Source organism: Cavia porcellus, unplaced genomic scaffold, assembly GCF_034190915.1.
Source record: "Cavia porcellus strain 051 isolate PalLab524CR breed Dunkin Hartley unplaced genomic scaffold, mCavPor4.1 scaffold_12, whole genome shotgun sequence".
Taxonomy (NCBI): domain Eukaryota; kingdom Metazoa; phylum Chordata; class Mammalia; order Rodentia; family Caviidae; genus Cavia; species Cavia porcellus.
The window spans coordinates 40,874,557-40,946,645 of NW_026947495.1; the positions used below are offsets into that span (position 1 = coordinate 40,874,557).

At 36.8% G+C, this 72,089-nt stretch overlaps 1 long non-coding RNA gene and 1 pseudogene across 1 annotated transcript; one reads left to right on the top strand and one right to left on the bottom strand.

Moving 5' to 3' along the window:
• Positions 1-6,243: 6,243 nt before the first annotated feature.
• LOC134478204 (uncharacterized) lies at positions 6,244-39,705 on the bottom strand. Its single transcript, XR_010050689.1, has 3 exons — positions 39,590-39,705; positions 34,173-34,261; positions 6,244-6,369 (listed from the first exon to the last, which is right to left on the bottom strand). It is a non-coding gene; the product is annotated as an uncharacterized LOC134478204 (long non-coding RNA).
• Positions 22,167-23,723, top strand: LOC100729307 (interferon-related developmental regulator 1-like; annotated as a pseudogene).
• Positions 39,706-72,089: the final 32,384 nt, after the last annotated feature.

Here is a 72,089-nt window from a genome sequence, read left to right on the forward strand (position 1 = left end):
TGCTGGTGAGAAAGCAAAATTTTATAGGCATGGTTGAAAATAATTTAACAGCTTCTTATAAATTTATCTATTTGTAACATAAGATCTAGCAGTTACATGTCTTAATATTTACCCAAATGAATAGAAAACTATATCCATGATAGCTTAATTCTTAATCGGAAAAACTTATAACTAAGCAAGAGTCATCTAGTAAGAAATAGATGAACTGTGGTAGACCTGGGCAATACAATATTATTCAACAGTAAAAAAGAAATCTATCAAGTCATGAGAAGACACTGGAGAAACTTAAACACATATTGATAAGTGAAAGAAGTCATTCTGTAAACATTACATAATATAATCCAACTATATGGCATTCTGGGAAAGACAAAATGATTGTCAATAAAACAAATGAGTGACTGTCACAGTTTGAGACATGGGAAGAAAGGATGAACAGATAAAACATGGAACATTATTATATCGATGAAATTATTCTGCATTGGTACTTTAATGGCAGTTACTTATTAGTATACATTTATCAAAACTTATAGAATGTTATTTGTCTATGGTCAAATTATTGGTAAATGGACATTTGAATCCCTGCAATCTTACCTAAGTCCACGAATTTCACCTACAATTTTCTAACTTACACAGCCATTAAAAGTTGATTTAAAAAATCTCAATTTTGGAAAAAATTACTACAAAAGTGTTCATTAAAGTGAAGCAGCTGGGTGTGGAAGTGCAAGCCTGTAATCATAGCACTGGGGAATCTGAGAGCAGGAGGATTTCTGCAAGTTCAAGACTAGCCTGAGCTACAAAGTGAGTTCAAGACCAACCTGAACTGCATAGTGAAACCCTGTCTCAGAAAGACAACACAAAAACAAAAAAGAAGCAATTTCTGCCCTAAAAATCCACTTTGCTGTCTCCATTAATAGTGAATACCTTTAGAATTACCAAGAAAATAGCCTTAGATTCTGCAACACCATTGTCTCCTATGATAGTAATTCACTTCATGCATATTAATGCTAGTATTCACATTCATGCAGATATATCTAGATTGTTGTCTCGGTTATTTTCATGAACAATTACTTCTCTAGGGTCAAACTTTGCACCCAAAACAAAACACACAAACAGGCTTTCCTTGGGTGGGAAAGTCACTTCTCAGAGAAAGTATAACTGTAGGAATTGAGTCAGTAGATTTGCTTGCTTTTTTTTAACCATTAGAAAATCAAATAGAGACTAAAAAAACTGCATTCATCAGCAATTATTGCATCTACCAACTGTTGCTGCCTTAGGGTAGGAATTGGATGAACAGAAGGGCATGGCAGGGTTCAGACTGTGTCATCCAGGCACAGTACCTGGCAACACCTGTCATATAAACGCACCAGCCCTACGAGGGATTGCCTGCTGTGAAGAAGTGGGGCTTATAACATGCTGTAAGCAATGGCCACAGCAGTGAACTTCCTAGAGTGGGTAATCTGAAGCTCAATTCTCTTTTGAATGTATTGATATGATTGTTTTAAAAGTCAGTCATAAAATGTCACAGATATATCTGGTAACATTAGGGCCCATACAGATGGAAATATAAATTAGAAAATCATACAACTCTTATGAAACTATCATCCTTTGATGTCCCCTAAAGATTTGTCTCAGAACTTTAAGAAATTTGCCATCCTTTCCTTTAGCAAATGCCAAGTGCCAAGAATTGTATGGATGTTGGAGATGGAGTGGTGTTATAGCTTGTGTCCAAATGTCTCTCCAACGCCTCGTGCAGTTGTAAGTGAGGCTTTTTTCAGAGGTGGCTAGATCCAGGGCGCGTCATGCTGGAATGGATTCATGGTGCAATGCTAGACTCAAAGGCTCTGGGATTAAGGATATGAGTATTACCCAACCTAAGTAGCCTCAATACAGCATACAAGCTGTTGGTAAGGTCCCTTGTTGCTTTGCTAGCTTCTGCCATGAATTGTTCTCTGCAAAGCCACCTTGCCTTGGAGCCTGCTGATTACACACTGAAATCTCTACAAACTGTGAGTGAAATAAACCTTTCCTCCCTCAACTTGTTGAGTGTGAGTGTTTGTCCCCAGCAACAAAAAAAGTAACTAAGACAAGTGATAAATAAATGGGTGATGTGTGTTTCCTCAAAGTAGACTCCTTAGCTTCACGAACAAACCATTGACACATTGACTCTGAAAATCAAGTGATATCTTGTTTATTCGAGGTTTCTAAATCTTCTTTGATTGGAAATAACTGCATCTCTTCTCTAAAATTTTGTAATTGACACAAGATCACATAAGATTAAAAAACTGACAACTTCTAAGTGGTATGAATGGGTGAAAATCTTCATAGAGCAAAGTTGAAGGTCACATAACGAGGCTTCCTGTTATAATTCCACACTCAGAATTCATTGCTTAAGAGCCTAACCAGCCCTGACAGAGAGAAAGGGAAGAGTGGTAAGTCAAGGCCAAGATCCATGAGGCCAGAAGCCTCAGACTGGATGAATATACCAATACTGGTGGGTTTGGCTTGCTGGTTCAAAATGTGCAGTTTGAAATTCAAATTCATTTTGGAAATGAAGCATTTTTCCTTATTAATGACTACTTGGTTATACATATGTACACTGAGGGCTAATTAGACAGACCTTTAATCTAATAAATCATTAGATCTGAGCTAAACATATGTATAAAACACAATTAGAAATGTGTTAAAATTTTTAGTACTAAAGATTATTTGGCCATTGATCCCAAAACCAATCGGTATATACAATAATAAAAGATATAAATAGATCAATGTGGGGGACACTTTAATCTGCCATAATCACCTCACTTAACATTTTGCTTCTATGGACTGGAAATGATGAACTAAAATGTTAAGTGTATTTTGAAAATTAGAATGTAAAATAGGTAGCTGGTGACATTACGGGTTTAATATGACAGAACAGGCTTTTCTCTTCCTCTCATTCCTTTCTTACCTCGCCCACTCACTCCTTCCTGGGTGGGACTGAACTGAATTAGGAGAAAAGGAAATTGGATGAAACACCTTTAGTGTGATGGTATGAGTGAAGATACTCAAAATGGTGCTGGGGGATGAACTGCCCTACGAGCTGAGCGGCTCACCGTGCAACAGTGCGCTCTCGCTGAGTCCAGACCACTCAGAAAGGCTGTGCCTTCAGCCTCTTCCCTCCAGGCCACGTCAAAGGAGCAGCCACTGTCTGGAGTGTGCCTGGCAGAGAAATGAAGAGAATGACTGAAGCACAAACAGGCTCCCAAAGCTTCCGCCCTTGTGACACTTTTTATTAATTAATTTTACCTGTTATTGGATGGAGCAAGTCACACTGACAGTCATTGGTGTAGAGGAGCATGATTCTTCCTGCCTTTTAGAAACACAATTAAAAACACTCTACCACTGAACCAACCAGGCTACATTCATAGCCTTTTTTCTTTTTCTTCTTTTCTTTCTTTTCTTTTTTCTGTTTTGAAACAGGGTCTTACTATATAATCTAGACTTGTGACTTGAACTATGTAACCCAAATTGTCCTCAAATGTATAATCCTCCTGCCTTAACTTCCATAAATGTTAGATTTGCAGGAATATACCACAACACCCATTGTTTGTTTGTGTTTGTTTTTATTTTGAATCAGAGTTTCACTCTGTTGCCCAGACTGGATTCAAATTTGCAATCCTGCGTCACCCTCTCAAGTAGCTGAGATTGTAGGTGTGCATCATTATGCCAACAAGAAAAGAAAGGTTTGAAGAAAATTAGTCAAGGAATCATCCATAGAGAAGGCTGAGTTTACAGTGCATCTTAATCTAGAATTTAGATAAGCAGAATTAACAAGGAAAGGGGGTAGCCAGGCAGGGTGGCACATGTTCATAATTCCAGCACAGGAGGCTGAGCCAAGAGGATCTCTGTGAGTTTGAGGCCACCCTAAGCTATATAGTGAGTACACAGGCAGCCTGAACTACCTAGCTAGATCCCCTGTCTTAAAAAAAAAAGTGAAGCAGACAGAGAAGCTCTGATTTGGAGGTATTTCTTAATAATAACCTGTAATTTCCAAGTTCTTTGTCTATACCATGTATCTGCTGAACAAATTATTTTATTCAATTTATACCAGCTCAGAAATGCTAGCATTATTATTTACATTTTTAGGTAAAAAAAAATTAAGATAACTTTTAAAGTTTTAAGAACTTATTCAGAGTTGTGAAGCTAGTAACAACTACTAACAGAGTTTAAACCCAAGTTTGTGTGCTATAGAAGTTCTTGTCTTTACATAGTTAAAAAACAAACAGCAGTACCCAGAAGTAAATATGCTGGATACTTTTTTGGGAAGGCAATCTAGTTGAAACAAAACCATTTAGGGAACATGAAGTGTCCTCCTATCAGTTGGTGAATGCTCTCTGAATTAGAACTAAAGCTAATGTTAGCTTTAAAAGTACACAATTTTTTTTTTTGTCCTTTTCCTTTTTATCGGTACTGGGCATCGAACTCACGACTGCCTGCTTGCAAGGCAGACACTTATGCTGCTGAGCTAAATCCCCAGCCCCCTAAAAGTACACAATTACAAGAATATATTTGCAATTTAACTAAAAGCAAAATTAAGTAATGCTTTCCAAAATCAGGTAAATAATATTTTATGTAAATTTTTAAAATATTTATGCCATTATTCTTCTTCATATATGTAGAAAATTAAATACTCTGTCATCTAAATGAAACATGTTTTTTATTTAGGGAGACTATATAATGCTTATATTTTAAATGCATGTTTATATATTATCCATTTAATTATCTCAATCATCACATTAAACATTCAATTAGCACATGTACTTGCAATATTCTTTGCAAACAGCCCATTACTCTAGTGTATTTTCAGGTAGTAACATGACATGAATATTAAAACATTAGGGGAAATGATCTAGTTATGTCTAATGCAGTCCTTTGCTGTGGTTACTGACTCATGAGAGTTTTTAAAACTCTCATCAGTGGTAAAAATGCCTGTTGAATTTTTAGAGTTCAGACTTTAATTTGAACAAGCAAATGCAATTTTGTGTAATGCCCCAATACAACATACATTGTGTGCATCTCTAGACAACTATAATTACAGAATCTCTGCTATAATGTGTGAACCTGCAATTGTCTAGTATTGAGATGCTTTAATGAATATAGCATCTGATGGAACTTAGAAAATGTCTGCATTTTTCTATTTTAAAGTCACACACTTCCCATAACCCTTCTCCAGTTACAACAAACTGTAATGAACATTTGTGTTTTATCTGAATATGAATGCAGTATCTGCAACTATTTTTTAAACTTTTAAAAGATATGGTTGAAAATGATCCATAGTTGACAAACACAAATCTACCAAAATGCAAATCTACTAAGTACCAAGTTCTAGGACAGAAAAAAATGGGACAGATTGAAACTACATTGATTTTTTAATTGAAATCTACAAGAAGTTTTGTTTACCTCTTTAATGTGTGTTTCTTATCTAAGTCAATTTGTTTTCATAAATATGAACGACATTTATCTAGTTTCAGTTGTCTTTATATTCAGGAATCATAGTTTTCTCCATACAAATCTTTGTAAGTTGAACTTCTTGTTCCAACTCATTTAAACCATCTTCAAACTTGTTTAAATTTTATTAGAAGATATTAAAAAGGGGCTGGGGATTTAGCTCAGCGGCATAAGCGCCTGCCTTGCAAGCATGCAGTCGTGAGTTCGATCCCTGGTACCGATAAAAAGGAAAAAGACAAAAAAAAAAAAAAAAAAAAGAAGATATTAAAAAGGTCATGGCAACACTGTACTGAAATTCTTGATCTGAAAACAGAAAAGATGCTACCCAAAACAATCTATATATTCAATGCAATTCTTATCAAAACATCAATAATATTATTCACAGAATTTTTTTTAAAAACTCAAATTTGTATGGAGCTACAAAAGCTCAAGAATAGCCAAAGCAAAAAAAGTATAAGGATTTCACTCTACCTAATTTGGAAATACTACACAGCTCTAACCAAAACCACATAGTACAGACTCAAAAATAGACACATACACTAATGGAACACAATAGGGAATTCAGGAATAAGTCCACCTATTTATAGCCAAATGATTTTCAATAAGGATACAAAGAACATACATTGGAAAAGGATAGTCTCTACAACAAATGGTGTTTTAGGGGATATCAATTTATAATGGGTCAATGACTAAAATGTGAGACAAAGCAACCAAACTACTAAAAGAAAACATAAGAAGAATGCCTCAGGACAATAATTCGAGTTCAAAAATTTTAATGTGACAAAATACAGTTAACAAAAGTAAATTTTGACAAATGGGATTATTTAAAGCTGAGAATCTTCTCCACATCAAAGGAAACAGTCAATTTAATGAAGAGACAACCTAAACAGAAGAAAATATTTACAACTGGTTATTTGACAAGGAGTTAATATTCAGAATATATAAGGAATTCACAAAACAACAAAATAATAATAATCTAATATTAAAATTAGCAAATAATCTGAACAGTCTCAAAAGAAAAAACAGTGGCCAAGTATATACAAATGTTCAGTATCACTAATTATCAGGGAAATGCAAAAACACAATGAAATATCTCATGGTATTTCAGAATGAGCATTATTTTAATAAAACATATAACATGTGAAGAAGGGGAAGCTTTCATACACTGCTAATAGACATGTAAATTATCATAGCCATTATAGAAAACAGTATGGAGTTTCCTCAAAATCTTAGATGTAGAACTACCATATCATCTAACAATTACATTAAAATCAAACCAGCAGAACAGCTGTGGCTTCTCAGAAAATGGTGGAGAGAAATGAACTCTTGGAAATTGAGAAGATGGCAGAAGCAGCAAAATAGGGAGCCTCTCTGAGAGACAGAGCTCAGATGCTGAAATAAAACATCCTGGAGAACACCAGATGAAAGGAGATGGATCCTTTTGACCCAGGAAGGAACTAAAGGAAAGAAAGAAAAGAAAAACATGGATGAAAGGCTGTAGCCAGACATGCTTTCACTGGAGACAGTCCCATTGTGTACAAAAAGCCACTGAAATCCAAAGGTTGCAGTGAGGTTGGGGGTTGGCAAGCCCAAGGGCCTCGGTGGGAGAAAACAGCAATGGCTTGACTTGGAGATCTGCACTGGCTCACAGTGAGTGCAAGGAACTTAGTCCTTCCATGGGAGTGGGCTATTGGCCAGGTGACATTTTGGAGTCAGGCAGGACAAGCCTGGAACCAGAACTGCAGCAGCTTCAGTCAGCCACTCCTAGCATAGAGCAGATTGGTGAGAACTGCTTGGGCTGAGTCCCACTCCTGTATGCGATCCAATAGCCAAGGACGAGATTTCCTTGAAGCTATATCTAACCAGTCCTGTCCACACAGCACACATTATTGTGGTGAAGACTCCCAGTGGTTGACCATCTCAGAAAAGAGGGATAGGTTGTATTTCAGGTTTCATCAGCAGACTGGAGAGGGCAGCAATCTCAGCACACTTCAGAGTGATCATAGCCAATACAGGAAGTGCTGGGGACCCCCATTATCCACTTATCTGGAAGAAACCAGAAACATGACAAGAGGAAGAAACAAAAGGAAGTCTCCAGCCTCCAACCCAAACAGTACTGCCCAGGAGAGGTAAACACAGAAGAGATTGGGAGTTGCACACCTGCAGTGCCTGGAAAAAGCAGCATCTGACATAAAGAATTATTTTTGTGGGCTGGGAAATTAGCTCAGTGACATAAGTGCCTATGTAGCAAGCATGAGGTCCTGAGTTTGATCCCCAGTACCAAAAAAAAGCATTATTTTCATGACATTATAAAAGAACTCAAAACAGAAATACTAGTACATGTAAAGGAAGATAAGAAAAATAACAAAAGAAATGCTAAGTAACTCCCAAGAAGACACAGATGGAAGAATGGAAGAGCATAGAAAAAGGAGAGAAACCTTCAATGAAGAATATTTTAAAAATCTAGAATACATGAAACAGATTCAAAGAGATAACCAGGAAATTAAGAACTGTATTTAAAGCTGATAAAACTGCTTGAAAGAAACTAAAGACAGACTGTCAAATCTTGAAGACAGGTTTGCAATGTGTGATTATGAAAGGAAAGATCTCTTAAAAATAACAAGGAACCAGAAAGTAACAATACAAAGGCTAGAAGGTGACAAGAGGATCTATAACTTACGAATAAAAAAATGTGACCCAAAACAAGCAGCAGTGCACAAGGCTGGCCCCCCAAGCCCACACTTTCTGCACCCCCACCATCCTGCTATCCACCACAGGACCCAGGACCAGGAGTGGCTCACAAGGTCAGGCTCTCCAAGCCCTCCCCTTCTGCAACCCCACCATCCTGCTGTTGCTGCTGCCATCTGGGAGCCCCCCACCACCACCATCTGGACCTAGTATTGCTGTTGAGTTTCAGCTCCCACTCCTCCCTCCAGAACACTGGACTGCAGGGGATTAACCCTGGTGTATCAATGTGAGACTCAGTAACTTCTCATCCAAATGAAGACCTCAGCAGGCTTTCATCAATGTGGTGAGTTTGTCCCTAAAATAGGAATACAGTTTCCCACCTTCAGTGGGTAAACAGGAGTAATAGCCAAGCCCCTTCCAGAAGTAGAATCTTGGTGATCTTGGCAAGAGTGTGGGTGAATCCTTCCTCCACAGAGAACATCAGGCAGGTTGAGGAATAGAAAAGGCTTATGAGACACCCAGTGACACAGCAGGGCCCCAGCCAAGACAAACACTATACACATGGAGATCTGGTGACCTGGAACAAACTGAAAATACCATAACAGCAGGAAATAATGATTGATTTACATCAGTATTCCTAGGTTTGCCAGCCTAGGAAGAATATAGGACTCACCGAAGAGGCCCAGTAGAGGCAATTCAGGTGACTTGCTCACCTCTTCATTGTGGCACCCAGCAGTTGACAAACACCAATCCACAGCAGGACCCTAAGATACACACTACTTTTAGATGAGACTAGTGGGATGGAAAGACCAAATATTAGCCTGAAAAGTGAAAATGACAAAAATGAAAAAGCAAAATCCAATCTCAAACATCTAGTCCACCAGGAGCAAGTAAAGGAGACTTTGAAATGGAGGAATTTAGAAGTCACACACAAGAAACCTCTGAAAAGATAGCAAGTGAAATAAAATGACAAATCCATGAGGCTATAGAGGAAATCAAATTAGAAGTAATCTCCCATGTAAAGATAGAAATAACAACCTTAGTAAAGAAGTTGCTAAGCACAGCTAGGGAAAAAATAAATTTAAAAAAAAGTACAGAAGCATGGGAAACTGATTGAAACATTGAATGAACAATATAGAAAACAGGCAGAATTCATGAAACAAACTCAAAGAAATATCCAAGAAACAAAAATTCTATTGAACACTGGCAAAGCCATTTAAATGAAGCTGAAGATATAATTTTGGACCTTGAGGACAGGATCACAATTAGCAATCATGAAAGTCTAGAACTTTTAAAAATAAAGCAGCATGAAATGACAATCCAGCATCTTCAAGATGATGCCAACAGAAACAATATAAGATTAATACACATCAGTGAAGATGCAGGAGTCAATGAAAATGACATAGGTAAACTATTCACAGAAGTAATAGCAGAAAATTTCCCAAACATGGGGGGAAAAATCTGATATGCAGATAAGTGAAGCAAACAGAATGCCAATCAGTCACAACCAACATAAATCTACCCGTAGACATATAGTAATTAAGATCCCAGATATACAACATAAAAACAGAATACTAAAAGCTGTTGGAGAAAAGACACAACTCACCTATCAAGGAAAACCCATTAGACTCATGGCAGACTTTTCAGCATAAACCCTCAAGTGAAGATGAGCTTGCAGTGAGGTGTTTCAAGCCCTTTAAAAAACTAATTTCAACCCAGATTGATGTACCCAGAAAAACTTTCTTTTAAATTTAATGGAGAAAAAGGATACTTCCATGACAAAGAACAACTGAAGAAGTATATGTCCACCAAACCAATCCTAGAAAGAGTACTGAAAGACATGCTAGACAGAGATTAAAAGACCACAATCTCCAGAACAACAACAGAAAGAAACCACCAGGCAGGACAAGCAATTAAACAAGGGGAAAAAAGAAAACAAACAACTAGAACATAACATGGCAAAGTTGAGCCAGTATATGTTCTATCCATAAATGTAAATGACTTCAATTCACCTATCAAAAGAAATAGGTTGACAGAATGGATCAAGAAACAGGACACAATATGCAGTATACAAGAGACACATCTGACTCAAAAGGAAATTCATAGATTTAAAGTCAAAGGATGGAAAACAGTATTTTATGCAATGGGAACCCAGAAAAAAGGAGGGGTAACTATTCTATTTGCAGATAACGTGAACTTCACTCTTAAAATGATTAAAAGAGATAAAGAAGGTCACTACATACTTGTTAGTGGAAAAATTCAAGAGGAAGAACTAACAATTATATATATGTGTGTGTGTGTGTGTGTGTGTGTGTGTGTGTGTGTGTGTACCAAATACAGGAGCACCCAAACATGCAAGACAAATACTAATGTACATGAAAAACCAAATTCACAAAAACACAATTATAACGAGATCTTAACACCCCATTGTCACAAAGAGATAGATCAACTAGACAAAAATCAGCAAAGAAATAATAGAATTGAATCATACTTAGGAGCAAATGGACCTAGTAGATGTTTACAGAGTATTCCACCCAACTACATTAGAATATACATTCTTCTCAGCTGTGCATGAGACATTCTCCAAAATAGACCATATAATAACCCATAAAACATTCTTAAATAAATGGCAGGGGATTAAAATTATCCCATGCATATTATCTGACCATAGTGCACTAAAATTGGAAGTTAATGGCAAAAGAAATTGCAAAACCTGCATAAATACATGGAAATTAAATAACAACCTTCTGAACAGCCAGTGGGTTACAGATGAAATTAAAGGAGAAATAAAACAATACTTAAAATTCAATGAAAATATAGAAACAACATACCATAATTTGTAGGATGCAGTGAAAGCAGTCTTAGAGAGAAATACATAGGAATAAATTGTCATATCAAGAAAACAGAATGAGCACAAATAAACAACCTAATGCTACATCTCAAGCTTCTAGAAAAAGAAGAGCAAGTTAAACCCAAAGCTCATAGAAGAGAGGAAATTGTAAAGATCAAAGCAGAAATTAATGCAATTGATATTTAAAAAATACAAAGAATTAATGAATCAAAAGCTGCTTTTTTGAGAGAATAAACAAAATTGATAAGTTTCTGGCTAAACTTATCAAGAAAAAAAAGAAAAAACCCAAATTCACACAATAAGGACTAAAAGGAAGGAAATTACCACAGATCCCATGGAAATTCAAAAGATTATGAATACCTGATTTGAAAATCTCTACTCACATACAGTGGAAAACACAGAGGAAATGGGCACATTTCTAGAAACATATGAACTACCAAAACACAATCAAGAAGGTATAGCAATTTTGAACAACCCAATATCAGCTACTGAAATTGAAAATGTGATTAAAAATTTACCAACAAAGAAAAGCCTAGGTCCTGATGGATTCACAGCTGAATTCCACAAGAAATTTAGAGATGATTTGACACCAAGAGTCCTTAAACTCTCCATTGAAATTAAAAGGGAAGCAATCCTTCCTAAATCATTCCTGTAGGCAAGTATTAATCTGAAATTAAAGCCACAAAAGCCACAAAAATACCCAACCAAAAAGGAAAACTATAGGCCAATCTCACTAATGAACATTGGTGCAAAGATTCTCAATAAAATACTGGCAAGTAGAATGCAGCAAATCATCAAGAAGATTATACATCATGACCAAGTGGGATTCACTCCCAAGAAGGTAGGGATGGCTTAACATATGCAAATCAATAAATGTAATACATCACATCAGCAGAGCCAAAAAAAAAAAAAAAACCACATGGTCATCTCAATAGATGCAGAAAAAGCTTTCAATAAAGTCCAACACTTGTTCATGACAAAACCCTTCAGAAACTTGGAATACATGATATTTACCTCAATTTCATAAAGGCCATCTATGACAAACCAGCAGCCAACATTATACTAAATAGACAAAAACTGAAAGCTTTCATTCTAAAATCAGGAACAAGACAAGGATGTCCACTATCACCACTCCTATTCAATATAGTTCTGGAAACACTAGCCAGAGCAATCAGATTAGAGAGAGAAATAAAAGGAATAAAGATAAGAACAGAAGAAGTTAAATTGTCACTATTTGTGGATGACATGATACTCTATATAGAAGACCCAAAAAAATTCCATTAAAAGACTTCTAGAGGTAATAAAAAAATTCAGTAGTGTAGCTGGATACAAGGTCAATGCACAAAAATCAATAGTATTCCCGTACACAAACAAAAAACTCACTGAGAGAGAAATTATGGAACTATCACCTTTCACAATAGCGTCTAAAAAAATGAGATACTCTGGGAAAAAGGAATACGGCTCCTGTTGAATACTGTTGGTGGGAGTGGGTGCAACCACATGGGGATGTATGGAGATTCCTCAGAAAGCTAGGATTGGAAGTTCTATTCAACCCAGTAAATGCCCTGCTGGGTATCTTCCCAGAAAAACTGAAAAGGTCATGTCATGGTGATATATGTGCACCCATGTGTACAGCAGCACAATTTGTATTAAATAAATCTTGGAAACAAGCAAAATGCCCATCCACCACAGAGTGGATGAAAAAGGTATGCTATTTTATGCAATGAAATATTACTCAAATTTTGATCTTGAGGCCTTTATAGGGAAATGGAGGTAGCTGGAGACTATCCTCATAAGTGAAATAAATAAGAATCACATTTATAAATACCAAATTGTATCTCTGGTGTAAAAGTAATAAAAACTGTAGGAGTATAAGTTCCAAACTGTGTAATACCTATTGTAAAAAAAGAATGGGAAGGAAAGTGCTCTAAAGGATATAACTGCATATATGTTTAAATGTGTAAGACAGATAACCACATTACTAAGTTTTTGTTCAATCATTGAACAGAATGGTTTGCACTCTAATTGTTTGAATGTCCACTTTCTATGCTTCAATTTTGGGACTTGAACAACTATTTCTAAGATGACAATATGTAATTTATCAACTAGTGATTTCTTAGCATTACTTTCTTTTGAAATTCTGTTTTACACACTTTTTTCTGTTTTGCTTTTCTTTCTTTAAATAAAAAAAATTAAAAATGCAAGTGAATAAGCAGGGGTAAACACAAATGAAATTCAAAGGCTATTTACACAAGTAATTAAAGAAAACTTCCCAAGCATAGAAAAAGAAAATGACATTCAGATATATGAGGCATACAGAACTCCAGCCAGCTATAACCAAAATAGATCAACAACCAGACATATAATAATCAAGATCCCAGAAATTCAGTACAAGAACAGAATATTAAAAGCTGTCACAGTAAAGAAACAGATCACCTATAAAAGAAAACCCATCAGAATCATGACAGACTTCTCAACGCAAACCATCAAATCAAGAAGAGCTTGGAGCGAAGTAACCAAACCCTGAAAGAAAATAACCTCCAACCCAGATTGATGTACCCTGTAAAACTGTCTCTCAAAACTAATGGAGAAACAAGATGCTTCCATGACAAAAAGGAACTGGGGGAGTTTGTGACCCTACAAAATCTAACCCTACAAAAAACACTGAAGGACATTCTAGAGAGAGAGAGAAAAAAGACCCTGGTTTCAAGAACAGCGACAGAGGGGGCTCACTGAATGAGGCAGACAGTGGAATAAAGGGAAAAAGTAGACAACCAATGGCAGGAAAATAACATGGCAGAGATGAGGCAGAGATTGGCCATAATCTCTAACATGGATCACCTCTATACACTAATAAGAAGAAACACAGGCAAAGTGGATCAGAAGATGGGGTCCATCAGATGCTCTATATAAGAAATGTATTTAACCTGAAAGAGGGTTTATGGACTGAAAGACAAAGATGAGAAAATAATGCTCTATGTGACAAGGAACCAGAAAAAAGTGAGGGTAGCTTGCCCATCAGCTGCAGATTGATTGGAAAAACATAACACTTTTATACAATGCGAACTACCCAAATATAGGGAAGGAAAACCTTGAGGCTCTTATAAGTAAATGGATACAACTTGAGAACAAGCTCAGGGGTAAAAAGGTTCAGAACCATTTAGGTAAAAAGCAGGTTGCCTCCCTAATCTAAAAACTAAAGGAGTTAAGTGGGATACAAGATGTACAATATACCCTGTGAAAGTGAAAGGGGAGGAATTGTCTAAACAGGGAAGGCAAAGGACATTGGTAATCTTGTTTCATAATTTGAAACCAATATTGCTTTTATTGCCTTGTTTAGTTTGGTTATATTCTGTTGCAGTTTGTCTACTTGTACTAGATTTGGGGTCATAGACAGCTGTTCCAAAGATAGCAGGCTATACTACGGTAACCATTTTTAATTTCTTATTAACTTAATCTGAAACCCTGCATTGCCTTCACTATCTTGTTTTGACTGATTTTATTTGAATCTGTTTTGTTCAATTGCTGTCTTGTCTTGACTGATTTTATTTGAATCTGTTATGTGTGGTAGTATGAAGTCTGAGAATATGGGAAGCTACTCTGAAGACAATAAGATTCACTATGATACCCATTCTCCTTTGACTATTACCCTCTTTTGAAGTCCTATAATGTCCCCAATATTTTGTTTTTATTGATTTTGTTCTGTACTGCTATATTCAATTGTATTGTACCTGATGATATGGGCATTTCTATTGAAAATAACAAGAGATATCATGGTAACCATTGTAGATTACCTTGTATTGTGGTTTTTAAATCATGTACTATATCCAACCTTTTGTTTTGAAAGACCCCATTTTGGCTTTTTTTCTCTCATTTGGCTTTATTCTTTTCAAAATAAAAATTTTTTAAATTAAAAAATCAAATCAGTATATCAAAGAGACATCTGCATTTCCATTGTTATTACTGTACAATTCACATTAGCCAAGATACGAATCAACTCAAGTATCTGTCAGCAAACAAATGAATAAAGAAAATGCAACCCACATGCATAACAGGATATTATCCTATCACAAAGAGAATATAGTTCTGTCATTTGCACCAACATGGATGAACCTAGAAGATACTATGATAAATGAAATAAATCAGGCACAGACAGACAAATATCCCATGTTCCCACTTACATACAGAAACTAAAATGTTGATCTTACAAAATAAGAGAATAAAATAATGGAAACCAGGGGTTGTGGCTAGGGTTGAAGGAATGGAGAGAAGATAGTTAACGAATGGAATAATTCTACAGCACAGTAGGGTGACTATGGCTGACAACAATTGGTTACACATTTAAAAATAACTAGAGACACCATTTTAAATGTTTCCAACATCAGTAATTAATACATATTTGGCATGATGACATTCCAATTACCCTGGTCTGGCCATTACACACTGTATACATATACTGAAATATTCACTCTACTCCAAAAAACACATGCAATTATATGCCAATATTGTTTTTGAGACAAGCTCTTACTGTGTAGTTTGGGCTGGTCTTAAACTCACAATGTAATCTATGTAGGCTTTAAACTCAAGGTAGCCTTCTTGCATCAGTTTCCTGAATGCTGGGATTACAGGAGAGTACCATCAGGTCTGGCAAAGTTTTTTAAATTTAAAGAAAACAGAAAAGATCCCTATCGGGATATGAATTACAATGTCCAATTATTCTGATAAAATATGTTTCCCCTCCTTACATCATTTGTAATTTTTCACATTTTCCCAAAGAATCCTACTGAATAAGTTAAAGTTTAAAAATCAAAGCAAACATTCCTTCTTTTAAGGTGTTTTCACCCTGAACTGTTGCAACAGATTGTTAATACTCATGAGAACATAAATGATGATGTCTTGGGTACTACACAAATCCCAAATGCTTCAGGAATTAAATAGGCATGTCTATGGATTTGAAATTTTTTCATGCCATATAGATCAGTGACAAAATCTGATCAAAGCTTCCTTTGGCATGAGCAAAATATTTTACAAATATATTAATTGTTTCTTCTTCAAAAGCTATGGAGATTTAGACGTTCAAATCATTGCTCCTGACAATTCCTTTATTGAGTCAAATGTTTTCTCCCATTCTACAAAATGTACTCATGTCATACTTCAAAGTAGGTGGGACTTTACATGAAACACAAATTTTCAGTAAAAGCTAGATTCCCTGTGATTGTTAAACTTTTATATATTTCCCTAATCACAACCTCGATTGAGCACTTCCATTGTTTGCATTTTGTACACTACTCGCCACTGACCCACAGTGTAACTTTTTAACTCAACCATTAGAAGACAGAAAAGTGGAAGATGCTGTCAATAAAGAGATCAGTCCTAGGTAACTACAAAGGGTAACTGTAAAAGCTAACTACCTGATGATGGTCTGCAGTAGAGCCAAAGGACAGATCTACTGTGTGGAAATGGGTTCAAGGTCACTAAGCATATAATACAAGGCAGATCACAATAGGGGTGAGCAGATACACAGCCATCTTTCCATCTTCTCCCCCGAGGACTTCTCACCAAAATCAGGGCCACCGAAGACTGCCACAAGTCAAATTTCCAAGAACCTCTCTCACGGGAGTGGGAATGTCTTTTTGAAAGCAACCATAGTCAAGGACCTTAGAAATGTTCAGAAACTTCAATCCTTGCTGAGTCTCTAAACACATACCCAATTCAAAAAAAGAAAAAAAAAATCTATCTTAAGGAAGCCCTTCTAAATAAAGAAAACAGTAGGCACAAATAAGTTGTTTAATTGTTTACAAAAAACAAATGGAAAAAATATCACATAATAGTAGAGTCATTAAATAAATCACTCTTCCCAAAAGAACATAGAGTAGGGGGCAGGGTATGGAGAGTGAAAATGTCAAACACATTAATAAGCTAAAACTATGCCTAACATAAAGTAAAATGCGTATGCATCCCCCCACCCTTCCCCCCAGTGACTGGTAGGCTTTGTGCTTCTGTGTTTGTCTATAGGACAAATAAATAATGTGCGGATATCACATTTCCAATGAAAAAATCCGATAAACTTTATCTTTAAATAAGTACACCAGAAAACCCTCTGTAAAATGTTAAATGAGGACAAAATCCAAAAGAGTAGAGCAACAGAGTGATTATTTTCTCTTAGCCCATTAGCTAAATATAGCACTGAGAAGTTGATCCAGCCGCCGGACTTTCCTATGGCTAATGAGAGGCTTGCCACAGCTCCTTTAGGAATCTCTTATGATTCAGGGCAGGCTGGCATTTAAAACTGTTAGCAGAATGGATTAAACAAGGAGGCTGCACATATTCCTCAGTATATCAGCGAATCCACAACGGCAGGCCCTTCTTCTTTTTCCTCTATCCATGAATACTAAAGCTCCACTGCTGTACTGTGTCTGTGCTGAGGACCAGGGCCCATCCTCTGCCCTCCTCCTGGAGGGCAGGCAGCTGGACTTCACAGCAGCAGGCAGGCTGTGTGTGGGTCACAAGTGCAGAAGCAATTTCTCCGAATCATAAGTAAGGGTATGTGGATATTAAAAGATGAAAAAATAAATGTTAATCTCTTTCTAATGAAAGAAGGTCAGCTTAACCACAATTTAAATGTCAAAGTCAGTGACTATTTTTCTTTCATTTTTTTGCGGTACGAGGGATTGAATTCAAGGCCTTTGCACTGAGCTACATCCCCAGTCTGCATTTATATTTTATTTTGAAGCAAGATCTTCCTAGCTTGCCCAGGCTGCATTTGAATTTGAAATCCTTCTCTGTATTTTGAAAGATTGAAAATTCTAAATTCAACCAGTGAGGAGATTCACTTAGAAATTGTGTTTCTGCATGTTTGTTTGTTTGTTTGTTTTTATTTAACAGGATGCCTAACTTTGAAAAATGGAAGCCACAGCCCTCTTTATTTTTCTACTCCCCCTTTTTTCCTCATTCCTTTTGAAAAGTCCTGTGCGGACAAGTTACACTGAGAAAGTGCAGCCCTTCTCAGACCCTATCAGTCTGTAAAGTTGCCATTGGTCAGTCATGTCACCTGTTTGAAAACACTAAATTTAAAGCCAGAACAGAGATACTCTGTAGACTGTGTTTGCTTTTTCACCACTGACCCAAAAAATCCTTATCGACATTACTAAAAAGCATTATTCTGTAATTTAGTCACATAAATGCCAGAAGTTACAGCACTTACTTATAATTTGATTTGAGCCTGTCTGAGGAAGGAAACAATTGATATAAGGAAAAACTAACAGATATACTCAATAAAGGAATGTTTTATATTTCTTTATAAACTGTCTGACAACACAGGTACTCAAAAAATGTTTTACAAGTCTATAAAGTCTTGCATTGTCCTAACATCATTTTATAGGCAAAGACTATGTTTTAAAACATAGTACATCTCTCTAGTGCAGTTATAGCTTTATAATATGTGTCTAGTTGATATTTTAAAGTAAATAAAAAAATAAACTTTAAAACAAACATTTCTGAAACTTGTTAAGCAAGTTTCGTGCGAAGTACCCACGAAGGCCTTTGTCTCTTTGCCTCTGTGTTCCCGGGATATACAGTTGTCTCTCACAGACTGATACTAATTTTTGTCCTTCCTCCGAATTTCTTCAAAAACTATGACTCTCCATTTATCCCAGCTTGAACTGAATTTGAACTTGGGTGAGAATGATTGAAAATTATGAATCATACTGTTGCCCTTCTATTCTTTTCTTTGTGAAGCCTCATGTTGTATAATAAACACACCCTGAAGCTCTGAAAAGGAATATATTAGCCCAAGACATTATTGAACTGCAACATCCCAGCTAAGGGAATCAATAATCATTTTATATCAAGATTTGACCAGAAGCAAAGCAACTGTTTTTCAAATCTAATTTTATTTTTAAAGGTAGTGATAAAATAAAACAGATTATACAGACATTTAAAGTATGTCTGGAACCTCTCAATGCAATTTTATCTGTAAGAATACAATTGCAATAAAGATGGCTCCTACAATATATGTAGCCTAATGCATTCAAGAAACCTAAGAAGCCCTTCAAAGCAATAGATAATTTCTCACTGCTCTGTGAGAAAACTGAGAAGGTAAATAGCTTTGTTATCAATACATATATAAAAATCAAGATTGAGAATTAGGTTTGTGTAAAAATACCTGCTAGTTCATTGAAGTTCTAGCTGGCAGATCTTCTAAGAAAGGAATATATGAAAAACAGTCAAGTTGGAAAGGAAGACTTGAATAATTTTAAAAAGTAAGTGAGTGCGCCAAGTATATTCTTATTAGATTTGAGGAAAAACCTTTTTGTTTTCCAAATGACTTCATAGAATTCAGCATATAAAAACTACAGACACAATTTCATCTTCTGGTCCAATTCGTCTCGACCAGATTGGCTTTGCTCCATATTTTTATTCTGCTGACCAACTACATGCCCTCACAGCCAGTTTTCCCATGAAAAACCCCAAGTCCTCATGCCACCCTTAAACAATCTGTCACCTCCTGTCACCTCTCAGATCTCCTTAGCTCCCACTGCTTCATTCTGTTATCTCCACCATCCTAGATTCCTTTTTGCTCCTAAGGTCTCTTAGACCTCCCCCTCGAGGCCTCTGCACTTGTTATTCCCTCCGACCAGAACAGTAACAGGGCCTTAATGTTTCTATGTGACTTCCTCCTTCACCTTCTGCTAGATATCATTTACCCAGTTAGAGGCTCTGATGCTTTCTGTCTCTCTAGCATAGCTTATCTCTAATTAAGGCAAGAATTTCTGTTGGGTTTTGTTCACTACTCTCTTCCCAGTACTAAAAGAGTATGTGGAACACATTTGGAACAGAGTATGTTTGCATTAGATGTTCACTGAATCAACGGAGGACTGGATGCTACTTTGAAGTTAACTGACTTATTTTAAATCTCAACTGATAATACATTCACAGTTCATGTTCACATGGTTTTAGATAACAGTGTCAAGATAAAATACAGATCAAGCCTTATCACTCCAATCATAACAGCAGTCTTCAAAGTTTCATTGAGCACAGCTTTTAAAGCCTACATTTATTTCATCCATTTGTCAAGATTATTGAGCAGGAGCAGGAAATGGAATGGAGCAGATGAAATGAGACTGCCAGAAGTTGGCAGCTGGTGAAATCGAGTGGTTGATGTACAAGTGTCAACAATATTTTTCCATCTGTGTTGCACATATCAGAAATATTTCATCATACAAAGATCTGCTAAAAACCTACACTCAAGTTTATTTCCAATTTAAACTGAAAAATAGGGCTGGAGATACAGCTCAGTGGCACAAGCACCAGCCTGGCAAGCATGAAGTCCAGAGTTTGAGCCCTGGTATAAAAAATAAAATTTTTTTAAAAACCTGAAAAATAAGGAAAAAGAGGCCTTTCCATTTTGTAGGCCCTGATGATTTCCTCTGAATTCACATTTCTTTTTTGTTTATTTGTTTTTAAGGAGAAAAACAAAAAAAAAAAAAACAGAAATAGGGTACAAGTTATACAGAATTTAAGAAAAAAATAAACATTTCAAAGTTTGCTCAGCACCACAGGCACTAGGAGTGAGAACCACTACAGCTAAACTTATGTGTCTTTCCTACCTTGGTCAAGGTCATGAAGCCATGAAAGTAAGAGGCAGAACTACACAGAGCACCATGTTGGGAAGGGAGGATTGTGGCTCACCAGCTTGGGAAACCCTGAAGGAATGCCGCTCCCACAGGGGTGAAGGCAGGTGAGCTAGCTTTGTGTGCACCGGCCCAACCTCCTCTCACTGCCAAAAAGGGGACAATAGGCCTGATTGCAGACCCAGCTGCAGCAAGCCCGTCCTCCATCGTCCTGACTCATCTCCAAAATACAGCCAATTTACAGCTCCTGGAATAGCTAAAATCCTTTGCAGATAATGATGGATTTTTGCATTAAAAAACCTTTAGGAATTCTAAAATAGAAGTCAGCGGTTGATTTTTCTTATATCCCTTTCTAGATGTCTATAATCTTCAAAATTCAAAAGAAACATGATTTTACACTAGAAATTTTGTCTATGTGGCAGCCTGGTGATCAATCCTGTTGATGTGCTTTTTAACTTGTTCAGAACATGGAGTGCTTTTAGAGATGGAGAGAAGTTCTAGCCTCATAGTTGCAGAAAGATATATCTTTTGAAAAAGCCTGGAAGTTTATAGTACAACTCTCATCTCTTTAAGTATGATCAATTGAATTTGGTAAACCATAATGATTCTACTCTGACCTCTAATCCATTTGCCCACCATAGTTTACAATATTTATTAAGATCTTAACTTCAGTAAAGCAGAAATATCATTTTAGGGCTCATTTAAGTCCCCAAAGTACTATACTTCACCGATTATCACATAGTGATTGATATAAAATTTTCAAAAATAGACCATTTACATAGATTACAATAATGACTAACCTTAGCTCCCGCGGTAGAGAGAACCATGCATCATTTCCGATCGCAGTTCTTCATGGGGATTTCTGCTGCAGCTGTCCACTGGTACCCACCACTTTGGGCCTCTGTGGTTAGGGAGACTCACCTCCCAGTTGCCCACTGCACAGATGCATGAGTAGAAAGGGCAGCTCCATCAGATGATCTTTGTTGAGCTCCCAGTCTAGCCAAACTGGGTAACCCACAATGCAGAAGAATAAGAAGCACAAGAGCAAGAAACTGCTCAAATGGGAAAAATAACTAGGAAGGTGAAAGGAGAAAAGAAGGAAAGCAAATGGAAAAAGATAAGAGATTTGTGTGTGTGTGTGTGTGTGTGTATACAGCTAATTATACTTCTAATTCTATCAGTTCTTGGAAAAGAACAGTTAATATTCCTATAATTAGATCAATTTTGCATATCTATTTCTAGTACTCTAAGTAATTCTTCTGAAGATAACAATATGCAATGTAACAACCATTGTTAAATTACTACCATCTTGTTTTGAAAGCCTATATTGTTATTGTTCAGGGAATTTTTGTGGTTTGTTTGTCTCTTTTGCTTTTTATTTTTCTTTTCTGTGTGTTTGGGGGGGTGCTTTTTTCTCTTTAAAACAAAAAAGAAGGAGAAAGAGAAGCAGAAGCAGATGAAGAGTGCCCACCATGGTGGCAGTGGTGATGGCAGTAGCAGATGGCCAGCATGAAAATATTCAACCTTATGGTGATGAAGATGCATCGATTGAAACAATGAGTCACTGCAGTGATTACAGCAATCCTTCCGGTTTTGCTGAAGATGGGCCAGAGGTCCCTGATGAGGACAGAACTCAAGAAGACTTAAAGTACAAATTGAAGGGGTTCGTTGACCTAACCTTAGACAAGAGCATGAAGACGAGGCAGGCAGCTTTTGTAGGCATTAAAAATGCATTGGCTTTGGGGGCTGGAGGTTTAGCTCAGTGGCATAAGCACCTGCCTTGGAAGTAGGCAGTCGTGAGTTCGATCCCCGGTACCGATAAAAACGAAAAAGCCAAAAAAAAAAAAAAAAAAAAATGCATTGGCTTCAAAAATGCTCTATGAATTTATTTTGGAAAGAAGAATGACATTAACTGATAGGATTAAACACTGTGTGAAAAAAGGGAAGAGAGATGAGCAGTAAGTGACCTCAGTGTTGGCCTCTGTTCTTTGTATTTAGCTGGGTCCTGGCACTGAAAGTGAAGAGACTTTTATAGTCTTAGATCAATTCAAAAGAAAATAATTTGTGATAGAACAGCTAGTATCCAACCTAGGCAAACATGTGCAACTTGCTTTGGTGTTTGCTCTGTTATTTCCACAGATGCCATCACTGAACTGTATTTCACTCTCGACTGTTTGGAAAGTATCCTCACCAAGTCCTGTCTCAAAGACAAAAACACCAATGGTATTTACAGCACCTCTTCCACCGTGTCCATATCCCCTCACTTCTCTCTGTTATGGACATTAGTACTGACCATATGCCCAATCAACAATCTCCTATGGTCAGAGATGTTGAACATTTTTCATGTATTTGCTGACCATTTGTACTTCTCATGAGAAATTTTGCCCATTTTTGATGAGGTCTTTAATTCTGGGAAGGACCTAAATTTTGAATTGTTTCTTTATTTTAGATACTAGCCCTATAGGACAGAGACCAAGATGGTGGAGAGGTAAGCAGAATATTTTAGATTTTTAAAAACAAATTTCTTTCCATAAACTTTCAAGCTTCCTTTCTTGGGATGATGTAAATACGAATTTTTGGCACTTCTGTTTGAATTGGTCAGAAAGATGGAGAGTGACTTTTTTTTTACAAAGACATAGAATCTTCAACCCAGATGCTGTTGGATTTGGCTACCAATAGAAATAAACATCGAGCCAAAGTGGACACGAAAAAGCAATGCTTTGTGTTCAGAGATGTCGTGAGTGTGGTTGAGGAAAGAGACTTTCCAACAAAAGCTGTTAAATTTGGTCCTGAACACACATATATTGATACTTGGGTCAAAAACACGCTTATGACACCTTTAAAGCGCTTCTTAATTAGGGTTACCATATCACTTGCGGTCAAATGGATTCCTTCCCAGTGCATTTAAACTTGGATCCCAGTGATGCTTGATGCTGCCATGCTTAAAACAATGAAAATTTCTCATTTTGAAAGGCTTTTATATAACACTGCAGCTTTCAAAACATGGGCAAAAGCTTGAAGCAAATATCAGGATAAAGAGAGCAGAGGCTGGAGAATTCCTCTAGATTTTCAGCACTTAATGACTCTTTTCTTTTTTACTTGATGACACCTTTCTCACTTCTTTTCCTATTTTTAATATGTTAAGCCTTAGGGGCAATTTTTATCTTGAGTCAATTTATCTCATTTTTGTACTAGGAGTGAATTATATATTCCTTCTAACATAATGTACAATATTGAAAATGATGAGTTCTAATTATTGAGTATTCTTTAAATATAATCAGTAAACATGAATAAAGTGTAATATTTAGTCATACTCTAAGAGCAAAAAGATAGCATTTCACTTGATTTCATGTTGAAAAGGCTTTGATTACTTTATACTGTGCTTGTCAAAATATTGGAAATTTTAATGATACAACTACAAGATAATTAACTTAATATCTTAAATTTGAGTTTTGGATACAAGTTTCAGAAGCTAGTTCCTTGCTTAAATTTTAAATGGACTGTAGCTATTTCAATTTTTCCCCTGGGATGAACAAAGGAATTATACACTAAAACTTGCAAGAGCTGTACTTAAAAGGCCATTGATTCATTTTGGCTGCTGGGAGTTTGTGGTGAGTTAGCCTCAGCCAGAAAGTTTGCTGATCTACCCACTGCATGAGACATTGTTCTTATCACTTGGAAATAAAGATCTTTTTATATTGAAATAAGTAAATAATAGTGACGAGTAACAGTATGATGAAATTGGTTGTATATGAAGGCCACCTTACATGTGTTATAACAATTGTAGAAAAGTAATCTTTCAAATTATCTATTAGTACATGTTTGGGGATTTAGGGATTACATTTGTCATGGGGAGTTAGCACAAATACACAACACATCTTAATTCTTTTTATTTCATCTCCCCCCTCCAAACCTCCCCCATCTGCAGATGGCTTTCCCATTTGTGAAAGGTCTGCCTCTCTGATTCCCATTATCCATCCTTTATTTTGCTCTTCAAATTATTTATACTTAGGATTTCTCATAGAAGAGAAACCATGTAATATTTTAGCTTATATATCTGATTTATTTCACTTAACACTATGGTTTCAAGGTGCATCTGTATTCCTACAAATTACTCAAGTTCATCTTTCTTAATGGTACAGTAGTCCATTGTGTATAGATACCACATTTGCTTTATCCATATATCTGTTGACATATAGGTGCCCTCCAAAATTTAACTATTATGAATTGTGCTATTACAAGCATGCATACACATGTATCATGGTTATACAATGTCTTTAACTCTTTGGGGAAAATCATTAGACGGGAATACCTGAGTCAAATGGAATTTCTATTTTATTTTTTTGAGAAATTTCCATGGTTATTTCCATAGTGGTTCCACTAGTTTACATTCTCATCAACAATGTAGAAGGCTTACTTTTTCCCAGAAGCCTCTCTAGCATTTATTTTTATTTGATTTCTTAATGATGCTCTTTCTTTCTGGAGTTAGGTAGAATCTCAGTGTTATTTTAATTTGCATTTCTCCTATGGTCAGAGATGTTGAACATTTTTCATGTGTTGGCTGACTATTTGTACTTCTCATGAGAAATTTTGCCCATTTTTGATGACGTCTTTAATTCTGGGAAGGATCTAAATTTTAAATTGTTTCTTTATTTTAGATACTAGCCCTATAGGACAGAGACCAAGATGGTGGAGAGGTAAGCAGAATATTTTAGATTTTTAAAAGCAAATTTCTCCTTATAAATGATATTTGTAGCCTTTTTATCATACAGTAGATTATATCCATTCACTATACTTTTCTGATTTTTCCCATACAAACATATTTTTGATGTGTACTGTTGTGGTGGATTGATAACTGATGGTCAACTTGTAATACCAGCTGAACTGAATCAGCATGTTGCTGAATGTGGGTGGCCCACCTGAGGATTATTGCCAAGATTAAAAAGGAAAACTGGAGAAGAAGGTGTACTGTTGTTGATTCTCCATGTTTTTGTTTGTTCTCCTGTTGCTGTAGGTTCTCCTGGAGAAGCTTATTGAGCTTCTTTGCTGCTATGAACTTGGTTGTTATCATCAGAGGAGTTGGGACCTTGTTGTCACTGAGAATGGCTGGGGTCCACAGTACGGGAGCTCTGGTCCTTACTTTGAGCATTTCTTCCTAGCTACAGAGGGGAAGATAGTGTGCTGTTCAATCACCTAGAGAAGAAAATCACTAGGAAGCACTGGCTTTCTGTTAAGAACTCAGCTGTTCTCATCATTGGAGTAGCTTGGGACCTCATTGTCACTGAGGATGGCGGTGATACTTTTTAAAGGAGCTCTCATCCTTACTTTGAGCATTGCTCCTTGGCCCCAGTGTATAACCCTCAGCCTGTGGGTACAGATCCTTCATCCCTCTGGCACAGACTTTCTAGCTTTCACCACTGACCTTTGGGCCTTCCCAATGTGGATCCATGAAACAGACTTGCATGAGATATTGTTATTGGTTCTAGGTCATCAGCTCATCTCATGTAGGATATTGCCATGCGATCCAGGCCCTCAGTGGGATTCTTTAATGTATAGACAAATTTCCTGCACTTTCTGTGTTAGACTCTTTGTCTGACTATTATAAAGTAGTTCAATAAATAATTTTCCCTGAATTAAATTGTTTTCCTTATAATCTTTGACTATAACATCTGTCTTCTGTATCATTCCTATATTTACTATTAAAATATATTAGACTTTTAAAAATCTAAGAAAGCAACAAGAGTTCATAAGGATGTACAGAAAGTGGACCTTGTGCACTTACTGCCTTGTGCTGTATAGGTAAGAATATAAATGACAAACACTATGCCAGTTCCTCAATATATTCAACAATTACTACATGATCCAAAAATTCTACATGTGAGTGTATACCCAAAAGAATTGAGAAAGATCTTGAGCGAATATTTTTTCTCATTTTCACAGAGTATAATTTATAACAGACAAAAGGTGGAAACCACACAGTTTCCAGTGACTGATGAATGAATAAACAAACTGTGATATACACACAATGGAATGTTATCATTCAGCCTTAAAAATAAAAGAACATCTGATGCATAGTACAACACGCATGAACTTTGAGATCATTATAGTAATGAGGCTACTCACAAAATTACAAATACTGTATGATTCAGCATACATGAGAAACAGAATTGTCATATTCACAGAGGCAGTAGAATATTGGTTGTCAAAGGCAGAAGAGAGGAAAGAATGGAAATTATTTTTTCATTGGTACAGATTTTCACTTTCACAAGATGAGAAAAGCTAAGGAGTTACATTATGATTTAGATGGCCCCCCAACCCTCATGCAGTCATGGGAGCAACTGAATCCAGTGCTGGGATTGGTGGTGTGAGTGCTGCACCCCTCGCCCCAGGGGCAGGTAGCTGGCATACGACATAAGGGAAGGAAAGAGGTTGCTTTTCCCCCTTTTTGCCCTTTTTGCTCTTGTTGCTTGTGGTCGCCATGAACTGTTGCCCTTGTGCCATGCCACTTGCCTTGGAGCCAGCTGAGTGTGCATTGAAACCTCCAAAATTGTTAGCTAAATAAAAACCTTTCCTTCTCTAATTTTGGGTATCAGGTATTTTGCCTCAACAAGGAAAGAGAAGTAACCAAGACACATAACAATGTGAACCTACTTAACATGGCACATTGGAAGGCTAAGGCAGCAGGAACATAGTGAGCCAAGTCTGGGCACTTTAGCAATTTAACAAAACACTATGTCAGGACTGGGGGAGGAAGAAGGAGGAAGAAGAAGAGAAAGAAAAGTGGAAGGAGAAAGAAAAGAACAAACTGAAGGTGTAGTTTAGTGCCAAGACTCTGGGTTCTATCCCCTGGACTGCAAAAAAAGAAAAAATATTATCCACCTAAAAATGGCTAAAATATCTGAGCATCACGGTGCACACTTGTAATCCCAGCACTCAACAAGCTGAGACAGAGGATCACAGGGAGTTTGAGTCCAGCCTGGGCTACAAAGTTAAGTTCAAGGTCAGCCTGAACTGCATAGCAAAATCCTGCTTGTCAAAAAGACAAACAAAAAAAAGCTAAAATGAAAAAATTTGTTAAGGAAAATAATTCCTTTTCACATTCTCTATAGATTGATAATTTTCACCTTGGCATATTCATACATGCAGACTTTTACAATAATTTCTTAAATGCATAGCCTTCCATTCTTATTTTCTGGCATCATTTAAAAGCAGTGCTGATGCTAGGGCCCAGGTGGCCACACTCCAAACAACACTTGATGAACTGCTCCAAGAAAACTGTGTAAATCAACTGGAAGTGGCAGAACACCAGTGCAGAGAAAAATGATAACCAGTGCGTCTTGATGAAGTGGAATTCTGAGGGAGAGGGTGGCTGCATGCAGTATCATAAAGTATACTAGACTTTAACAATTCAAAATCAGGCATTTCACTAACACATTTCAACAATATGCACACATTGCAGCAAAGTCCATCTTATCAGATGTTCCACTCAGGGTAGAAAAATAGGAAGATGTAGACATAACTTTAGGTTAAATAAAGCCATCAGTAACTGTACCAGTTCACCAATTTCTGTTGTTCACATACCTGTCCTGCTTCACATCCACAGATGTACTGAGCAGCAACTGAAAACCTACTATTAGATAGCCCTCTAGAATTCTAGAGTCAAAAGAGCTTTCAGAGACAATCTGTCTCAAGGATAGAAACTAAGTCTTTGCTTACATGTTAATACCAATGGTTTGATGATAGTTGCCTAGAATGTGTTGCTGAGAAAGATTCCAAAGCTACTTCTGCACTCAGAAGGAAACTGGATGAATTGTATTAGTACTAGATTATTCAGCAACTGAAACTGAGCTAAAAATAAAACTATCAGCCCAAAGTCTGTTCTGTTAAAGAATAGTGACTTCCCAAGTATGAAGAACTAAGTTGGGAAACTATAAAATGGAATTTGCTTTACATATTCCTGCCAAATTCCAGCCCAAAGAGTAGGAAATCATCTGGGAAATTGGAAATAGGGGAGAAGGAGGTGAGGTTTGGAGTATCTTACTCAATATAGCTACAAATAGCCTCCAAATGTAGAGCTTAGTAGGAAGGAGCTAAAACTGTAGAAACATGAAGCCCTCACCAGGAAAACAAAAAAGAAGGCAAGTGAGGGAAGAAATATCCATAAAAAGATATGCGTCTGAAGAACCAGAAGGACCCAACAAACTTTTCTTCTATAATATGCTTTGTTTTTAGTGATCCTTTTTTGTAGAAATTTTCTTTCATACCCTCTCTCTCATTAGGCATATCAATTGCTGTCTTTTCAGAGTTGTTATCTAGTATTTCAGGACCATTCTTGAATTTGTTTCTAATAGTTCTTTTCTTTTGCTTTTCCTCCCATCCTTATTTTGATTTTCTATCACAAGATTCTGTCTCTGGCATCCCAGTTAGCATTTTAAATATCATATTTATATGTGAAAAAATTATAGCGTGTATGTTGTTTATGCTAGTGAGTAATTTTCTTCTAGAAAGCAATTGAACCAAATGCAGATCCAATTATGAGGAGAGATGCCTTGAGACCAGGTTTCAGCCTTTGACAGGATTAGTCTATTTCTAGTTTATTCTTTTTATCCTAGAATCTAGTGTTTCAAAGACTCTTCTCAGGTATTTACCATTACCTTCTTCCTCTGTGGATTCTGAATTCCAGTGTTTGTTTCGCTGGCTGGTTGGTTGTTTTTGTCTCCTTAACTCAATGAAAAAGCTGAGATCACAAAGTTAACACTTTTTGCCTAGCTCTCATTCCTGCTTACAAATCAACTCAAAACTAGAGGAAAAAAGTAGCAGAAAAATTCAGGAGCACTTCAATGTGTTTCTTTCTCCCTGTCTCTGCCCTTCGAATTCTGGGCACATTGCTGGTCTCTGATGACTTCAAACAGCTATTCACATATTTGTATCTGTTTTTGGTGAGAGGATTGATCTGATTGATATAAGCTACCCGTCATGGTCAGGTACAAATGTGTATTCTTGTTTTAATAGATTTATTGTTCTACTATTAAACAGTTCAAAACTAAGTTTAAAAATACAAAAAAAAAAAATCCACCCATAATTCTATCACTGTTATATACCTAATTTAGTATTTTGATTTTTTTTAAATTTTTTTCTATACATTTATGTAACCTTTTCCATTCATTGTGATAATAATGTGAATAAAAACTCTAAAGAAAAGAATAGGAACCACTTTGAAAATTTGTAGCAACTGTAGAAGGATTTAAATAGATATAGACAGCAGAGAGCTGGTTAAGAAGACAAATGCATTAACATTTTAAGGGTTTTCAACTAAATAATGAGGCAAAAACCTATTGTCTAATTACTTGATTTAGGAACAAAAAATGAAATTATTTTCAACTTTTTAGTAAGCAAATGGATGAAGGGACCTTTAAGCCTAAATCAACACCAAAATCAAATTACCACCACATAACAAAATAAGGATTTTCTAGGACTATTGCTTAAGCTTCTTTTCCCTGAAAAATTCAATAAAAATTGTTTTCTTCTGTCTTTCATTTATTTTCCTCTCCCAATTGAAAATACCCTACTTGTTCTGTGAGCCAGTAAGCTTTTGGTTGACCTATTTGTGGAATTAATATAAAATCAAGCCACCAAGGTACTAAGCAGACCACAACTCCTCCTCCTGGTGAGCTGTTATCCTGTGAAGTCAGAGTTCTAAGGATAGAATTTCACAGTAAGGATTTTCTACATCCATGTTGTAGAAGGAATTATTTGTGGTATAATAGATTCTTTGCTAGACCAACTGAGTCAGCACTGTGTAGTGCTGATGTTTAATCCCTCTTAGGTTTTAGATTCACAGTAATCCTGGAATCAAGGCAGGTCAGCATGATGCCCTGAAAATCACTCTATAGGCCAGACGAAACCAAGAGGGCTCATGACAGTTCTAATTCTTCTGCTGTCAAACCTGATGAACAGCTGTCTTCCCAGAGTGGTCTCCCCTCAGAGTAACTCAATGCTTACCAGCAAATCTGTGCAGGATACCTATGTAACATAGCTAACATATAAATCTACAGATTTCTCAAAAGTGAAATGTGACTGTATCAAAACATTTGAAGTTCATTCGTCTTTCTAAATACAGTGAAAGCTATTCCTATTTACATACACAAGCTGAATTTTCTTTGTAAACAAAGCATAATCTGATATGAAATTCATTTCAACGAAAATAATTATTAATAATTCCTTGTATAATATCAGTTATCACCAATGTAAACAAAAGAACAAGTTCATAATGACAAGTAATTTAAAATAAAACTGAGAGATAATGCATATAAATCACAGAGATTTTTGCACTGATGTAACACCTTTTTATTCTTATTTTGTACAATCCCTAAATTGTACAAAACATGTGTAAAGCAGCCCTCTAAAAACCAGATTTACTGGACAGATCTTCATATCACTAAAGTTTGCCATTGTAATACACACAAACATACAAGTGTGCAGAAAAGGTGGTATACAAGTTAGCAAATGACATAAATCTTTAAAACTGTAATAATGTAAAGGAGCTGGGCAGCTATCTAAGCTCACTGGGAAGCAAATGTTGAGCTTTCACCTCCCATCATTCACCAAACCCTGACCCACACTTTCCCAAAATTGCAACAAAGTATGTATGACAGATCATGAGATCCAAGCAAAATCATTGCAAAGTGCAAATATGGAATCCTTGAAGGACAGGGATCAATTGTTATTAACTATCTAATGATGCAAAGCTCACAAGTGTGATGTGTAAATATTTTTAGAAAGGCTTTAAAAAGGCACCAGAGGATCTTTGATGACTTAAACTGCAAAGATATACCCTAAAGAAACTACTAACATTGTGAAATTGTCAAAAGATTTATTTTTCTTAAATGGTTAGTACAAGAACAGAGAATCAACAAAACAAGGATTAGAGTCTAAATCAAATCTGTTCTTCCTTGTGAGAGTTATATTTTTGAGGGATGACTTTAGATGGGTGCTTGTCTTAATGGTAATGAAGCTCAGGCTTATTAGAACAAGCATCCCTTTTATTCCACCACAGAGTTGGAAGACTTAATTCCTTAAGTATATACTTTTATAAATAATATCTTAAGTGCTTTTAAGACTTATTAGTTCAGCACCCAAGGAAAAATACTCTATTTTTTTAATGTCATACAGTGAGCCAAAATAGAAAAGCACAGAAGTGTGATAACAATTACCATTTATTATATCAATGAATATGCTTTAGTTTCCATAACTGTGCCAAGAAAAAAACTTAAGCCATAACCTAGGAAATGCTTTTTTTTGTTTAGTAACTCTCCCTATTGCTTTAGAATCACTAGCGTAAACTAAGCAAGTAACAGAAAGAAGTGGGTGACAAGTGGCAAAAGAATACTAGAGCCTAGAATGTAACGGGGTGCAATTTTAGCCCTATAGATTTTAATGGTAAAGTCTGAAGGCTGAGTGCAAAGGAATGGAAGCTGGCCTCTAGAAACATTTGCAAGACTAGAATATTTTGAAGTAGTTAAGTTGCTCAAGCTTTAAACGAGTGAAAAGGCTTTTGCATTCACCCTGCTGTTCTTTACACTTTACATCTGTCAAGTAATAAGGAATACAGGACAAAAGGGAAGGAGATAAAGAAACACATCCCAGCAATTGGTTTAGGCTTTGCCTCTGTCCAGCAATAATCAGAATATGCATGAAGCACTGTCTTTCTCTGAACAGTTGTGAATTGAGGAAACAAAGGGCAAAGTGGAATCAGACGAGTAGGTAAGGAGGAGCCTGGTTTTAGACTTACGGACTTCAGTGGGATGACTGGTTATTATAAACCAAGGAATCTAACAATGAATCTCATGATGTGTCTGCCATGACACACAGCATGCCAGAAAACCTGACCTTGGGGCATGCTCGTTTAGCTCTCTAGGTCTCCACTTTGCATCTATATAATACAGTGTCATATATCATAATCTCTGCCTTCAAGCCTGTAAGGACTGAATGTGTGAACAGTAAAGACCCTTTCAGTATGTATAATGAAGCTACTTTTACTATCGTCATTCCCTCTAAGCCAAAGCTATTCCTTGGACTCATATCCTCAGCAACCTAATAAAGTAACATATGCAATTCATTTATGATTCTCATGAGTGAAGTATACTAGGTGAGAAATTATATACTTGGATTACATGGGCAATTAACCAGCTTTGTCAATTGAAGTAGTGACAGCTGTTAATCATATCTTTTAATTCTCCCTCTCTTTTTAATCTGTTATTATTGCTCTTATAACAATTTTCTGATCACTTTACTTTCTCGCAATCTTTTTTTTTCCTTCAGAAAATCCTAGTTGAACTCTCCCTGACCTTCTTTTATGCTAGAAAATCTTGCTTGAAATACAGACTTCCTTTCATTTCAGCTTTCTGGTTTCCTGAGTTTAGCTCCCTCTGCTGACTGTAACCAAATTGCTTTCAAGGGTTGAGGCAGACAGCAAATGAAGACACTAACTCACACTTCTGCCCTGTAATCTTTAACAGTAATAGGAAAAAATCAGGCTATCTGGTAAAAATTGGAGGCACCTTTCAACTGTATAGTCCAACATTTTATAATAAGAAAACTGAATTTTCATGAGCATTCCACTGATAATAACTAGGCTTTGTTATTTTAACATTCTTTTAAATGATAGTTAGCCACACTGGGCAACACTTGCTGGGCCCTAATGAGATCTTGCTGGAATTTTAAGTCCACAACTCTAAAAATGCCACATGATAATCATCAACATTACTGCCTGAAACTTCTAAACCAGAAAAGTTGGTTCAATGAAATTCTGAGAGTCAGGGTTTTCAGTGGAAAACAACAAAATTCTCTCTGATAATTTAACCAAGGAGAGGAGAAGAGAGAAAAAGAGAGAGATTAGATGATATAAAAGACTTATAAAATCATAGGGAGACTAATTCAGAAAAACTTTTCAAACAATGCCATGAGTCAGCTAATGAGAACACAGATACTGAATTGTTGCTGTCTTTGCAAGTTTCAGGATTTGATGTGACCTGCTGCCCTGCCTGGGAGTCAGCTACCTCTATAGCCCTGCAAATCAGAGAAGGGAAGTCAGCATTTGTCCTTGTGACTCCTTAAACCAAAGCCCCACACAGAATGCTGTATTGGAAACCCAGTATCACACACTTATGTCCTAACTGAGACTCATCATTTGGGAATTGTCCCAAATATGCAAAAGCTTTCCAAAACAAATAGGAAAACAAACAGATCACAAATGTGTACATACACACTAACTGGAAAGCAGTATCCCAGCTCTTCCTGCTTTATCCCGCTGGCCTACCCATTTTATTACAGCACTGTTAAATACACAAATGACTCAGGCTCTGCAATCAACAGAGAGCAGTAACACCCTCCTTATTCACAAACACACATATCCGGAGCAACACTGAGCACACAGTCAGTGCTCAGCCATACTTATCCAAAATAAAAGGCTTACATACTGCATGCGTTTCAGCCAACAAATAAATGTGACGCACCTGCTGTATCCAAGACTTGTTTTGGTTTCAGAGGAATAATCAACAGATGAAAACAAAATGTATTGGCCATCCCTTGAGAAATGTATAACCTAGAGATAGAAGAAATATTTTCAGATTAAATTTAATATACCCTAACAAACACCAATCAATGAGAGAAATATTTAAAGGACAATGTAAGAGGAGCCAACATTAATTCTGCCTTAAGTTAGACAGCTGGGGCAGGAGGTGGCAATGTATGAGTGAGAATGCAAGTTTTATGAAGGGAGAGAAAGTATGTTTTGAGTAAAGGAACTAATGACAGCTAAACCTTACAAGCACCTGGCAACACATCCTTCCAACATTCTGCAAGTAATAACTCCTGAAACCCATCCAACAGAATTGTAGGACAATTATTGTTCTTGTTTTACATAGTTTTGAAGTAGACCTAATTCCAGCACCATGGCTCTGCACAGTGACCCCCGGTACACACGCTGCTATCCTGCAGTGGCTTAGACACAGGTACCAAACCCCAAAAGAGTATAGAAAGTTCAACCATCTCAAGAGTGGGTTGCTGATTATAATATCTTAAGAGTAAAGAAAAAGCTGAAAGATATAATTGTCATTAGTCATCTTAAACATCATCCTTATTTAGCAAGTGTTTAAGACCAGTTGGAGTGAGAGAAAGGTATTTTGCCCATGATTGACAAAAGAAATTACAGGGGTGCTGAGGGTCCTTTGTCTTTTTCTGTGCCATGGTGAACTCTGAATTAACCTTAGGATCTGGCTGAGTGTACCCAGCAGGAGACAGTGACAGTGTTTCTGGGGAGGTGCCTCCCTTTCTTATCCCTTGAACCACATCTCTGGGACCACAGTCACTTCAGACAGAAGCACAACAAATACTCTTTTGAAGGCATGTTCGGAAACCTTGTCACTTGAAGTACATAAAGTTAAACTACGCTTTTTTTTTTTTTTTTTTGAAAACCTTCCAAAAGAATTGTTTCTCCATTAGAAAGGAAGGATCAACTGGTTTGCTTATTTAGCTCATCCATCCCTGACGTCTGCGATCCTGTGATATGATTCCAGTTTGCCTTCGTGGAGAGCTGTCTGCCGAGTTAATCATATGCACTCCTTTGTGCTCTCCTCTTATGTTTATTTCATTATAATATTTACAAAGGGACTTGAGAAATAAGTCACTATGCAAATGGAGGCATGAATACAAGATCTAGAGGACTATTAAAATTCATTAACCCTATTTACATTTAAACTATTATCATGTATATTTGAGCACAGTGCACCTGCCAGAATGGATGCAAAGCCACATCAGCAGTCCACTGAATAATCTATTCACTGTTTTATATCCTTGTAAAAAATAAAAATTTCCTTCTTTGGGACACATTCAAAATCACTACCAAGCAGATTTACTCATTAGTAGTTCTTATTTCTAGAGAATTCTAATGCAATTTTATATATAGTCTTTGGCATTTGGAAGATACATTCCCTTAAAGAATTTTCCAATCTTTGTTAATTTTGTAGTACAGTGTTTCTCTTATCATCCACTTGAAAGTGAAACAAACCAAACCATCATTTTGGAGGCTGACAAAAAAAAAAAGCTCTGCCTGCCTAATACCTCCCCCTAGCCTCCAAGAAATGTAGTTCTATAAAAAAGGAAAACTCTGAAAGAAAAACAGTCAAACTAGTGGCTTTTAGTCAAAACAACCAGCTAATTCAAATTTTCATTCTTTTAATCATTTACTTTGGTGCTACTTTGATCTAGTTAATATGCAGGATTGTGTAAAAGGTCAAAATTGAGAAGAACCATCATGACAATGTTTTATACTTTTTGAAGCTATGAAAATTGAATCTGCTTTAAGATGTCCATTTGGCTTTGGATTATATAGTTTAAAAAACAAAGCAACAGGGAAAAAATATGTGATCTACCACTGCTGTTTTACAGGGCAAAACTGGTTAAGGGCAGTTTTTGTTCAACTAATGCCTTCGTTAGTTTTTGAAGTCAAGTTAACAAATGGGAGCTGATACGAGATCAAAACAATAAAAAGATGGTATTTTAATACTCCAAAGGAGCTGATGAGAAAGAAAGAAGTATGTGTAGTGCAAGAGTCACATCAGCTCCAAAGGCAACATACCTTTAAAAAGAATAGGAATTTCCAATAACCAGCAAGAACCAACAATTAATTTGTTTCCTTTGGGGTTTGTGGCATGAACACCTCTTCCCCCATGTCTCTTCATTAAAGCCTACTTGTCCACGCTGTTTCTGTGGAAATGGATTCCTCTGAGGGATATAGAAGCTTCCACCAAAGTCTATGTGTTACAGCAGAATCAGTTACAAGAACCTGGATCCCAGAAGCAGAGGACTCCATAACAACTACAGACCCAGAAAACATGGGAAGATCCAGAAGGTGCCTTGAACACCATCAGGCTGTGGAGGCAGCAGATGAGTAGTGGTTCTCAAACTTTAGCCTGCTTTGGCACCATCCAGAGGGCTTCTTAAAACAGCCCTGTGTTCCACCCCCAGGGTGTCTTATTTAGTAGATTGAGGGGAGGGAAGCACCTCGGATATCTGTACTTCTAGCAAATTTTCAAATGATGTGGATGCTGTGGGAATAGGAGAAACACTCAGAACATTTCTATCCAGGCCTAGAGACATGAGGAGGCTGTAACTGATATCACTTGGGTAATTATCATTCAGATGACCTGCTGGCCATAGGGCAGTGATGCTGAGTGCTGGATGCACATGGGAAACAACTGAGAGCTGTTACTAAATATTAATGCTTGGACCTACCCCGCCAATTAAATCAGAACTCCTAGAGGTGGGCAACAAAACCTTGACATTTTTCTATAACTCTCTGGATGCCAGGATTGGGACGCATTTCCATAAAGTAACAAAGACAAATGCCTAGAGAGTGCAGTTGGGCACACAGAATTCAGGTGTGAAGAATGGACAACACTAGACAACAGAAGGAAAGGCAATACTTAAAGAACCACACCAAGCACTGTGCACTGCAATGACAGAGGGCAGCTGATAGTCAAAAGTGGAATAGTCCTCCTGAGGAAAGGCCCAAAAGTTCCAAATAAGAGTGGAAAACAGCACAAGCTTTGGAAATTGTGTCCCTAATATCAGCTATAGAGGAACTAGTCTGCCATTATTCTAGCCCCATGCTTGCAAGTTGAAAGAGATGAAGAAAAATAAACATGATTGGGTGAAAGTTTGCAGATGCAAAGAAGCTAATGTTTATTGTTTGTACGTGTGTGTGCACGTGTGTGTGTGTGTGTGTTCCAGTATGGTAAGATCTAAGGGTTAAGGACATCTAACTTGCAGGAGTGGCTCTCCCCTCTCCCACCTGGTTATATATGTGTGTGGGTCCCCCAGGGCACACATACATGCACACTTGAGGCTCGTACCTCACAGCAGGTTCATGTGCCTATCTTGGAGAAAAGATCCAAGCTGGCTAAATTATGTGGCTCTTTACAGAGCAGTGCCCTTGAGGGAAAAAATAGTAATAATAAGGCAGGAGTATGATATGAGAGGCCTGGGGACCAAAGGTAGACTCTTCAAAACTATCCAAGCAGCTGGGACAATGGATTTCAGTACACTGTGAGTCTATTTTGAATCACTCCACATACACTACAAATTCTTTTGTAAAACAAAATGTCATTTGCATCAAGATTTTCACGTTTCATTCTTAGTTCAGAATATTATCATCAAACAAAACTATTGGAGGCAGAGTTATAAAGCAGATTATTATGGAGCTACTTTGAAGAGCAAAGTGGCAGATTCTACCTTCCAGCCCCCAAACTGGGACTTACCTCACTCCATACTGCAATCCCTGGGAAACCCTGCAGGTCATAGTTTGAAAACCACTAATAATTTCATGATGAATCTTCATTTTTTACTCAGAAAACTGATCTTGCTCTTTATAAGGTAAATCCAGAAATATAGTATTTTAATTGAATGGGAGCAAATAAGAGTTTAAACTATGTTTTGACTCCCAAATTGTGGGAGATGCTTGAGGAAGAAATAGCACAGTTTAGAACAGCTCAAGAACAATTCTGGGGCTGCTGTCAAATGCAGCTGCCTTGGTCAGCAACCCTATTAATGTGTCTTCACATTGTGTCTCCAGCCCATCAACAAGTCTGCAGAGGTCAAGTAAATCACTGCCTGGGGCTCTTCTTCTCTGTGTATTTATTATCCTAAGGCCAAAAGAAGATAAACAGAAACACCTTTATACCTCAGCTCCAAAGTCAACTTTGCTGGAACTGAGGCTCATGGCATAAATTCTTTTACAGCCAGGTGGCTTGATTATCAGATTTAAAGCCTTGTATCATCGACCAGCAGAAGGTCTCTATAAATGAAAACAATTGAGACTGGAAAGTGTCAGGGACACATCTGGCTCAACAGATGGTTAAAATGAACTGGAGATGTGCACTGATAACCTAGCCATCTCTGCTTTCCTGCACTCTGCCTTAGGACTTTTTAAATTAAATCTTTGTCTTCTCACTTTCTCTGCCCTACCTCAAACATCATTGCTTATTATCAGAACTCCCAGCACAGAACCAAAAGTTTGGGTCTTTGTCTTGGTTACTTTTCTCTCATTGCTGGAACAAAATACTCAACAGCCAAAATTAAGGAAAGGAAATTTTAGCTTACAGTTCTTTGGAAGTTTCAGTACATAAACAGCTGGTTGCAAGGCAAGGTGGCATGGCACTGGAGCAACACTTCAAGGTAGCAGCCAGACCAAAATGGGGGGAAAAGCAAGTCTCCTTTTCTCTCTCATATCGTACATAAGCCACCCCTCCCCGGGGCAGATGTAGCACTCACAAAATCTCTGTGCTATAGTCAGGGGTTGTGAGGAGAACAATTACACTCAGGACACAGAATTTATAATATTATTTTATGATGTCACCCAGAGTCAAACATAAGAAAGTACAGGAACTATCTGTCCACAACACTAACGACCCAGAATATTCAGCCAAGACCCTGGATCTCTACACAATGTCCTGCATGAAGACCTAGAGCTCATGACAGTGCCTTCCACTGGAGGTCTAGAGCCCATGAGGAGGACTCATGCTAGTCTGTTTTACAGATCTGCTGGGAAGGCCCGAAGGTCAGGGTGGAAGCTAGAAAGTCTGTGCCAGCAAGATGAAGGAGCTGTGCCAGTGGATTGAGTGTTCTACACTGGAGCTAAGAACTCACATTCAAAATAAGGACCAGGGCTGCCCTGCAAAGCACCACAGCCATCCTCAGCAACAAGGAGGTCCCAAGCTCCTCGAATGATGAGAACAGTCAAGTACATGCCAAAAAGCCAGCATGACAAACTTCTCCTGGATTTAAACAGCACACATCTTCCCCTCCGGAGCCAGGAAGCAAAGCTCAGTGCAAGGACCAGAGCTCCTCCAGAGTGAACCACAACCACTCTCACCAATAAGGTCCTGAATTCCTCTGATGGTAATGGCCGAACTCATATTGGGGAAGCTAGCCATGATGAGCTCCTCCAGGAGAACCAATGGCTCGAAACAGCAACATTTAGGAGAACCCACAACTCACTCTTCTTCTCCATGTCTCTATTTATGCTGGCAACTTTCCTCAGGTGGGCCATCTACGCTCAGCACCATGCTGATCTAATTCAGCTGGTGTTAAGTTGACCACCAGTTTTTAATCCATAACACTCTGTGACCTCTTCTTGCACAGGATGAGGACGTTTACAAATTGAGGATCCTGGCTCACTGATGAGTCTTTCAGTAAAACTTCTAAAGGTCTCAAGTGACACAGTGTATCACCCAGAACAGTATTGTAAGGAAAATGTGTCCAGGTCCCAGGAAAAGCTGGAGTAATTACCTTCATTCACTTCCTACCCTTGCTCCGTGGTTAGCCCATGATTCAGGCTTGTGTTTTTTCCAAGTTGGCAGTTAAAAACTTAGTGTCAGGAATAGAACAGCACCTATAGCCCTTTTGGTACCTGCCAACTGAATGTCAGGCACCGTTTTTGACATATACTACTAAGTCTGCGACATAAACTCTTTAAGTCCTCAACAAAATAACGACATTCCAAAATCCAGGTAGTAGATCAAATAAAATTTGCCATAGTTATATGATCTTTTTGTATGGGTTTTTTGTATGAGACTTGTTCATGATACGTAAGTGCTCTATGAGCTGTGGTGGTGGTGGTGACCCATTCAGCTCTTGAAGTTCTTGGGGTGAAGGATCAGGAGAGGGTGAGAAAATAAAGAAGAGACAAAGCCAAGTCCAGTGGGGCCCTTATGCTCCTGATGGGAGGAAAGGAACTGCCCCTCATGTCGGGATATCTGTACCTTTTAGCAACTTAATGGCATATGACACTCTGTTGTCCTAGCAACCCACTGTTCAGATTGTCTTGGGGCTAGGTGTTTTCTGGGCTAAAGCAGCTTCTTTACATGGCTTGCCCTGGCACTCATTGTTCTTGGGGTGGTCATGCCCCAGCCTGGCACATGTGGTCAATGTGCAGCCTCAACTACTTCCAACACTGAGCTACAATCTCATCCCTGAATTTTTTTAAAGCTTACATTCTATTACATATAGTTAAGATATACATGTTTTGAGATACATACATATGCAATGAAAGGTTACTATAGTCAAGAAAATTAACATGGCCATCATCCCCTACAGTTATCCTGGGTGCACATGTTTGTATGTATGTCTGAAGCTCCTAAAATCTCTCTTTGCAACCAAAACCTCTAGAGTAGTACATTATTATTGTATCTCAATAGCAACATACCATTTTCTCTGAACGTATGTATTATTTCTACCCATTTTCTGTTTTGTTTAATCTTTCTTTAAATAAAATTTTAAAAAGACAAAAAAACAAACAAACAAAACATAACAACATACCATTGTGGAGGTCAGTCTGGAGATTTCTCAAAAAGCTGGGATTGGAAGTCCCATTTGTTCCAGCTATTCCACTTCTAGGCATATTTCTAGAAGAACTGAAAACATCATACCACAGCGATACATGTGCACCCATGTTTATAGCAGCACAATTTGTAATAGCCAGATCTTGGAAACAACCTAAATGTCCATCAACTGAGGAATGGATAAAAAAGTTGTGGTATTTTTATACAATGGAGTACTACTCAGCTGTAAAGAATGATCACATTGAGATATTTTTAAATAAATGGGCACAGCTTGAGACCATACTCATAAGTGAAATAAATCAAACTCACATGTGTAAATACAGAATAGTTTCCCTAGTGCAAGAAATGATAAGAATACATAAAAGTATGTGGTAATCACGATTCCCAATCATATTGGTTTGAAGCCATATAATATTTTCACTCAATTGCAATGGTTTTAATCTGGGTTGTTCGATTTTAGTATCTATGATAGTATGAATAGCTATTTTGAAGAAAACAACACATCATAAAAGCTAGTGCTGATTTAATATCATCTTGTTTTAAAGTCCCATCAAGCTGTTGTACATCTGTTTCCACTGGTTTTAACATGTTGTATCTTACTATATTTTACTATGTGCAATAGTATAAACAAATTTTTTATAGGCAAAGAGATAATATAGAAACCATTGTTCGTTTTCTGTTAGCTGATTCTAAATACCCTGTAATTCTCTCATTCTCTTGAATGGCTTCACACTGTCTTGATATGCTTGATGCTATAGTATACGAAGTTATACTCAAATAATTCAAGAAAAGAGGCACTATGGTGACTACTATTAGGTTATCTGGTGGTGAAACACAATGATGCTTAAATTGTTTGGTTCTGAGCTGTGTTATTCTGTTACAATGTCCTCTTTTATCTCAATCTCCCTCCTTTTTTTTAATTAGTCTTTTTTTTATTTTTTCTCAATTAAGGGAAAACTAAATTTAAAAATAGCAGGATATATTATAGTAACTTTTTTGTTTTCCTATTAACCTGATTTGAACCCCAGTATTGCTATCCCCATCTTGTTCTGTCTGATTTTACTATATTCTATTTTGTTTGACAGTATCAAGTTTGAGGGTATAGGCAACCACTTTGAAGGCAATAAGATTTACTATGATGCCCATTATGGTTTGACTATTATCTTCTTTTGAAGTCCTGTAAGGTCTCCAGTGTAGGTTTTATTGGTCTTGTTCTGTATTGTTCTGATCAATTCGATTATACCTGATGAGATAGGCAACTCAATTTAAAAATAGCAAGAGGCACAATGGTAACCACTTTTGGTCACCTGGTATTCTATTTTTGCATCATGTACTATGCCCATCCTTCTGTTCTAATTGACTCTGTTTTGTTTAGTCACGTTTGGTTTTATTCTCTTCTAAAAAAGTAATAAGAACTGTGGGAGTAAAAAAAAACCCAAAAAGTGTAATTGTTATTGTAAAAAAGAGAGGAAAGAAAGGTGGTCTAAGGGATATAATGGCATGTATGTTTGAGTGTGTAGGATGGAAAACCATATTACTAAGCTTTTGTTGGATCATTGAAGGGAACTGCCTGCAATCTCACTGTGTGAATGTCCACTTTATATGCTTTAATTTTATAATCTGGACAACTGTTTCTAAGATGACAACATGTAACCTATTAACTAGTGGTTTCTTACTGTATATTTTTTTCTTGAAATTCTGTATTACTTGTACATTTTTACTGCTGTGTTTTTTATTTCCTTTCTTTTTTCTCTTTAAATAAAAAAAAGTTGTGGTATTTTTATACAATGGAGTACTACTCAGCTATAAAGAATGATCACATTGAGATATTTATAAGTACATGGATGCAACTTGAGACCATCCTCATAAGCGAAATAAATCAAACTCACATGTATAAATACTGTATAGTCTCCCTAGTGAAAGAAATGTTAAGATACACAAGAATTTATGGTAATCATGATTCCCCATTACATTGTTTTGGAGCCTTATAATGTTCCCATTCATTAGTTGGAATGGCTTTATTCTGGGTTGTTTGCTTTTATTATCTGTGATGGTATGAAGTTATTTTGAAGAAAATAAGACATTATACTAGCCAGTGCTGATTTAATATCATCTTGTTTTGAAGTTCTACCATGCTTTTGTTTTTCTGTTTCCATTGGTTCTATCATGTAGTATCTTATTGGATTTTATTGTGTGTGATAGTATCAACAAATCTTTTATGGACAATTAGATAATATAGTAACCATTTTGCATTTTCTGTTATTTGGTTCTGAATGCCCTGTAATACTTTCATTCTCTTTAATGGTTTTACACTATTTTGTTATGTTTGATACTATTATGTATGAAGGTATACTCAACTATTTCAAGGAAAGAGACATTATGGTAGCTACTGATATATTGGGTTGTCTTGTGGTGAAATACTGTGTTGCTTCAATTGCTCTGTTCTGATCTGCTTTGTTACGTCCTCTTTTATGTTAATCTCTTTTAAAAATTTTTTTAAAATAACAACACACCTATATCGTCATCAGATCTCTAGCCTCATCCATCCTACATACACACTGCTTTGCATATTTTTACCTACAGCTCCCTATTTCCTGCCCCTCTACTCACTGTACCACTGTTTTATTTTCTATCTCTACATGTTTAAATTTTTATTGTTTGAAAACTTGCTGATATATTTTTGTATTAGTGTATACAAATTAAAAGAAATCCAGAAGAGCTTACGTTCCTTTAATTATGGCAGATTCTGTTACAAGGATTTGATATAAATTTAATTGTATGAATTTACAGCTCTAGTTTTAGCTTAACCATATTATTCCCACACAACTCACCATACCAGCATGCAACTATAAGCACACATGAGAAAAAGTTCTAATGATAAACTCAGAAAGCATTTTTATTTTTTAAAGTTATGTGTCTTAAACAAAAAGCATTATTTCTTCCCTAATGGAAGCTGCTCCAACATCAAGCTCTTCCTTTCAAGATACTTGCTCCCATCCTCTGAGACAACAAATTATAATGTAGACATGAAGCAGGGAAGATTTAAGACATTCCCTGCAAGAATAAATCAGATCATACTAATTTACACATAGGTACATTCATTTATTTATTTATTTATTTATTTTAAAGTAAAACCCAACAAAACAGAGCAGAGCCAATCAAAACAATGCAGCATAATTGGCACAGGACTTCAAAGCAGAATACTAGGAAAACAACTATGGCTACCATAGTATATCTTATGTTCACATTAGTTGTCCATTCCTTCAGACATAGCAAAAGCAAACCAAAACAAAACAGATTAAAGCCAATCAAAACAATTAGAACAAAATAAAACTGTGAGAACAATCTTGGCCTTCAAAGACAGACAGAAGGAAATCTCCCATATTTGCTATATTGAAAACTGTCATCCTCCCAATAGATGCTCAGACTGCTGGCCCCAGGCCTGCAAAATCAGCTAAACAATACAAGCATTTAGTTGCTTTTTACCTCAGTTACTGTTAACTCTGACCTTGCATGGCTTGCGTGGCTTACCAGCAAGGCTGGCTAGTTGCTCCTTGTTCGGCTCCTCCCAGTCCCAGCATGGCTGATTCTTGGGAGGCAGACTTTTCTCTTGGTACATTTCATTTCAAAGACTTTTTAATAATGGAAGAAATTAGATGATGAATTTTGGTAGTTTCTAATACAAATAGATCCACAAAGCTCCCACTGCGTATTATTTATCTTTGTTTAAAAGCATTTTGAGTTTAGTTGTAGAGCTAACCTTTTGTAAAATGGGTAAGCCAGCAAAACATCCTAACTGACCAGAAAGATTTGCTATATTTTTCTTCTTATCTACTTACAGTCAATAGTCAGTTATCCGATGCTGGGTTGTTTACACTTTGGATTACTGGCAGGTAGCAAATTCTACTTTTTAAAAGACAAATTCTTTAAAACTAGAAAAATAAGCTTTGTTATTACCTCAAATTTTCTTAGCGTAGTAAAAATGAATTAAGAGAGGACAGTTGCCTAAGACTGAGGCTCCTCTCGGTAAAATAAATTAATTCAAATATAGAAATGTGCTATTAGCAGGTCACCTAGGCCTCCGAGAGGGGCTACAACTTACAAGACAGATTTATTTAAAAAGTAGAATGCCAACTTTTTAATTTGCCATCACAGTGCAATCCCTCTGGAGATAATCACTGGGAGACCAAGTAACAAATCAAGAAGATATTGATAACCCTAGAATGAGGGGAGGAGTAGGGGGAGACAGGGTAATTGCAGTTAGCTTTACATATGGAAATTACTCTGAAATTTGGAAAATAATCAAAAGCGATGATTTTCAATCTGTAGTTACACTAGAATCACCTAGGGGCTTGTCAAAGACAAATTGCTGGACCCCACTCCTAGTGTTTCATTGGGCCTATAATTTGATCCAAGACTTTGTATTTTTACAAATCCCAGGTAAGGCAGAGCTTGCTATCCCCCAGCCATCAGAACTGGATGAATCACTCTTGTCCATTGGTAGATATTTTCCCTGTATAACTAGGCTTGGTTTAAAACTAAATTATTCCTTTCCTGAATGATGGTGTGATCACAAATTTCCTACTCTCCGGATTAGGAATTGCTGTCAGTCAGTGATGAGACAGTTTCATCTCATGGCATCATTCTCAAAAATTTAGTATACACTGCTTGCACTTTAGACTAAATCTTTCTTGGTGGAGTTATTGAGAAATATATTACTCCCTCTTTAGAAAAGCATGTTTACAATAGACATCTTACATGTACCACTTTGGCAGGTTGTTTCTACACATTAAATAATGATTGTTGCTAGCTTTTATTTCAAACTTCAGCATTTTTCTAAAGTAAAGGTCTCAAGATGTCACCAGGATCAGCAAGATTACATTCATTCATAGTTAACAAAAAAACTTGACTCATAAAATCTCTGAACTAAATCTTTGTTTTATACATGATAAGAAATCTGAACTGAAACATTCAGAGCTATTCAGCTTTTCCAACATGTTGTCAATGACTCAAAATTTGCTTCTTGCCTGTCATTCTTTAAATGTTGCATTTAGTCTTATCTGTTGCCTCATTATAACAAGGATACCGCAGTCCCAAACTCGTGTTACTAGTACAGACAGAAAAAGTATCAAAATAAGGAAAACAAAAGAGTACTTATATCAGAAACTGAAAAACTTAAAACACGAAACCCTCAATTTAAACCTCAGTGGATGGCAATATGAAAAATTACCATCCCTAGTTGTTCAGAACAGGGATAATTTTTAGGTAGTCCTATAATTGGCCTTTCCATCCAAAAAATAGCCACTTATTAGGAAAGATAAAGGGGCGTATTCATTTGCCTATGTATGCACCATTGCTGTATTTGAAATACTGCATCCTGTCACAGACCTAAGCTCTCACTCCAATAAAAGATATCAGAGCAATCTTGAGTCTTCAGTCTAACACGGTTCCACTGGATCTTGTTACAGAAAAAGCACATGAGCACTCTACTTCCTTTGCAAAAACTGCAAATCCCAACAAATGCTTAGTATAAAATGTTAACGTCCATTGATGCTCCAAGTGCTAGAGATTTGTGAGCACATCTGTGAACCAGACTATTCTTAACAAATATTCCTAAATTGCCTCACCCTCTATGGGCAGGTAAGACCCGGGAAAGGGAGTTTTAGTCACTCCCTTTTATATATAGCATGTCAACGCCTTAAGCTGGCCGATCAATGGTTGCAAACAGAACAAGGCCTTACCTTCCACCTCTGCCTCAAGGAATTCAGAGACTAATGTGGGAAGGGCTTCAAGAAGACAGATGCATCCTGGGCCTTCTTCTCATTTTTCTCTCCACCTGCATGGTGTAGCTAACATCTGTGTAAAGAAACTAAACATGCAGCGTCTGAGTCAGAATGGAGCAGAATTCTGTGGCAGCAAAGATTCACTGCCCAGCCACTGTGTGCTCTCTATTCTTAGGAGTACATTGGTCCCCACGGCCAACACGGCAGAGCAATGGAAAGCCAGGTTCTGGTGTTGACCCCAGTCTTCCAATGACCTGTACGGAACCTTGTCAGGTGCTTACTTTTTTACTCAGTTTTTCAGCTGGATATGAGATTGACAGCAACAGTTATCAACTTTATAGAATTTGTCACAGATTTGACGTTCTTGTTCACACTGAGACGTGCTTGACAGATAAGCACTAAGGAAGCGATAGCTGGCACTTATAGACACTGTGGGTCAGAAGCGCTGAGTCTCATCATGCATAGCACTGTGGTCTCATCCTGCTTCAGGCAGTATCAGTACCACCTTCATCAAAGCACACAAGTTATGCTCTAGAGCACTCCCTGTAAAAGAAAGGCTCTACTCCATATCCCAAGGCTATAACCAACATCAGTCTCAACAGACATCAAGACTTTTGCTTTCCAAAGTAGAAAGCCAGGAATGAGTTTTCTTATTTTGCAATGAAAGAGTTGGCAGAACCCAGAAAAAATGGTTGCTGTATCTAGGGAAGTATCTCAGATACAAAATAGTTGAAATAGAAACTTTACTTCACTAGAATTCTTTGACCACTGGAACTTCTCTGTGTGCTTATAGAAGGCACACTAAGTCACAAAGGTGTCAGCCTGGCAAAGGTATATTTTTAACCTTAAATGGCAATTAGAAGACCCCCCACCACCAACAACCTGGTGGTCACAAGAAGATCTGACTCTCAGAACCACATTTGAGATTTGCCTGCAGCTGGTTCCAGGAGGTCCAGCTATGGTGTGGAGTCTCGGGCTAACAAGTACTAACAGGTCCAGCGCTCATCAGCTTACTCAGAAGCATAACCCACTCCGCACTGCGGAGAATTATCACAGCCCAGGGTTACCCATGGGGAAAACAGAAACATTTTCCTTTTACAATAACATATTAAGGATTCCCTTCCCTTCGGTGCTCCATGCCACATGTTAGTCTTTTCCTATGACCTCCCTGGTCCAGGGCTGTGTGCGTCTCTTCTCCCTCTCCATCTACTGTCACCCTGTGTCTTGGGCACTGCGGGTGTTCAATAAATATTTGCTAAATATATAAATGGCTCATAATTCAAAGACCACCTTAGGTGTGATAACTGCTGGTTGATTATCACTGAATGGGATCTTCCCTACTGTACCCTATTCCAAAACAGGATTAGAAACAGCCTCCCTGGGCACAAGAGAGGACCACGGCCAAAGAATCTTGGCCCTGACTTCGGCACTCAGCATCACTGGGGCCTGTTCTTGGAAGCCTGACAGCAAATGTATTACCAGAATGGAGCCAAGTCATTGTCTGCTGAGGCCCTCAAGGATGCAAGAGTGAACAGTGCCAGATTGGCTCAGCTGTTTGGATCCCTTCAAACTATCCTCTCCTTGATTTGTCAGGTTAATCACAGCTGCCTGAGTCCCGCTAAAATTGGGAAATTAAAGTACTACAGCTCTGCTCCGTTATCCCATTAGGGATACATCCTATTCCTATTCCCATTCCAGCAGGCACACAAAAGTGCTCATTCATCACCTTTAAAAAGTGCTAAATTAAATCCTGGACATTCGTCTCAAATTTTCTCCATACTTTGGGAACAAATGGAAAACAATTTCCTCAGAATTCCCTCCGGTTTTCAAGTTTGCCTGCCTTGCCTCCTAAATTAAGAACAAAAGTCTTCTTGACTCAACTTTCTGGACATTTTCTCTTCACTTGGATGCACAAGTTCCTGGTGTTCCTGCCCTTACATTGGCCTCACAGTGGCTGCCTTGTGCCTGAGTGGACGCTTGATACACATTTGAACTGCTCAGAATTTAAACTCCTTCCTATATTTGATGCATTCTGATGTGAAGAGCTTGCTATGAATCTTAAAATGCTAGGCTCTTGCTCTGTTACTGTTGTTTATAACTAGGCTCCAGCTTGCAACCAAGCCTCCAAGCCTTTAACAAGAGGAGATCCATTTACACTGGATCCAGGGATCCAGGGACTAGAGTAGGAAATAATGGGCAAATGGGGATCTCTCTCTCTCTCTCTCTCTCTCTCTCTCTCTCTCTCTCTCTCTCTCTGTCTCTCTCTCCTCTCCTCCCCTCCCTCCCTTCCCCCTCCTCTCCTCTCCTCTCCTCTCCTCTCCTCTCCTCTCCTCTCCTCTCTTCTCTTTTCTCTCTCTCTCTCTCTCTCTCTCTCTCTCTCTCTCTCTCTCTGCCATCAAGGCACAGTGAAAGGATAAGTCCTTAGTACATCAGTGACAACGGACATAGTGATGTCAATACTAGTTAGGTTAAAGTTATTTTAAGGTGCACAGTAACATAAATATTTATATCTATGTCCCTGTGACAACTGAAGGCTAGCTCTTTGATGCAGATTTTAGGTTACTGATTCTGGTGAATTTAACTCTGACTCAGCACTGCAGTCTTCCAAAAGATTCTGCAAGTTGCTCTCGTATCCTCAATTGAAGTTTATTAGTACATGTGCGCGGTACAAAATATTTACTTCCTTGTGGGGGGTTGACATGCATACATAACACACCTTAATTCTCTTTTCATCTCATGTTTATTCCCCTATAGTCAATACCTATCATTTGCACCTGAGAATTCTGACTGATAAAACTCTTACAAATGATGCTTTTTTTAAGTGCTCCTCTAATAATACTGATGGGTTTGGACTGCCAAAGGCTGAGTCTGAATCTCTCTTCAGGGTACTATCTTAAGACACCCAGAGAGACTTTCAAGTGCAGCTCAACTTCACTGAGAGTGACCAGTAGAGCTGAATCTTGGATCTAGGTTTGCTGACTCCAAATCAACTATTTTTATACTTTTCTGTTTCTCTCCACACACCCACAAAAATGTCTTTCTTGAGTATTTAAGCCAGTTTAAGTAAGTTCTTTATTTTACATTCACTTCAAATAACTTTAATGTTTTAAGTATGGACTGCACAACCTTTCCCAATGAAAACTGTGGTGTCATTTCTCATTGCCACACCATGTACATCATTACTAATATCACAATATTGCAGCCACCTAAGGCAAAACTTGAGCTAAATTACAAAGCTTTTCTTCATTCATAGCTAACTGGCTACTCTGCAGTGTGTGTCTTTCTCTTCCTACCCATGAACTTGTATTCTTTTCAGAAATCAGTTGTAATTGTTCTGGAAACATTTATGACCATCGGATAGAGGCAAAATCATTCAAACAAACTGGTGAGGAACTACAAGGTTTATAACCATAAAACTGCAAAATTCAAAATGTTTTTAAATTATCTTCAAATTCTTGATCTGAATCTTAAAGATCTCAATTTAAAAACACTAGCATTAGAAATTGTGGATAATGCGTGATGGACATGGTTTATGTAAAAGAGAGAAATAGTCCAGGCACCAGAACAATAGTTAGGTAATGTCCTGACACTATGTTATACTATTTAAGAGTGAATATACATGCACACACTCTAAAGTATATTTAATGGCCAAGGATGATGGCACATGCCTGTAATCCTAGCACTCAGAGACATGAGGCAAAATAATTGCTGTTCCAAACTCTTCAGCAAGACCTTGGCTCAAGAAACAAACAGCAAAAAAAGGAATTTGAAAAGTGGAAACTTTGATGACCTTCTACAGACAATATTAGAAACAGGACAGTAGCATGTTTGAGTTCCCTGCTGGTGGTCATATAAGTACCTGGTAATTCAGAATCTTCCTGCAATGTAACATAATAATCTATCATTCTTTGATATGCAAAAGTATTTACTGAGCACCCATTATGTGCCAGAAACTATTCTAGACTTTAGGATTATAATGGTGAGTAAAACAAGAGAGATTATCTCCTTACAGGATTATTTATTCTATCTACCAGTTCTGTGAGCTCCTGGAAAAGACAACCCATTTACTAAACATTTGCTTTGTACCAGACACTTTTGCTAAGTGCTGGAAACACAAAGATGTTTTAGAAACGTGTTGGATTCAGTAAAATTTACTCCAATCAAATGCTATTTTCTGAAAGAAAGCTCTCACCAAAGAGTAGTTATTTTTCTACCATATTAGAGGCTCAGATTATTCCCTATTTCTCTGAATTTAATTTGAAAAATATCACAACCTTGTTTGAATTAACCATCCACTATACATAGAAAATTTTACATTCCGACGAGGACTTTTGCCAAGTGAGTACTTTTTTTTCAAAAAAGCAGATTTCGCTTTAGAAAACTGAATTCCAAAGGATTACATCAGGGCTTCCAAAACAGTCTTTAAATATGTCATATTTTCACACAGAAAATATAGGTGTCAGTTCCAAAGTAAGCCATGGAAGCCCTCAAAAGATCAAGATGTGTAAAAAAAGAAAATTTCATCCAATTGAAGCATAAAATTAATAAATGTTCAGTCTGTAAAAACTGTATAAAAAAATCCTGAATCTATGCGTGCACACTGACATTAATCATTTTGTCTTATTTATACCACAGACTGACTGTACTGGAACCTCATATTTAAAATGCTATCTTTTCTTTTTCTGGTTCATGGATTATTTTGCTACAGAAATTTTAATTTAGCAGATATGTAAATGTCTACTTTGTGCCAGACATTGCACTAGGGACTCGAAGCGGTTTTAGAACAGGACATCATCAAATCTTCACACTGACTTCTCCCCTGGAGAACCAGAAACAGATGTTCTCTTTTAAATCCACTTCTGCTGCCTACACTTTCCACAGCTTGCAAGAAGAAAGTTGCCATACAATTCTCAGTACTCATTTTCCTATCACTCCCAAAGGAAATTATTTTCTAGAAACAGCAGAAAAAATATCACCTTGCCTCCATGAAGTATGATTACTGAGGGGTATGGCTTTATAGAACCAGCAACTGTGCAGTTTGCTTGTGGAGCTGCAGAAATGGTGGTGGGCAAGACCAAAGAGAAGTAGAGGGTCCTGGCCAGCCATATCCCTCCTGCCCTTGCTGGGCCCACAGCCATCACTAGAGTAATCAAGATGATCATCTCCACATCCTAGGAGTTGATGAAGCACTCGTCCTTAGTGACACAAACAAAGTAAGCCACAGTTTTAACAGTATTAATGACTTCCGGGACAACATGGCAGACAAATAATAGCAGCCAAGGAGGCTCTCTGAGATTACCAGTTTAGAATCCAGGAGCGGTGCCGTGTGAGGAGTCCTACGCGAGGGGAGATGTACCCTGCCGACTCAGGAACAAAGTAAGCTGAGAGAAACCAACTGGAAATGCAATCCTGATGCTATAACAGGAACAGATAAAATCTCAGCGTGGAAGCTGGATCCTGCGCCATTAGAAGCCACGATTTGAATTTCCTGCTGCCGATACTGTGTCCCAATCCACACGGCAGGGAGAGAGATGCGCGAAAGCTCTGAGAGCAGGAAACAGCATTGAGAGCAGGACTGGCAGGGAGCCCTGCATCGACCTGCGGTGAGTGAGAGAAATGGGGACCCTTTCATAGACTAGGAGGCTCCAACAGAGGATATTCTGGGAATGAGCAGACTAGCCGGAACAGGGCCCTGCAGTGACTTTAGTCGCATATTCCCCTCTCAAGCGGGAGTGGTGGGGGGCACTTGGCCTGGTGATGCCACGGACTAAGATCCTGTAGGCTAGCCCAAATCAGGTCCATGTGCCTGGCGGTGCACCCTAGCAGTGAAATATTCAGTAGGTTGAACTGGAGGGGCGGGCCCAGCAGAGGCTGTCCAGGTCTGTGTCTCCCTAGTACACTGCAGTGGGCGGGAACACCAGACCAGCGGATTCAAACAAACTGCAACAAACAGAAAAAAAAAAAAAAAAAAAAAACTGGGCCTACTACATATGCTTGTATGGAAGGAACAAAAAGTATGGGAAAAGGTAGCAACAAGAAAGGGTCCTCAGGCCCCAATCCTGAGAACACTGATCCAGGAAAGGTAAATGCAAAAGAGAATGAAGACAGAAAACATGCAATATCAGACACGGCACCTATAGATATAAAGCAGTATCTCCGGAGCCTCATAGATGAGTTCAAAAATGAAGTATTTAATGAAATAAAGCAAGAAATAAGTAGAATAGTTAGAGAAATGCTAAACACCACCCAAGAAAAAACAGATAGTGGAATGGAAGAACAGAAAAAAAGGGGAGAATTATTTGATGGAGAAAATAGAGAAAACATAGAATACGTGAAGCAGGTTCACAGAGATTACCGGAAACTAAAAACTCTATTGAAAGCTGGCATAACAGCTTGAAAGAAACTAAGGATAGATTATCAGAACTGGAGGACAGATTTGTAAGGTGGGAGCATGAAATGAAAAACTTCTTAAAAATAACAAGAAAACAAACAGCAATAATACAAAGACTAGAAGATGATAAGAGGATCTACAACTTAAGAATTAAGAACATAAAAGAAGAAGTAGGGACTCAAACAAATGAACTACAAAAGCTATTCACAGAAATAATCCAGGAGAATTTTCCTAATTTAGCAAAAGGTAAAGATACTCAGATCTATGAGGCATACAGGACTCCAGCCACCTACAACCCAAACGGAGCTACACCCAGGCATATAATAATCAAAATTCCAGAAATCCAATATAAGAATAGAATATTAAAAGCCATCAAAGACAAGAAGCAGATCACTTACAAGGGAACACCCATCAGAATTACAGTGGACTTCTCGGCACAAACCATCAAATCATGAAGAGCGTGGGGGGAAATAATTCAAGCTTTGAAAGATAATAACCTCCAGCCAAGATTGATATATCCTGCACAACTGTCCCTAGAAATTGATGGAAAAACAAGGTGCTTCCAGGATAAAGAGGAACTAGGGGAATTTGCAACCACCAATTCAACTCTACAGAGAATACTGCAGGATATTCTAAAAATGAAAAATACCAAGATTCCAGAAACAGTGGCAGAGAGGCCACAATGAATGGAGCAGAAAGCGAAATGAAGAGGACAAACTGACAACTAATCATAGAAAAAGAGCTCAACAGAAATGAGGCAGAGAAGGTTGGATGGTAGGAACAGCCATTTTGGAGAAAACAAGACATCATAATAGGTAGTGTTGATTTAATATCCTCTTGTTTTGAAGTCCCATCAAGTTTTTGCTCTTCTGTCTCCATCAGTTTTAACGTGTTGTTTCTTATTGGATTTTATTATATGTGATAATATAAACAAAAATTTTTATAGACAAAGAGATTTTACAGAAACCATTGTTCATTTTCTGTTAGTTGATTCTAAATATCCTGTAATACTGTCATTCTCTTGAATGGTTTTACATTGTCTTGATATGTTTGATGCTACAGTATACAAAGTTATACCCAAAGATTTTAAGGGAAGAGACAGTATGGTAACTACTGTTATGTCGAGATTATCTTGTGGTGAAACACTATTTTGCTTAAATGGCTATGTTTTGACCTGCGCTGTTTTGTTGTTATTCCCTCTTTTTTATCTCAATCTCCTTTTTATTATCTACTTTTTCATTTTTATCTTTTTAATTAAGGGAAAAATAAATAAAAAATAGCAGGATATATTATAGTAACCCACTTTGATTTCCTATTAACTTGATTTGAAACTCTGTATTGCTCTCACCATCTTGTTTTGACTGATTTTCCTCTATTCTTGTTATGCTTGATAGTACCAAGTTTGAAAGTATAGGCAACAACTATGAAGCCAATAAGATTCATTGTGACGCCCATTCTGGTTGACTATTATCTTCTTTTAAAGTCCTGTAATGTCTCCAATGTTTTGGTTTTATTGGTCTTATTCTTTACTGTTTTGTTCAATTTTATTATAACTGATGATATAGGCAATTCTTTTTAAGATAACAAGAGGCATTATGGTAACCATTGTTGATCACCTTGTATTTTGTTTTTACATTATGTATTATGTCCATCCTTTTGATTTGACTGACTCTGTCCTGGTATGTCACATTTGGTTTTACTTTCTTTAAAAAAAAAAAGTAATAAGAACTGTGGGAGTAAAACCCAAAATGTGTAATTGTCATTGTACAAAAGAAAGGAAAAGAAAGTTCTCTAAAAGATATAACTGCATATATATTTAAGTCTATAAGATAGATAACCATATTATTGAGTTTTGTTGGATCATTGAACAAAACTGTTTGCAGTCTCACTGAAAGTCCCTTCTACATGCTTTAATTTTGTAACTTCAACAACTATTTCTAAGATGACAATATGTAATTAGTGATTTCCTACTGTTTATTTTTTCTGAAATTCTGTATAACTTGTACCCTTTTTCTGTTTTTTTTTCTTTTTTTCTCCTTAAATAAAATTTTTTTAAAAAACAGTATCATTAGAACCATAATTCTCAGTGTTGGTCTAACCAAAAATAAATACAACAGTAGATCTCTTGCACTGTTGGGGTTGGGGGCTAGGGAGTTATTGAAACTTTCAGATGACACAATGAGAAGGATCCAATTGACAAACCAGCTATTGATTATCTAGATCTTTCAAAGATGTAAACAAAGCACACTGATCTTACTTTCATGTTCTACACACAGCACTGTATATCTGTCCAGACCCATGAAAAATCCAATACCAAGAGAGAGTCTGATGTATGCTATGGACTCTGAATAATAATTACGTGTCAGTGCAGTTTCCTCAACTGTAGGAATGGATCACTCTGGGGGGGATATGGATAGCCGAGTAGCTATTTATGGGGGGAACAGGGAATGCGTAAGAAATCTCTGTCTTTTCCTCTTGATTTTGCTGTAAACCTAAAATTGTGCTACAAAAATAAAGCCTATATAAAAAATACACTGGGGGCTGGGGATTTAGCTCAGCAGCATAAGCGTCTGCCTTGCAAGCAGGCAGTCGTGAGTTCGATTCCCGGTACCAATAAAAAGGAAAAAGACAAAAAAAAAGAAAGAAAGAAAAGAAAAAATACACTGATCTTTAGAAATGTTTTCTTCTAACAGATATTTATGTAGTAACAGCAGTCTTAAAGTCTAATGATCACACAGAACACTAGAGTGGAGTTGAGTTCATTTATATTTCTCAAATTGATTTAATAACCACCAGGAGAATAAATACAGAAATGTGCCACATATATTTATTTATATAAAAGCTGAAAATATTGGGTCTCAAAATAAACTGAAAGGCATGGATATCTGTTTGCTAGAGCCTTTAGATGGTTCATCCACTTTGTAATCTTTCAAAAACAAAAAGAGCAAAGAGCAAAAATGCTCGTGTCCTCTGGAGAACAGCCAGCCTTTCTTTAAAGTGCTTCACTAGAGGAAACTAAAAATGTGGATGAACAGAAATCAAATGATATTTTAATAAATGCTTTTGTAAAAAAATTAAAGATAATTTTTCAATTTTGTGTTAATTTCTCCCCACATATGTATATGCACAGCTTCTCCTGGATGGAGCTACAATATGCAGCTACACTTGCAAGTGGGGATAATTTGCTGGCCCCAAAGGAACTCTTGGAATACTGAGAGAATATGTTATGACATGGGCCCTAAAAGATGGGACTCCATCTGGTTGCCCTAAGTAAAATGCTTGCCTCAGCAAAATCACCATAAATAGCTTTAACAGAGACCAAATGTGTCCATTTCAATATAATGTTTTATCACCAATCAAGGGAATTTAGCAGGGTGAAGGGAGAGAGGGAGGAGTGAAGTCATTTAGCAGGGCATGGTTCATAACTCTTTTATTACGACCAACAGGTCAAGGTCTTTAATAGCTATAAGATGGAAAGTTGAAGTCATTTTACAGCCACATTCAAATAATGAAAATGAAGCAAAGTGAGAGAGAAGAAAACTAGCTTTTCCACATGTTGGAGAGAAGTAAGAGATCATATTTAGAAGGTGATTTGGAAAATTGGTGAGGATAGTTACATGTGCCTTCTTTGCTTAATCAGAATATACTTTGTTGGGAAAAATCATAACTAAAATTTTCTGAGTAGTAGTATATTCTGTTCCTGATAAACTCAAGATTTTCTGACTTTTTAAAGAAATGAATTGTGAATATCAGTTTTAGGACAATTAGTATGTACTAAAAATGAAATAACAGACTTCTGTCAGAGGAGAACTATAAGAATTAGACATACTAGTTTGCTGCAAACTAACCAAAAAACAAAAACACAATAAACATTCTATCTATATGTCTGCAAAATGTATCTCCATATTTAAGATTTATTTACTTAAGCAGTAACAAGAGGCATATGGCATGCAAAAGAAAAAAGATATCCTAGTAGAAGATACATGTCACTATTTCTGAGGAGATGGCAGGAACTCCACAAGTAAAAATCAGCTGATTGAACTGTGATGAAATACAATATGATATGCTACAGGGAAATTTAGACCTTGCATTGGGAATCTGAAGAATCAACTCAATTTCTGATCTTTCTCTTGGCAAATGGCAGAACATACAACCACTACAGCTCATACAACCACTATGGCTAGAGCTTTGCTCAATGTCCTGGCAGCAGCAAAACTATCTTACTTTGGAAAATTAATTTGTACATGGATGTGAAGACTGACCATAGCAGCCACCACACTATCTGCCTCCTTCCATGACTCTGTTGTAACCATTCCAAAACCACTCTCCAGCAAATTCCTTACTTGTTAGCTGTCTTAAGGCCAAGTCACATGTACTTTGATTTCAATAGTTGTCCATAAGTAGAATGATAAAAAATAATGCAGCCTTCATATCAACAAAGCCAAGGCTTCTATCTGATCCTAATTTCCAAGCTAGTCTTTTCAGGTCTAATTATGTGCAGACAATTTAAATCACAACCAGTTTAAGTGTTTTGCCTGCTGCAATTCCACCATTGTTATAATGAAAGAGCCAACTGCCATCCTCGTCAGCACATTACAGCATATAAACAACCCAAACCCAACCACAGATGATTGATTAAGCCACTAAAGGCATCAAAATCCTATAATTGAGCTGTCTGAGCAATATCAAACGCCCACAGAGATGTGGTGGGAAAATAACTCAAATCTATCTCATCAAAAATAAACACTGTTTAATTGGGATCAACATTTCCTTGCCTTTGTCTCACCCACTTTGTCAACCAGTGTGAACTCCTAGTTCTGCCTTACCTCAGTAGAATTTTTTTGATTTTATGCAGGCTGATACATTGACTAGTACTTGGTGCACTCTCTCTACTTCTTATTGTTTGAATACATATCTCTAACACCACTTGCTTCTTTGGTCTGTGCAACCGAACCTGTATTTGTTAAATAAAATTACTGAACCTTCATTTGTTGAATAACAAGTTAACAAGGGTCTCTGACCTCTACCACATCTGACATTTTGTCCCTCTGGGTCATCTTGCTGTCGTTCATTGTGAGTGTCAACTATAATTTATCTCTTTTGCTAAAGCCACAGGAAACTAGGTCCATCTGAAGCCAGCTGCAGCATCCTGAGCTGACTGCATTTGTAATAAATTGCTGCCCACCATCCACACTCTCCATCTTCACCCCCTCCTCTCCATTGAGCTGCCAGTCATTGCAAAAGCTCTTCAGCTGTCTGCATGTTTCTACTTATAATAAAGTCATCACAGTGAATGCTGCTTTTGTTAAAGGAAAGCCACACAGCTACAACTGGGTTTGATTATGTGTTTTCATCTAAGAATGACAGTCTTTGATGGGTGTTCTTCTTCCTTATCACCTTGGAAGGGGCAGGAGGAAAGGTTGCAGGTGATGGAAATGCTCTATGCCTTATTTGAGCTGGCAGCTACTTGAATATATACAATTGTCAAAACTCAACAAATTCTACATTCATAATAATTATAAAAAGATAATTATAGATAATATACAGACAGACAAATGAAGCATTAGCTAGCTGCAAAAACAAACTACTCATCCAAATGACAAATATTCCCAATTTTATGCCTAGGATCAAATTACCCAAAATTAATATAATTTTTATTTCATTCACAGGTAGTTAATGAAAAATTCCAAAGTTTGGCATGTCATCTAAGCCCTGCCAAATGTTTGATCAAGCAACATACGTTATTACTTTGACACAGGTCTAGGAAAAGCAAGCAGTCTAATTTTCCCTCTATACACACTGCTGGAGGCAAGAAACTTGGTTTCAAACCAATAGAGAATTTCAAAGAATCAGCATCCTCCACAATTCTCTCTTTGCATGCCATGTAAAGTGATGCCATTTATGCAAAATGCGGCCAGGTTTGGAGAAGTTCCAAACCTAAGAGTAGCAAAAAGCCTTAGGCCAAAAGATGATTTAAAAGACATTGAAAGAAAAATCTCAAATATAATGTTTATAGAATAAAATAGTGTTTCTTTTCTTCATCATACAAGGATATCTTGAAGGTGAGACTAAGCTCAGCTGCTGCTTGTAAGTCAAAATAACTCATTTTTCCTAACAAAAAAGACAAAAGAGAAAGAACAAGGTTACAAGGTGGTATTCCCACCTATTGGGAATACTAAAAGGAATCTCATTGTTGTCAAAATCTGTAAGGTATATCAATCACATAGATTAGACATAACGAGCATGCAATTAAGTATAAAATGAGAAAAGCATGATTTTTCTTTGACAAGTTTGAACTGTTCAATATAAACCTTGGGAAGGACCACTATGAACAGCGAGAAAAGAGAATCTGGGATCTATTCAATTTTTGAGTATAAATATAGAGCAAAGCGTGCCTTGAAATATTCTGAGTGTAATCTATATTTGATTATCCAAATCAGTGAAATATAATAATGACAAATAGACTCCAAAAGAGTAGGTAATTAACAGATAAGTTATAATTTTAAGTAACAGATGCACACACTTTTACACTCTGTTGTCTTAACATTCTTCACACTCCAGTCTATTGTTCACAATGTGGATTCCAGCTGAACGTTAGGCTGAAAGGAACCAGGCAACAAAACTTTCATGTGCCATGAAAATTTTCACTATATTTTTAGTTGGATGGATGTTAACAAATGACCGTAAAGTAGCTCAAAGAGAAAAGCATTATTCCTTAAAAATGATTTTCCTCTGCTCAGATCACTTAACACATTATAACATTTATTTTGATCTAACAAGCTGATAGCTTTTCAGCTGCAAAGTAGGAGACATTTCTAAATCAGTTACTCTGAGACTTCATCAAGTCAGTTTTTGACCGTTCAAAGAATAAATCAAGTCAATCAATTGAAGAGAATAAATCTAATCAAGCAAACTATATCTTTTCAAAGGCTTTAAAAATTTTTTCTGCATAATATTCAAACTTTTAATGTTGAATCACTTATAAATATACAACTTTCTTGTAGTATGCTTACCTGATTAATCTGTGTACCCAGATTGTGGTACATTGTGTGTCAATATATGTCAAGCATGGTACACATTATCCTGTAGCCTCAACCCATTCAATCCCACAACACCTCTATGGTATAGGTGTTAGTATATCACCATGTAACTGACAAAATACGTGTAGTTTATACATGCAAATAATGGATAAAAGTCACCTAACTAGTACGTTGTAGTGCCTGAATTCAAAACCTAATCTGTCTGAAACTCAAGTCCATGCAATTGCAGGAAATATTGGATTTCAATGTCCAATATAACACCTATATAATTAGGACCTTAAGAATATGAAAAACTGAAACCTTACATGCATTATGGAGCAATTTTTAGACACTCTATTGATGTTTTACTTGAGAAGCTGGAACATCAAATTAATTAAGAACCCAGAATATTTAGTCAGATCACTTAACTTCAAACTCCACCTGTCATTTACTAGCTGTTTCAACTTGGGCAAATTACTTAACTACTCTGTGTCTTTGTTTCTTCATCTGTGACACGGAGGTAATAATACTAGCTAGTACGTAAGATTTTATAAGGGCTATGTTTGTGTGTATAACATTGGTATTATAACTTTTCTAAAAAGACTGTCTTTTCAGAAGCCTACCAAACTACTTAAAGGAAAATATTTATAATTTCAAGATAGTGAGGGTGCAAATTAGACAAAATTTTCCGTGAGCAGGTAATAATTTAAAATGGTGGGCTGAAGCTGTAGCTCAGTAGTAGAGGCCTTGCTTAGCAAGTACAAGGACTGGATTTTGATCCCCAACAACACACACAAACTCACACACACCACCAAAATGATGAAGATTCATATGTATATAATCCTAAGTACTTCCCTGTATTTTTTGAATTTCCTACAATAAAATTTTTCTAATATTTTAAGTAAAACACTTAAAATTATACCTAAAACAGTAAATATATGTAATAATAGTTATTACAGCAAGAGTTCCATTTTTACAGATCTATATTTTAATTCTATTTCATTTAGTGCCTTTTTCTTTATAAGGAAAAATAAATAAGAGGTTTATTTTCTGCAGCTCCAGCTGGCTTAGAAGAAAAGGCTCTAAAGTCATCCAAGGAACTGTTATCAAAGAAAATGGAAAAATAATCAATCATCCAGGGCGTGCTGAGTAAAGAATCTGGTCTGGTTTCCAAGTCCTGTGAGCAAAAGATTCTAGAGTGTGAGACTAAAACTTCAAATTGAGGTTTATGTATATATAATATGAGTACATGGCATGGTATAATAGAAAGCGAATAGCATGTGGTTAAGTAATAAAAAAAAAAGTCACAAATATTGAAGAGATATTATGTGTGAAAAACTGTCACAATGATTTTACACTTATTACTTCATTTAATCCACTCAATCAATTAACCTATGAGGTAGGTGAAATATAGTTATTTCTACTTTATAGTTATGAAAATTTGGGCCAGAAAGTTTAAGTAACTAAGATATTACAAACGTGCTAAAACTACCATTAAAGTTTTCTCTCCCCAAACATATCTAGTTCAGGAACTGAAAGGTTACAAAGCTTTACTGGGTTGACAGACAAACAATGCATCCATCATGGCTCAACCAGCTAGCAGCCAGCGGTATAACTCCAAACCTGACTCGCAACCACATCACGACAGAAATTCTAGGCTCCTGCCATGACTCTTCAACAACATAGAACCTTCTGAGAGTCACCTAACTCTAGGCTCTCCTGAGTCACTTCCAACTGCTATGCCCCTTTGCAGATCTCAGTATCTCTGGGCTCCAACAATAATAATGAAACAGAAAAGATATCACCCATCTCCACATTACCATGATAGATGCTGCCAGCAGTCGCCATCAAAGCCTGGCCAATGCAGTGGCTATCAACTTCAGCGGCATCTACCTTAGTTAGCTTCACCAGGGGAGCTTAGAAAAATTACTAATGCTCAGCTCTACCTCTAGCCCCACTAAATCAGGATCTCTTGGGATGGAACCTGGGCACTGGAATTTTTTTAAAGCTCCCTAGTTTATCCTGTTAAAAATCAGTGTTGAGAGCTTTTGAGCTGAAAGATGCAGAAACCCATTGTTTACTATGAGGATTCAAAAGAATCCAAATAACCTAAATATTCAAGTAAACATTTCAAAAGTATGTTTCCATGTATTACTGTACTCTGCTTCTGTTCTATTTTGCTGTTTGGGTTTTTTTTTTTTTTCTTTATATTGGATTTCCTTTACTATGTTTTGTTTGTTTTGTTTCATTTTGTTTACTTTTGAGAGTCTCACTATGTTGCCCAGCAGGCCTGGAACTCCCGGGCTCAAGCAGCCCTCCCACCTCAGTTTTCTGAGTAGCTGAGATGTACAAGCATGTATTCCCACACTCAGTTGCTTCTGCTTATTTTGAAAACCCTAATTTCAAATTTTAATATATAACTTCCCGTGAGCCAGGCTCCACCATGGGAACCAGGAGGAGACAAAGCACACCTTTCTGTGAAACAGCCAGGGTGTGGGCTGGGGAACCAGAAGAGCATCCCCCATCCCCACCCTATAAATAACTGGCTGATTCAGAGGACTCGGGGTGAGTTGATAGCAACTGAGGTGAAAGGAACAGCTTGATGCTTGAGTTGTTGACGTTATAGGCCTGGGATCTGGGCATCTATTTGGAGGATGGCACTGTACATTGTGGCAACTATGGGAGATTTCCTTCTGTTTTGTTTTTGAAATCCTATGTTTCGTTCCATGTTATTATTTGTTCTATTCCTGTATCTGTGAACCTGAGCAGATTACAATATTCAGTGTAGCAACCATTATTAAATTCTTATCATCTTGTTTTGAAAACCAATACAGCTGTTGTTTTGTTGTTGTTGTTATTCATGAAATGGTTGTTATTTGGTGTCGTTGTTATTATTGTTGTTGTCTTCATTTTACTTTTGTTGTTTTTAGGTTTGTTTGCATGATGATTTTTCTGGGGGTTTTTTTTTCTTTTTTTCTCTTTAAAAAATATACAAATAGATATTGTGAATTAGGAAGAAACTGTTCAAAAAAGGACAAACTATAGTAGGGAAAAGGAGCAATGGGAAAAAAGAAAAAATATATGTATATACAACATAGTTAGGGTAGTGATACATCTAGCTTCTGTTTGTTCCTTGAAAAGAATATTTTGGGCTGGAGATTTAGCTCAGTGGCTCAAGTGCTTGTCTGGTAAGTGCAAGGTTGTGAGTTTGATTACCAGTACCAAAAAAACAAAAATGGTTTGTGCCAGTATTATTTAGACAAGATACCATGCCTCTGTCCTGTACTCTGAATAACTACTATAAGATATCAGCACACAATGTTTCAAGTATTGTAACTGTCCTACTACCCCATTTTGAAACTCATTTTCATTGTTTATCTGTTTTGCTAACAAAATTTTTTAAAAGAAAAAGAAAAAAATTTAATATATAAAAATACTGTTCCTAAATTTACAAGATAAATACACATGTATGTGAACAAACATATATGTAATAAGTGTAGTTGTGTGATTACTCAGTTTTTACCCTACTACAGTCCTATATCCTATTCTTTAGGTTTTCAGACAAAATTAAGAGTAGTACTTCTGGGCTAGGGATTTAGCTCAGCAGCATAAGCACCTGCCTGGCAAATATGAGCTTCTGAGTTTGATATCTGGTACCAAAAAAAACAACCAAGAGTAGTACCCATTCTATCACCATAAACACACATACACACATACACACACATGCACACACACACACACACACACACACACTGTATTTCACGCTATAAGACTCAAATCTCACATTTGCATCTAAGATCAAAGAAGAAAAGCTATAATGCAAATTTTCATGTGTTACACAAAGAATTTAATGTACACAATTGAAAGTCAATGGTATTAAGAGATTTAAAATAAATTGAACATTCTTTTCATATTTTTCTGGATGACTTACCTCCATAAATTACACACTTTGCACAATGCCATTGGTTTCCCCCAACTGTTTCTATATGGTGTAATAATTACATGCTCCACTGACTTCAAACGGGTTAGTGAAAGGTTACCTGAGTATAGCAAATATAAGGAAACGTAAGGGGAATAGTTACAGTTGGGTCTCTGTTGGTACCAAAAAAAATTTTTAAATGTGATCAGGAATTTCATAGAAGGGAAGAAAGGCACATTCATCTTGCTCAGGTTTCATTATACACAAAACTTTGATGTAGAAGACATACATCAAAGCCTCCTTACAAAACTATCATTTTCTCATTTCTCTTTTTCTTTGCATAAGCAATACAGAAACACAAAATAGTGTTATGATAATACATTTGAAATATCATTTTAATAGCTTGTAAGAGCCAAAGGGCAATTTATACTATATTAAAATTTAAAAAAAAAAAAAACAGGATTGAGTGATTTGTCCTCATGGACCTGTGAGCAATTTTGATCTGGACACATCTTTTATAACATATCTAGTTTTGTTTTCAAACCACAGATGCTAAAACTGAAGAGCTTCTTTGAGTTTAACACAAAAGTCACTAGATGCCAATGAAACCTCAACAACCCTTACACAGAGATTCAGCTTCTAGATTGCTCTCTGACCTCGTCCATTTGTAAAGTGAGCCATAGATGCTGCCATGGCCTCCAAGCACTTCACCCACACTGTGCTTTGAGGACCACCTTTCAGGTTGTCCTTGCTCTTCTCTTTCCAGAATTAAAACTTGGCAAGTGAAAGGAGGGGCAGATGAGTAAGAAAAAACACACACTATGATTTGCCTTGGCCCCTCGCTCCCCTGTGAAGAATTCAATATACTCTAAAAGTATTCATGCTGAATTCCTAAATAGATTGCTGATAGAATAAGAATTAAAATTACTTCACTGCCAAACAAAAGGCTTCTGCATTGAAATGTGACAGCTCGTTGCACAGCCAGCTTGTTGCCAGAAGAATACAAACCATCTCCAACAGAAAATTGGTTTCGGGAACTCACCCAATAGTCCAGACACAAAATAAACTTTCCTAGCTCTGTGCAACAGGCCATTACCACTGGGATTTACCTCCACTCCATTCTACAGAGTCCTGAATTTCCATCAAATTTAAGAACCCAAACTGCTAAACCAGATTATGCCTCAAATGCCAAAAACTGGCATTGCTTTTGGGACATTTTGTTTCTTCAATGATTTTTTTCTAGAACTATTCTTAACTGTAGATAGCATTCCTTAGTTAAGTGCCAGTAGAACTGGATTTAAGCTATTATCTAAGGACATATATACCACCACTACTCAAGAATGCAATATTCACTACTGGGCATGAAACATTTAAATGTACTAAATATATAAGTCTCCCAAAGTTCTGATTCATTTTTTTACCTTCATGAAAGCACAGTACATGAATTTAATAGCATTTGAATATGAATAGTAAAATTCATAATTTGGTGCTACTATCAAAAATGGACTCTAGAATTTTATGTTTTTTATTGCACTGCCAGAGGCAAATTTAACATTCATTGTAAGCCTTTTTCATTTACTGATTAAAAGGAGACAGTCTGATGTTTTCAAATCGCACACCATCTAGAGATGGATTCAAGACCCAAATTCAGTTTTCTTACTTCCTTATGCTTTATGGCTGTGTTCAAAGAACATGAAAAGTACATTTTAAAAAATCAGTCTGAAGAATGCCAGTTCTCTGACAGAAGACATATCCTTGCAGGTAATTCCTAGGAACAAGACAGAAACTGCTAAGAAAATCAAGTATTTGGCCTAGCCAAGCACAGGATCCTGGCATCATGCATCAGGAATGCATCCAGGCCAGCCACACAAGATCTAAGTCTCACTCAACCCATTGGAGTGCCCCGATGCCATCCATTGGGGGAGCACCTCAGCAAGCTGCACAAGTCTCATAGAAGTCAAGCCCTACCAGCACAGCACCCAAGCACCATTAGTGGAGCACCCCAAGGAGAAGCACAGTCTGGAAAAGTCCTTACGAGAGACACTCTGTTTTCAGGGGGTGGCCCAGTGAGACAACAAAAGTCAGAAGCCCCACCTGTCATTTTTTCATCACTCCAAGAACCTCAGTTCAGAGCAACCTAGATGCCTGACCCACTCCTTTACACTCAGCCAGTGAGCCCAGGAGGCACCTTGGACTCAGTCTGCTTACCTAGAGGAACCCAAAAAATGACAAAATGAGGAGTAAAATGCAATCTCAGACCTCCAGGCCATCCAGAACAAGCCCAGGAGACATAAACATAGAATAAATTGGAATTCAAACACCTGAAATTCCTGAAATGATGTTGATTGAAGTGAAGAAACAACTCCACGAGACTACAAAGTAAATCAGATCAGAAATAAAATCACAAGTAAAAAAGAAATGACAACCAGTATGAAAGAATTGCTGAGCATATCTAAAGAAGACATAGATTTAAAAAAAGACGAACATAGGAAAATGGTAGAAACCTTGAATAAACAATATAGGAAAAACAGAATACATGAAACAATTTCAAAGATATATTCAGGAAATTTAAAATTCCACTGAAATATGGCAGAACCACTTAAAAAATACTGAAGATAGATTTTTAGACCTTCAAGATAGGGTCAAAGCTAGTGATCATGAAAGAAAATGTCTCTTAAAAATAGCAAGGAAACAACAATTCAACACCTGCAAGATGTTGTAAAGAAAAGCAATATAAAAATAATTGGTGTCAATGAAAAAGCAAGAGTCAACACAAATTGCATAAGGCTATTTGCAGAAATAAGAGCAGAAAATTTCCCAAGCATGGGAAAAGAATCTGACTTACTGATAAGTGAGGAATATAGAAATCCAATTAACCATAACCAAAATAAATCTACACACAGTCATATAATAAGATCCCAGAAATGCAGCATCAGAACAGAATATTAAAAACTATTGGAAAAAAGAAATAAATCACCTGTAAAGGAAAGCTCATCAGAATCATAGCCAACTTCTCAACACAAACTCTCCAATCAAGAAGAACTTGGAGTGAAGTATGTCAAGTCCTGAAAGAAAACAACTTCCAACCTAGATTGATGTATCCTGAAAAACTATCTTACAAAATTAATGAAGAAATAAGGTATTTCCAAGACAAAGAGCAGAAAGAGATAAAAGTGATCACAATTCCAAGAACAACAACAGAAAGAAACCACCAGGGAGGACAAGCACTTAATCAGTGAGAAAAAATAGGTAACCAGGAACAGGAAGATCACATGACAAAGATAAGTCAATACATACCAGTTGTAACCATCAATGTAAATGGCCTCAGTTCACCAATGAAATGAAATAGATTGGCAGAATAGATTAACAAACAAAATTCAACAATATACTGTATACAAGGAGCACATTTAACTTAAAAGAAAATTTATGAACTAAAAGTCAAAGGATGAAAAACAATACTCCACATGACAGGAACCCAAAAAAAGCAGCGAGTAGCTATGCTATTTACAGATAATGTGAACTTCAAACCAAGAATAATCAAAAGCTATAAAGAAAGTCATTATATTATCTGTCAGGAGAAAACTTCAAGAAGAGATAACAATTATAAATATATATTCATCAAATATAGAGCATACAACTATATAAGACAAATACTAATAGACATGAAAAATCAAATAAACAATAACAGTTATAACAGGGGAGCTCAACACAATGTTGTATGACATAGAGACAGAGCAACTAGACAAAAAAATCAACCAAGAAATAACAAAACTAAACCAAACTTGTGAAGAAATGAATTTAGTAGATGTTTATAGTGTTCCACCCAATACTATCACAATAGACATTCTTCTCAGCTGCACATGGGCTATTCCCTAAAGTAGACCATATACTATGAACATCCTTAAGAAAATGCAAAGGAACTGAAATTATTCCATGCACATTATATTACTATAATGCAATAAAATTGGAAATCAAGGACATAGAAACCACAAAAGGGGCTGAGGATTTGGCTCAGTGGTGAAGGCGCCTGCCTGGCAAGTGCAAGGCTATGAGTTCAATCCCCAGTACAACAACAACAAAAAAAAGAATCCACAAAAAAATCTATGAACACTTGGAAATGAAATAACACCCTCCTAAACAACCAATAGGTCACAGAAGAAATAACAACTTCCAATTCAGATTAATGTACCCTGAAAAATGTCCTTCAAAATTAATGGAGAAATAAGATACTTCCATGACAAAGAACAGCTGAAGAACTTCATGATCACCAAACCAATCCTGGAAAGAATACTGAAAGATAGTCTAGAGAGTCATAAAAATAACTACAACTTCAAGAACACCAACAGAATAAAACCACTAAGCAAAGGAAACAAACAGAAGAGAAAGATTAAGAACCAACAGCAGAAAGATGACATGACAAAAATAAGCCAATATATATCAGTTATAACCATTAATGTAAATGGCCTAAATTTCCTAATTAAAGGAAACAAACTGCCATAATGGATCAAGAAACAACATCCAACCATATGCTATACACAAGAAACCCATCCAATCAAAAAGGAAATTCATAGACTGAAAGTCAAAGGATGAAAACCATGCAACAAGAACCGAAAAAAAAAGCAGGTTAGCTATTGTGCTTGCAGAATGTGAACTTTAAAACAAGAATAATCAAAAGAGATAAAGAAGGTCACTACATATTAGTTAGGGGAAAACTTCAAGAGGAAGAAATAACAATCTTTAAAAAAAAAAAATATATATATATATATATGCACCAAATATGGGAGCACCCAGCTATATAAAACAAATATTAATAGAAATGAAAAATCAAATAAGCAATAACACAATTATAACAGGAGACTTAACACCCTACTGACATAAATAGACAGAACAACTAGACAGATAATCAGCAAAGAAATAACAGAATTGAATCAAACTTGTGAACAAATGGACTTAATAGATGTGTACAGTGTTCTACCCAACAGCATCAGAATATGCATTCTTCTCAGCTACACATGGAACATTCTCTAAAATAGACCATATACTAGCCCATAGAACATGCTTAAGTAAATGCAAAACAATCAGAATTATGCCATGCATATTATCTGATCACAGTGCCATGAAACTAGAAATTAATGACAAAAGAAACTACAAAAACTCCGTAAACATATGGAAATTAAATAATATATTCCTTAATAATCAATAGATCACAAGGAAATTAAAGAAAAAATTAAACAATATCTACAAGCAAATGAAAACACAAATACAAATTACCAGAACCTACTGGATGCAACGAAAGCAGTCCTCAGAGGGAAATTTATTGCAGTGAATTCCCACATCAGGAAAACAGATCAAACACAAATAAACAAACTGACGCTACACCTCAAACATCTAGAAAAAAAAGAGCAAATCAAGCCCAAAGCCAAAAGAAAGGAGGAAATTATAAAGATAAGAGCAGAAATTATTGCAATAGAGACTAAGAAAACAAAACAAAGAATTAATGAATAAAAGAGTTGTTTCTTCGAAAGAATAAATAAAATTGATAACCAACCTTATTAAAAAGGAAAGAAAACTCAGATTCAAGCAACAGGGAATGAAAAGGGCAAAATCACTACAGACCCTGTGGAAATACAGAAGATCATCAATACCTACTTCAAAAACCTTTATTTCATAGGTTTTTGAAAGAAGAAATGGACAGATTTCTAGAAACGTATGAATTACCAAAGCTGGATCGAGAAGAAGTAAAACTGCTGTATAACCCAATTTTAATTAATGAAATTGAAAATGTAATTAAAACCTTACCAACAAAAAACCCCAGATCCTGAAGGATTCACTGCTGAATTCTACAAGAAATTCAAGGAAGACTTAATTTCAACATCCTCAAACTGTTCAATGAAATTGAAAGGGAAGCAATTCTACTTAACTCAATCCTGGAAGCAAGCATTACCCTTGTACTAAAACCAGAGAAAGACCCAACCAAAAAAAAGAGAACTAGAGGCCAATCTCCCTAATGAACACACAGATGAAAAAATTCTCAGTAAAACACTGGCAAACAGAATGTATCAAATCATCAAGAAGATCATTACACCACAACCAAGTGGAATTTATCCGAGCAGTTCAGGGATGGTTCAACACACATAAATCAATAAATGTAATCCACCATATCAATAGAGCCAAAAATAAGAACCACATGATCATTTCTATAGATGCACAAAAAGCTTTTGATAAAGTCCAACACTCATTCATGATAAGAACCCTACAGAAAATAGGAATAGATGGTGTCTGCCTCAATCTTATAAAACCAATCTATGACAAAGCAACAGCCAGCATCATATTAGTCAAAAACTAAAAGGTTTCAGTCTAAAATCAGGAACAATACAAGGATGCCCATTATCACCACTCCTATTCAATATAATGCTGGAAATACTAGCCAGAGCAATTAGACAAGAAAGAGGAATAAAAGGAATAAGGATTGGAAAAGAAGTTGTTAAACTATCATTATTTGCAGATGACATGATACTCTACATAGAAGACCCCCAAACTCCATTGAAAGACTTCTAGGTATAATAACCAAATTCAGTAATGTAGCTGAATACAAAGTCAACACTCAAAAATCAGTAGCGTTCCTCTACACAAACAACAAACTTGTTGAGAGAGAAATAAGAGAAGGCACACCCTTCACAATAGCATCCAAAAAAATGAAATACTTAGGAATCAGTCTGTCAAAGCAAGTAAAAGATCTAGTCAGTGAAAATTACAATACTCTGAAAAAAGAAATTGAAGAGGATTTCAGAAAATGGAAAGACATTCTTTGTTCATGGATAGGAAGAACAAATATTGTGAAAATGGCCATTCTCCCAATTGTTATACAGATTTAACGCAACTCCAATCAAAATACCATTATCATACCTAACAGATCTAGAGAAATAATTCCTAAAATTCATCTGGAACCAGAAGAAACCTATTCAGAATAGCAAAAGCAATTCTGGACAACAAAGGCAAGGCAGGAAGCATCACAATCCCTGACTTGAAGTTATACTACAAAGCTGCTATGATAAAATCAACATGGTACTGGAACAAAAACGGACCTGAAGATCAATGGAATAGATTAGAAGATAAAACTACAACTACAAACACACTCAGCCACTTTATCTTTGACAAAGGGGCCAGACATGGAAGAAAGATAGTGCTGGAAAAATTGGCTCTCCATATGGCAAAAACTAAAACTAGACCCATGCCTATCACCACGTACTAATCTAAAATCTAAATGGATCAAAGATCTAAATATTAAAACAGAAACACTAAATCTGCGGGAAGACAAAGTAGGTAGAAATCTTGAAGACATGGGGTAGGTAGAGAATTCATGATCAAGAATCAAATCTGGGAAATACTTCACAGAATCAATAACTGGGATATCTTATTAAAGAGATTTTACATATCAAAAGAAATCTCCAGCATAGAGAAAAGAAAACCCAGAAACTGGGAAAAAATCTTAGTGAACTGTCCGTCAGACAAAGGACTTCTGTCTAGAACTTATAAAGAATTTTTAAAACTTAGACCCCAAAATTCAAAGACTCAATCCAAAAATGGGCATCTAAGATGAACACACAGCTCTGAGCTGAAGAGATAAAAATGGCACATAAATATATGAAAAAATGCTCCATATCATTGATCATTAGAGAAATGCATATTAAAACCACACTGAGATTCCACCTCACTCCAGAAAGAATGGCCAGGATCAAGAAAACTACCAATAACAAATGCTGGAGAGGCTAGAGGGGAAAAGGAACTCTTCTGCACTGATGGTGGGAGTGTAGACTGGTGCAACCACTGTGGAAATCAGTGTGGAAGTTTCTCAGAAAGCTGGGATTGGAAGTCCCATTTGTTCCAGCTATTCCACTTCTAGGCATATTCCCAGAAGGA